Genomic DNA, 72,089 nt, shown 5'->3' with positions numbered 1-72,089 from the left:
GCCAACACGGCAACACGCCAATGCGCCAATTCGCCAATGCGCCAACACGCCAACACGCCAATGTGCCAATACGCCAACACGCGAACAGTCCAACACGCCAACATGCCAACACGCCAACACGCCAATACGCCAACACGCCAATACGCCAACACGCCAACACGCCAACACGCCAATGCGCCAACACGCCAATGTGCCAATACACCAACACGCCAATGCGCCAACACGCCAATGTGCCAATACGCCAACACGCCAACACGCCAATACGCCAACACGCCAACACGCCAACACGCCAACACGCCAACACGCCAACACGCCAACACGCCAACACGCCAACACGCCAACACGCCAATGCGCCAACGTTCCAATGCGCCAACACGACAGGACGCCAACAAAAATAACAAACCTGTTTAATAACGAACCGTTATTTATGATACTATATCTGTTCAGGTCCGGAAGAAGCCACTTCGCCATCTAAGGACTTCGTGGCAGGATAGGAAATTGACTTACCCTTTTTGCGCTTGATAAAGCTCCAAAAAAGTTTAGGGTTTGAAGACAAAGTTGTTTCCAGGCTATTCAAATACAATTTATAGTTTAGATTATGAAGCTTCACGCAACGCTCCCTGAGCAACTTAAAAGTAATTACATCACGAGGGTTGCCATTTTTACGATATTTAAATTTTTCATTGATGACTTTTATTATATTGATATTTTATCAGTGCTGCAGAAAACCATAGCGGATATTTACTAGACCGTGTTTTGGATTTGGACACATGTTTAGCAATGATAATTCTCAGAACAGCAATCATAACTCGACAATTTCTTCTCCCAAGAATATTATTCAGGGCACTTGTAATTTTGTCATAGTCAGCTTTGTAGAAGCGGAATCTAGCCCCAATACAAGATTCGAGCTTTTCCTGAAAGGTAATTTTAACGGAAAACTCAATTGGGGGGTGTAATGGTTCTATCCCGGAAAGAGGGTCCTTGCTTTTGCTCAATTGGGAGATAACCAGAGTAGCTCTCTATTACTATTACTAAGTCTAAAACGCGATTTTTATTATTTTTACAACAATTATACTGTGTAAGAGCATTTAATGACATTAAATCAGTAATCATGTTATTCGACAAATTATTCGTTGTTTTCGGAGTCAGTGCAGGGCCAGTCGTCTAGTTCCAACACAGACCACCCAAGTTAAAATCCCCCAGAGAACGATTATGTTAAAGGAGCTAAGTTTATCAGTTATATGATTTGTATTTAAAATGAAGTGTTCCAAGATGTTTCTGTACCGGAGGGGGAATATAAACGGTGCAAATGTACAGATAATCAGTTTGACCATTGGTATTTAGCAGTTCAAATTTAACCCATAAATCCTCATAGTGCGATATACAATTTATGTGGAGTAATTGTGAGATTTTTCCAATTAGGAAGGCAAACATCTTAACCGTATTAAGTGTATTAATATAATATATGATATGATATTTGAGATCCAATTCATTGACGAAAGCAATCTATAAAATATTACGCTACAACGATTAATAAAATAAAAATATTCCAAAATCGAAAAAATGTATCTCTTTTCGTAGCATAACAGATGAGATAATATAAAAAAAAAAATTATCCCAACTGTTATGATAAATTAATATTTATCATAACAGTTGGATAGTCGCGATTTCTATACAAAAAAATACAACCAACAAACACCCTAAACCTTGATGCCTGTCTAGAAATTTGTATAACAATTGCCTTAATTTTTCAAAAATTTATCAGATTATAACATATTTTATTCTAAAATTTCTATTTAATTTTCACTAAAAAAAAATACATGTGATTTTTGGGTATGTGGCGGTGTCACCAAAAACATGTGATTAATAAACTACCTCTAGTATGAAAATAAGCACAAGACAAATTTGTTACCTTTTGTGGAGTCCTCAATATTAACTTCAGGTCTGAATCAACTAAATCATTAAGTTTATTCCATTTCTGCAGGGTCGGACACTCGATAACCTGTACATAAATAACAGCAGAATCGGGAACAACTATACAATCTTCTTCCAAGAGATATTTATGTGCGTGAGAAAAAGTTGATAGAGCTCCTGGAAATTAAAAAAAAATATTGTTACATGTGCCACTTGTAATACTCGTAATATTAGGACTAACTAAAATGCTTAAAATCATTTTTACTTTAATGAGTATTAACTGGCTGTAAATCAAGGAACATTTCTTTTCAAATTTTTTAAAAATGTCTCTAATGTTAAGAAAGAGATTCAGAAGTGGGATGTCACAGGCATAGATTCCAAAACATGAGTTTAAAATTAAAAATTGTTATAGTATACTTACATTGAAATTTTAAATTGTTTTGTTGTGTTTAGTTTGTAATGCATTAAACATTTCTAATTTTATAAAAATACTTTATTTTATCTAGTTAGTTATTATTTGAAAAATAACTAATTATAAATTCTTAGTAGCTTTCTGACTGGGTTGCTTATTTTACATGTATACACTTAGTCTGGCTAGCAAAACCAATATAAAGGCTTTATACATAGATTGATGGTGATACCAAGATACTATAGTATTGACTTATTGAGTATTATATAGAGTACTAGCTGACTCGGCAAACGTTGTCTTGCCGCTAAACGCTATTTAAAATTGGGGTTGGTGGTAGAAGGGTGAAAATTTAGGGTTGTATGTATTTTTTAACGCCAAATCATAATAAAATAAAAAATAAATAATTTATCTAAAAATTAAAAAAAAATTAGGGGTGGACTACCCTTAACATTTAGGGGGATGAAAAATAGATGTTGTTCGATTCTCAGACCTATATATGCACACAAAATTTCATGAGAATCGTTCAAGCCGTTTCAGAAGAGTTTAACTACAAACACTGCGATACGAGAATTTTATATATTAGATTTTATAGAGTATTTACTTAATAAACAAGATAGGTCTTGAAAAATTCCTAACTTAAACAAATATACTTACCTTCTCCAATTAACTCTGTATCAAAAACTTCAGTAACTAATATATTAGCTTTCTGCTTCATATCTCCATCGTCACCGACAATCAATTCAGTGGATCGTTTAGGAATAACAGTTATTTTATCTGCAACACCATTTCTTTCTAATATTTTTATACAACATTCTGCCATTGGTTTGAAAGCTTCACAAGCTGTAATTGTGTCAGCACCGCACCTTGCTGCCATTATAGACAATAAGCCAGTACCGGTTCCTGAAAATGTTCATATAAATTTCATTATTATGGGCATGATACACCAGTAGCAGATTCTATTGATGGATGATGATATTCAGAAGATAAAACTTTATGATATATTATTCTTTTTTAAACATAGAACTCCACTGTATTTATAAGATATTTCTATTTGCAAATATGACTCTAAGTTGTACTTTATTAAGAGGAAAGGGTACCGGCTCTTTCTCCATACAAACGTAGTCGACTGTTTTCTCCCTGGATAATGGCACTAGATCAAATATTTTTGTGACATAGAACTCTTTGCTGCCATGACCATGCCCCTATGTTTTGATTTTTTTCATATTCTTATTATCATAGGAATTAGGAGACTTCAAAAACTCGAAATATTGCATAATTTTTTGTACATTTTCAGACACTCATTAAAAAAAATATATGCATATTTTCAAAAAACCGAAAACATAGGGGCATAGCCGAAGGCTTCTTCTTTTTTGTAAAAAAAAATTAAAAAAAAATTGCCATGTTTTGAGGAGAAAACAGTCGACTACGAAACACTGTTTTGGTCAAAAATTATATACCTAAAACGGTCTGAGCTGCAGTTGTCCCTTTCTTGCTTTTTGGGGGATAGGTCTGGGGGAGGGAAGGGTCAAAGCAATACGTATATACGCCAGCGAAGTGATGCCTCATAGTCGATAATTATATCGATACACTAGTGATGTAATTTTTAGTCGATAATTTCTAAAATTCGTATTAACAAAATTAAATAATTTCTTTTTTCATAACTATAATAAAACCGTATTTGTATTGTTGTTTGCGGTTTTTATTGTAACACTGTGCAAACCTGGGCTAACGAAGGGTTTCGCTAACAATTAACAATGATAATTATGGTAAATAACTGTGTTGTTTGTTTTTGGTATCAAATTAAAGGGCTCAATACAAGGATTTCAAAAAAGTATATTATGATTATTATTACCGTAATACTAATAAAAAATACAATAAGTTTAAAAAATTAGGACTCTGCTCTTTCCCATGCCTATGCCAAGCAAGCTGCGAGGCGCGCTTCTTCCTCGCCTCCTAGGCGAAAAACAACTTCGGGGTTTACTCTTTCCAATATATTTTTTTTTTAACAATTTCGGAATACTCTGTAAAAAGCTATGCATGGTCAAACATAAATAAATATAGGTACGTGGCGACTTTAGAACCTCCTCTGTTTTTTTTTCATCGGTAAAAAATTGTTTAGTTGTTTTCTTGACATTACTGAGGAGCAGATTATTAAATTTGGTCAAATCTATGTATGTACCTATGCGATTCGTATTTAGACTTCGTAAATAGAATCATATTTCTGGATTGCGTAAAAAACTCAAGTGGCACCACTGGCGTAGCATTCCTTGGAACCCCGGGAACCTTGGAGCCCTGTATCAAAATTAGTGGGGGGGGGGCAGGCAAATGATGGGTAAAGATTTCTCACAAAAAAATGCTTGCATTGAATTAAAATAAATATTTATTGGTTATAAGTTATTACTTCCTCCTAGAATAGACAATAGTGAGTGTAGTCTGCTGTAGCTGTTCCTGTTCCATCGAAATCCTTAGGTAATTTTTTATCAGTTTTAGTTTTGAAAAACATCAAGTTAATACCTCCGGAAAACTGGATGCAAGGCTATTGAATTTTATCAGTAATAATTCAGTGAGTTCTTTAATGGAATGAATGTTTTGAATTTAGGATTTTAAGCTAATTTAAAGAGCTTGTAGTTCCAAGCTGGAGAGTTATTAGCCTTGACCTGCAGCAATAGATGCGGGGGATCGTTCGCTTCAGCCTGTGAGGCCAATACTATTAGTGAATTCCTATGAATCTCCCGCATCTATATGGGGGATTCACAGGTGCATAACCTGAAGAAGAGATTCAACGCTGCCTCCAGGTCATACAGGTAGTAAATCGCTAGGGCAAAGTTCAAACACAGCAGAATTGGCGAGAGACTATTGAGCTTTCCAAATGGAACCCGTGCCTTTTGTTTCTTACAAAAGCTGTCGAAGGTAACTTTTTTTAGTCTATACTTCCATCATTGCGCGAACCTGAAGGCTCTCTGGCACATTATGCGAAAAAGTAAGCGAAAATTCTTTGCACTCTTTTTGCGTCGAATTCAACTCTTGACGATGAGGGAAAAGCACCATCGAGCAGCGAGCACGCGGTGCGTAATGTGCACTATGAGCAGTGTCGTTTGTCTGCATTCTTTCGATGTCAAGAAGTCTAGTGGTGCTAATTGTATCCACCAGTGGTTTGCAACCAATGTGCGAGCTTCGTGCGCATTATTTCCGCATACATTCAAACTGTGGAATGACCTTGCTAAAATTTGGGGGTTTTCAAGCGTCTAGTGTCTACATGTTTTCTCTAAAGGCCATGGGCGACGGTAGCTGTTATAAATCAGATGGCTTCGTCTGCTTGTGTGCCCCATTCTTATATAAAAAAAGATTAATTCATTGTTCATAATGATTAACTGAATCCCGAAATAAACGATACAGAATGTTATCAACAATTTGGCGCACGCTTGACTCGAATAAAAGGGGATTGCTTTTCAGACTTCAGTCATTTCTGAAGTGAAAACTCTATAGGTAGTTATGACAGTTTTTTTATTCTTTTTTCCAGGAAGCACAAGATTAAGTGACATTGTGGATAACATTTTACTAATTTTGCTTACACACCCAATTCCCTACTGCGGGAATACGTATATTCTCAACTTACTTTATTCTTTTTAACCCTGTTGTACCTGCTTATCTAAAACGACGATTTAAATTTCTTAGTGATTCCAATGAACGTAGTCTTCGTTCTGAGGAAAGCTTACTTCTTCTCACTCCTCTTTCTTTTATACTAAATCTTTCACTGTTCAAGCTTGTCGACTTAGGAATTCTATAGACGTGTAAAATCGGTTTCTATTTTTAACCGACTTCCAAAAAAGGAGGAAGCTCAATTTAACTGTATTTTTTATGTATGTTACTTCAGAACTTTTGACTGAGTGGACCGATTTCAACAATTTTTTTTAATCGAAAGGTGGTGTGTGTCATTTGGTCTCACTTAAGTTTATTTGAGATATACCGCATAACTTTTTACTGGGTGTACCGATTTTGATGATTTTTAATTTAATCGAAAGCTGATGTTTATCGTGTAGTCCATATTTAAATTTCATGGAGATCTGATAACAACTTTTTGAGTAATCTTTAATAACGCGTATTTACTTGACTATATTTTCGTCTACCTTTGTTGTATTACATGTCGATGTAATTGAAGTCGGCTTTTTTTCCTTTGCGTACAAGTCGAACTCGGTCCACCCAGTTAAAAGTTCTGAAGTAACATACACACAGTACAGTCGAATTAAGAACCTCCTCCTTTTTTGGAAGTCGGCTAAAAATCAACCTGATACGTATTATTATTTTCTGTTGGTGTACAATAACGTGTATTGTTATGTTATGTCATGTTAATCAACCACTCTTTAAAAAAATTCAATCGATTACGTAATTTGCCTAACTAAAAAAACATAAATAAAATAATAATTGAAAAAGTCGCCTTCATGATTTTTGTAAGTGTACAGTACATAATGTGTGAAATCGGTGTGATTTATTTAGCTATCTTTGTGTAATATACAGCCTTTTCAATTGTCTTTCTAATAGGTAGTTGTTCTTCACGCAGGCGGCTTTTCTTGTTTTTTTTTTTAAATTATAATATTATTTATAATCATTGTTATATCGCCGCAATTATATGTTAATTAATACATATAACCTATACCTATGTATTAATAACTGCGACAAACATGAGACATTACAAATTATATAGGTACTAAGACAAACATTTTATACTATGTATGTACTACATTACATATCTATACTATACTTACACTTATACTATGTACTACATGTATACACTATAATTATGTATGTATTTCATTACCCATTCTTACACACACCTCAACCATGTAATTACATACCTAATTCATAAATAAAGTACCTAAGTATTTCGATAATTACCCACAAAAATATAGACATGTATCAAGTCACAAAGAGTATCCAAGTCAAAATAATAAATCATAATAATAAGTAGTTTACGAAATTCAATAATAGTAAGCCGAGTCACAGCAATACGATGCAGAACAAATTCAATAAAACAAGCCAAATTCAGAAAAATACACTATGCGCTATATGTATTCGTAGTCAATCACAAACGAAAGATGCGAATACTAAAATATCGTCAACAATTAATAGCTGAATAGCCGGCGCACGCACACTAACAACACGACAGTCACACATAGAAAAAACGGAGCGGAGATGGCGCGGGGCGCGGTAGCGGCATGCAGCGCGACAGAAACATTTTATTCAAATACCTATTTTTGAAAAGTCTCTGCGGTACCCTTTCCTCTTAATAGATGAGAAAGGGGTACGAACCTTTGTGGCATATCTAGCCGCCGCCATCTTGGTTTTTTTTCAAAGTTTCCGAGCACGATAAAAGTGGTATATTTGGATAGAGGACAATGGAGTGCTCACACACGCGTAATAACTCGATTTTCAATGATCGCCTTTGGACACAAATGGTGATCTTTACTTTCAAATATCTCGGAAACGTGACACTAAGATACCATGTTATATAACATTTTTTGTTTGTATAAGTGTCCTCTATCCAAATATACCACTTTTATCGTGCTCGAAAATTTTGAAAAAAAATCAAGATGGCGGCGGCCAGATATGCGAAGCTCCATACAAAAATGTTCGAACCCATTTGTCCGAATAAACTATTCTACCTTTTGTATAGTCTATTTGCAACTTATTTGCAGGATAAACTTTACACATAACTGGTGAAACAGGTCATGAACATTCCATATACTTCTTCTCTTCTCACGGTGCCTCTTCTCTACGAAGGTTGGCGACCATCATGGCTATCTTAATCTTCGAAGCTGCAGCACGGAAAAGAGAGCGAGTACTTAGATTAAACCATTCACGGAGGTTCTTCAGCCAGGATATTTTCCTTCTGCCAGGTCGGCGTTTTCCCTCGATTTTTCCTTCAATCACAAGCTGAAGAATCCGATATCTGTGTCCTCTCATTATGTGACCAAAATACTGCAGCTTCCTCTCCTTCACAACCCTCATTATTTCCAACCTTTTATTCATTCGACTCCAGGATATTCGGAGTACGTCTGTATATCCACATTTCAAAAGCTTCCAGTTTTGAACATAATGTCGAGGTTAAGGTCCAACTTTCGACCCCATAAAGTAGAACACTGAATACATATCAGCCCCCGAGTCTCATGCGGAGTTTTAGGCTAAAACGTTTATAGCACAAAATCTTTTTCAGCTTCATAGAGGCACTACGGGCTTTTTCTATACAGACTCGAATTTCCTGTTCGCTACTCCATTGTTCATTTATGTAGCTACCTAGGTATTTAAATTTTTCTATGCGTTCAATTAGGTTATGTTCTAAGAGTAGATGTTCATTAATCACTAGGGGTCTTGGATACTATCATAAAATCGGTCTTTTTCGTGTTTATTTTTAGTCCGTATTTATTGCTCGCCACATTTACAAGATCCAGTAACTTTTGTAGTCCTACAATATCCTCCGCAATAAGAATCGTGTCATCAACATATCGAATATTGTTCACGACTTCTGCGTTTATCACTCTACCTTCATCGGTTTCATAGAGGGACTCGGCCATGGTTCTTTCGGAATAGACATCAAATAGTACGGGTGATAAAGTACACCCTTGTCGAACGCCACGCTTGATTTTAGTTTCTGTGGATAGTTGGTCTTCCACCTTAACCATTGTTTTTTGAGCCCAGTACAGATTACCAATCACTCTAAGGTCATGCTTGTCGATACCAGTATGTTCGAGAATCTCAATTAGCTGTTCATGTCGTACTCTATCAAACGCCTTTTCGTAATCAATAAAGCATAAGTACACTTTTTTATTCATGTCAAGACATCTCTGAACTAGAACGTTTAGACAGTACTGTGCATCTCTGGTACCTAAGCCATTTCTAAAACCAAATTGCGTTTCTGATATACTTATGTTCTTCGCATTTCCGGTAAATACGAGCGTGTATAACCTTTAAAAAGATCTTGAGCTCGTGGCTCATTGAACTAATTGTTCTGTGGTCTTCACATCGTTTTGCGTCACGTTGTTTTTTGGGTATAGTGATAAAAGTAGATCTCAAGGGTTATTGGGGAAAACACCAGTTTTGTAGACCATGTTGAATAGATTTTTGAGGACTAGGGACGATTTGTTGGACATAATCTTTATAACTTTTGTGTAGGCAGCATCAGGACCTGCAGCTTTATCTTTAAAGTTTTTATCGCATTTCTTACTTCTGACTCTAATATCTCTAAATATTCCTCCGGCACCTCTATATCAATATTGTCACTTCTGTTGTCCGTGAAAGGTCTCTTTATATATAATTCCCATTGATTAATTTTGTCTTGAATTGTGTGGATTAGGTCCCCATTATCATTAATCAGTGCTACAGCGGTCCGTTTTGTTAAAGGTTGTATAATTTCGTTTATTTTCTTAAGCATATTAAAGGTGTCATGCTTTTCCGCCAAAGATTCAATTTCTTCGCATTTTACATGTAACCAACTTTCTTTTGCCTTTTGTATCTTTGCATTTATTTCCTCCTTATTTAACTCTATATATCTTTTCTCATGCAACTGTTTCATCACCCGTCATTCCTCATATAAGTCTAGTATTTCGGCTGTCATCCAGTTCTTTTTAATATCCATCCAGGGGTTTTTTAAATATTTCTCTTCCAAACTTACTATCTTTCCCTTCATCTCTTCCCAATTTTGATTTATATCTTCCCCATGCATAGATACGTCACTAAAAACATTATCTATTTCCCTTGATAAAGTATCTTTTATATTTTCTTGTTTTAGTAAATGCATATTCAATTTTTGATGCAGATTTTTTTACTTTTTTGAGTTTAATTCTTAAGACCCCCACCACTGGATTATGGCCTGTACGTTTTCACAAATGTAAAGCTGTTACGAAATCTCTTATTTCCCATAATATAGTCAATCTGGTTGCGCACTATATGTCCCGGTTTATCCATAGGTGACTTCCATGTGTACAAACGGCGCGGTGGTAATTGAAAGAAAGTGTTTGTAATCACATAGTTGTGTTCCACACAAAAGTCAACCAGGCGGTCGCCCCGCTCGTTTCCACTTCCCAGTCCAAAAGACCCCACAACGGCATATTAAGGGTATTCCATATACATAACAACTTAAAAGTAATGAAATTACATCACTGTCCTAATTATATAGTCTAATATAAAGAAAATGTTTGGTGGATGCTCATTACAGAAACTAAGGCAATTTCATATAAATTTTTTAGTTTTTCAATTTGTTAGACAACTCATTCTATTGCTACACAACACCCCAGTCTCAATAAATGTGGCAAAAATTTATGCTGAGTAGATGTAATACTGTGTGAATTGTGTGGTATTTTAGTTGTATCTTTAAGGTTTTAATAGCTGCCAACTCACATTATCCAGCATGGTGATTAAGCCCTTCCACGTAGAGAAGTGGCCTTTGTGGGTCAAGTCATTCAGTTTAATATTTTTAATAACATATAACAAAATGTGTAATATTAACAAATAAATAATAAAAACTATTTGTAAAGATTCTTATTTCTGAGGCTTAAGATTTTATTTAACAAAAGATAATAATTTACCTATATCCAACACATTTGCTTTCTTTCCTTCATTGTGTATATTTTCAATCGCTAACTGTAAAGCTCTATAGTATTTTTTATTTCTTTCCGTGTCATGAAGCATATCAGCGAAGGCAGACCGAGCTATTTCTTGGTGATAGTCGTAATCTTCGTGTTGTACATCCCACTCCGTATCCCCAGTTATTGGGTTCCGCTTTTGAGTAAAAACTTGCATTTTGATTGTACTACTAAAATTTATTAACCTGAAAGTATTCAATGACTAATATTATAAACTAACTTATACTAAATGCTTCAAAAGCCGGTTACACTACATTGACTTACCTTTTAAGTTTATTACATAATAAGTAACCACGATAGTATTTAAAGGGATCAAATCTCATTAATGATCTAAAAAGATTAATTCATAAGTTTTACAGTTTAATACAGTTTTTTTAATAAGGTCGACCGTAGACCATTGCAGGAACTCAAGACCATGTCAATTGTCAACCATGTAACGTTTGACAGTACTTAGTTTACATTTGAGATTGACCACAGATTTATATATCAGAATATTTTTGAGAGTGACAAAATAATTGTAATATACATAAAAGATTTTTGGATGATTATACCAAACTACTCACAAAATCCCCATCCTGTAAATATATGTTTTTATATATATTTTTGTCCTTTCTTATGAAAATATATTAAACGCAAACAAATTTAACTGTAAACATTATGTGGTGAAGTGGTGATCGTTCAAAGTCTAACATAATTAAGTTGTACGTAGATTACTAACAGTATTTGAAGGTGTTTGTTGTACTTTGATTGTTTGTGTCGTTTTAGACCAAACAACAAAACAGAACCTAATTCTAAATTTCTAATCTAATCTACACTTTAGCGATCACACTAAAAAATAAGAAATGTACTTTCATAATATCCAATAGATCTACCAGAAAGGAAATAAGTATTATTAGGTACCAATCATTAGTATTTATGATTTAGACAATCAAAATTAGTGTTGGCGATATGATCATTTGAAGATGTCGGGTGAAAGTGTAGATATTGCAGGTACCACCAAGCTTAGAAAACCTGTTATAGCATTTATAATGTGAAAAAATATTTAGATTTTTTAATATCATGTAAACTGAAATAATGCGCTATGCGTTTTTAAATATCACTATTATTTCATAGTTCTATAGCTTAACATATTAACGATAAATAAATTTAAATAAATAACCCAAAGATCAAAGGAAAACTTTTCATACCTTTTATTTTTTTCAAATTTTGTTAATAGCAATACGATTTTGATCGTAGATGTCAGTTCGTTCGTCTTTCATTACGACGTTTTACTATCATGGCGGCCGCCGTAGGCAGGATTTGTGGGGCACGACTTTTGAAAAATTATGGGATAGTTGGAGGCCAGGTATAAACTAAAAATATAAAAGCCACTTTCACAACCATTAAAATTATTTACGGGCTCAAAAGTGTACCCTTAGTAGAAAAAAAATGAAGTTACAATAAGTTCTAATATTTTCGGGCTACTGGTGTAATTTGTTAATTTTTTTTACGTTTATGATAATTATTATCGTGTTATACTCGGAAAAGTGGGTGTTGAAAGTTATAGAAGAAATATGGTAGATCGGTGTGTGTAAAAATAATCGGGACGAAGCATAACCTTCTCAACATTATGTAACTCGTATGTTGAAAACTAATAGTAACCATCCCTTGCAGGTCTGTCAGCTGTCCACTGCTGCTAAGGGATGGACAAAGAACCGAAAAATGGTAAATATTAACTTTCGTTTCTAAAAATATCTAACTTAGAAATAGTAAAAAGACTCATATTTATTAAATAACATATAAAAATCAATTTCGATATTAATTTTAGTGTTTTTAAGTTAATAAATTGAATAGAATGGATTTCCGATAAATCACAGAATGATAATATTTTTTGCTTTGGATACTATGTATGTATTAGATTAAAATAAGACCACTGTTACTAACTACACAAGTTAACCAATTAATTGAAATACATTAAATTTGTATTTTTTAATTCAAATATTATCAATCACAATTGTTTAATAAACTTAAGCCCTATATTGAATCATCAGGTCATTCATTTTGCATAATTATGTTATGTTTCAATGGAATAGAATTAAATGTATTCTTATTAAAAATAATATATAATATATTTTATACTAATTGCTAGCAATATATAAAAATTCACGTAAAAATTTAATGTATAATTAAATAAATATCCTCCCAATAAGAAAGACATAAACTAACTAAGAAAAATGAATTCTATAAATTTTTGTAAAATTTAGTATGCAATTTTTATCATTATAAAATGTTTGAATTCCAGTGGTTATCCACATTGGGTGTGGTTGGTGGCGGAATGGGGGCACTTCTGTTTGCTCTAGAGCAATCAGTTGAAGCCTCCGACGATAAGGCTCATATTTTTCATCAGCCTTGGAGCCATGATGGCTGGTTCAAATCATTAGACCATGCAAGGTAAGAAAGCTGAAATAAAAATTGGTATTCTGTTTCATACTAAAGTTCTATTGATATCTCATTCTCATCACAATCTCTCTCTCTCTTTCCCTCTTAATCACAGGAGAAAAAAGTTCAATATATTGCCTATAAAACCTGAAATATAAAAAAAATGTATGTATTTATGGAATTTATACAGGTCACAAGTGATAAATCGTAAAATTTACCCAAAACTCTTGTCTACTACAATTCCAAACAAATTCTAGATTATGAAACCCATGTTACTTAATTGCAAATTTATTTAAATAAAATTATTTATATATATTATATTTTTGTCACAAATTATAATAAGACCATTACCTCATTCTTCCCTTTAGAACCTACCTTCAAAACCTATTATCCAGTATTGTACGCCAATTTTCTAAATTTATTTAGTTTTTATAGGATATAATTATTTTAGGATTTTTATAGGATTTTAAATAAACAACTTGGATTTGAACGCCAAAAAACCAAGTGCGTTGTGTTTTCGTTACCTAATGGTTAAGCATCCAAATTATAATTTTATAATAAATAACGAGAGGCTTATTGTCAATGATACTACAGTTTTCTTAGGGATACATTTGGACTCAAAACTTCAGTGGAATTCCCATTTGTCATCCTTGAATGGTAGACTCAGCACCGCAGCATTCGCAGTTAGAAAAGTACGACAACTGACCCACGTTGCAACTGCACGCTTAATATATTTTAGCTATTTCCATAGTGTTATGTCTTACGGCCTGTTACTGTGGGGTAATGCTGCAGATATTGAGACTATATTTATCTTGCAAAAAAGGGCTATTCGCGGCATTTACGATCTTGGAGCTAGAGTCTCCCTACGGGATGTTTTCCAAAAGGTAGGCATATTAATAATAGCGTCGCAGTATATTTATAACAATATTATGTATATTCACCAAAATATTCATTGTTTTGAAATAAATAGTAATAATCGCATTGTAAATATGAGAAGGAATAACAAAATTGTAACTCCCAAGTTTCCAACTGCGCAAAATAAACGTTTCCTTTCTTGGTTATGGTATTTGCTTGTATAATAAAATCCCACAAACGATTTTGGAATTGTCTGAACATAAATTTAAAGTTTTGTAAAAAAAAAAAAATAATTATAGATAAAGCTTATTATTCGGTGCAGGATTACATAGTTGATAAAGATAGTGGCGCTGTATTTTATGCAACATGTTACTAATTTTGTACTAAAACACAGTTTATATATTATTTCTCAAAAGAGTAACTGCGGAGTTTCTTGCCGATTCTTCTCTGCAGAATCTACATTCCGAATCGGTGGTAGCTTTACTTCTACAATTATAATAATTTATTTTTAAAGTTGTAATTTGTAAAATGACAATTCAAACGTGCTCTTGGAGCCTATTTGAATAAAGCTGTTTTTGATTTTATATTTATTTCAACTAAATAATAATAAAAAACTGCTCTGGTTTAGGTATGAAGAAAAAAAGATAATTCATAAATTTTGATTTACAAAAATTTGATTTTCTTAAAAAAAATTAAACTGATTGTATGGATAAAAATTATAAAGCTGAAAAGTTTGTTTGGTTGAACTTGTTACTCTCAGGAACTATATATTGTTGAATGGCCCAATAATGGAAAAAGGCTGTAGGCTATATTACATCATGCTACTACCAATATAGAGAAAGACCATTAATGAGAAATGTTGTGAAATTGGGGTGTATTTAATTCCTTTCGATAATGTGACATTAAATAATGTGAAATTTTTGTGTAGTTGTAGGTACCTGTTGCGCTAGCGCTTGCGGGTTCGATACCCGCACATGACAAACATTTGTATTGGCCATACAGGTGTTTGCCGTGATCTGGGTGTTTTGTGCAGTCATTGTGGGTCTCCCCACCGTGCCTCGGAGAGCATGTTAAACCATCGGTCCCGGTTGTTATCATGTACACCTGATAGCTATCGTTACTCATAGTAGGGAATATATCCGCCAACCCGCATTAGAGCAGCATGGTAGATTCAGCTCTGATTCTTCTCCTACATGGGGAAAGAGGTCTATGCCCAGTAGTAGGATATTACAGGCTGAAGCGTTGTAGACTACAGCTAGTTAATAATATTTACTGTTGTCATAAAATCTAAAACTGAATATAAACAAAAGGCTTATGTAATACCACACAATAGGATATTAATGGTTATCTATTATCTGCTTTTAATATATTTACACTAGTATGTTGATAAAAATTAAGTACACAGGGCCAATTTTAACAATTGCTGATAATTTTTATCGCACATGTAAGTTTCTCATAAAATATTAGGTACTTATCGCCAAGGAATAAAAATAACCTGTTTCACCTTAATATTGCTTATAACTTTTGATTGCAATAATATAAAGTGAAATGTGATGGTTGAAAAAAATACTATCAGAAATTTTAATGCTGGATACTCTTCTTTATTACTTGACTATCTGTAACTTCATCAAAAAGCAGTGATATAAGCCTTTCAAATTACTTGACATATAAGATTCATAGTGTATAATTTGAATTATAGGTAATGGTAAGGAGGGCTATCCCTCCTAATATATCTTAAGTTGTCAAAATGTGATTTAGTGTGACCCAATATTATAAATACTGGTTCCTATTACTATATAATTCCTATTTATATTATATTTTATTTGTAAGTGTACGTCGTGGTCATGAAGTATATAAGCAAGTGTGCATGTTAAACCATCGGTCCCGGTTGTTATCATGTACACCTGATAGCTATCGTTACTCATAGTAGGGAATATATCCGCCAACCCGCATTAGAGCAGCATGGTAGATTCAGCTCTGATTCTTCTCCTACATGGGGAAAGAGGTCTATGCCCAGTAGTAGGATATTACAGGCTGAAGCGTTGTAGACTACAGCTAGTTAATAATATTTACTGTTGTCATAAAATCTAAAACTGAATATAAACAAAAGGCTTATGTAATACCACACAATAGGATATTAATGGTTATCTATTATCTGCTTTTAATATATTTACACTAGTATGTTGATAAAAATTAAGTACACAGGGCCAATTTTAACAATTGCTGATAATTTTTATCGCACATGTAAGTTTCTCATAAAATATTAGGTACTTATCGCCAAGGAATAAAAATAACCTGTTTCACCTTAATATTGCTTATAACTTTTGATTGCAATAATATAAAGTGAAATGTGATGGTTGAAAAAAATACTATCAGAAATTTTAATGCTGGATACTCTTCTTTATTACTTGACTATCTGTAACTTCATCAAAAAGCAGTGATATAAGCCTTTCAAATTACTTGACATATAAGATTCATAGTGTATAATTTGAATTATAGGTAATGGTAAGGAGGGCTATCCCTCCTAATATATCTTAAGTTGTCAAAATGTGATTTAGTGTGACCCAATATTATAAATACTGGTTCCTATTACTATATAATTCCTATTTATATTATATTTTATTTGTAAGTGTACGTCGTGGTTATGAAGTATATAAGCAAGTGTGCAAAGCCTGCCACTCTCTGCAATATATTGCCTACCGCAACTTGGTCAATGTCACTCATACTGAGGAGGAGGCCAAGGCTGAAGCCGCTGAGGTAGGTTTTAATTTATTTTTTCTGCCTCATATGAAATAAATTGATATAAAATAATTATACTTATAACCATCCAACTGCTGGCTTTGAAATACACAGGCCGAAGACGGGCAGCAGCGTCTTCGGTGCGACAAAGCCAGTACTGCGGTCACCAACCCGCCTGCCCAGCGTGGTGACTATGGGCAAAACACATGAGTTCACGTTATTTTTGGCGTAAACTTGTGGAGGCCTATGTCCAGCAGTGGACTGTATAGGCTGTAATGATGATGATTGATGATTGAATTATACTTTTAATATCTGACATGGTAAACATTGTTCTGTTATAAAAATAGAGACAACATCACCTAGGGGTATGAAAAGGAGCCTACTACCTATTCTCAGATCTATCAATACACAAAAAAAAAAAACAATAAAAACAGGTCAAGCTGTTTCGGTGAATTTCGATAACAACACTGATATGAGATTTTTATATATTTAGATTACATAAATGTATAAGCTATTAATATTATATTAACATTAGTTAATTTATTTTGTCGTGCTATTCTCAACTGTTTGATTAAAATAATTTTTTAGCAGAAAATCTGTTTTTAAAGAAGTTAATAATATTAACACTAGAGAACAAATAGGTAGCATTCAAGTCGTACTGTCAAGGAAATGCTAAGAAGTCTATGATATGATATAAAATATAATGTTATTTCTTGTAATGTTATATCAAACTACTAATTATTTTAAGGTGATGGTAAAAGATGGTCCTGATGAGGAGGGTAACTACTTTGAGAGGCCGGGAAAACTCTCAGATTACTTTCCATCTCCATACCCGAATGAGAATGCAGCCAGAGCTGCAAATAATGGTAATTTTAATATTAATATAGGTTTTTCACCAGTAGTCTTTTAGAATAATAATATATTAACATAAATAGAGTAATCTTACTATAACTAAAGAGCTTATTACGACACACCTCTGTGTGCGGTGAGTCTGCTTTTCCTTAGAAAGAACGCTGAAATAAACTGAAGGGGGTGCGTTTGCGTATGGGTATACTCGCACACGAAAGTACTACTGTTTTATTATTTTTAATGAGGTGTTCAGTCGTGGCTTCATGTAATGGTTATTGGTAGGTACATTAAAAAATACTAGAAATACCTGTGCGAATAATTCAGACTAAATAAGTATAAAAATTATCACTACAAAATTTCAATTTTTTTTTAAACAAAAGCAATAACAAATTTTTTAATTATTGAAATGTCATATTTAAAAATATTAATTATCTGTACTCTCGATATTCGTATTTTAATAGTTTTTATGTATTTAAAATGATAAAAATGATATTTGTTTTTTAGTGAAATAAATAGTAAATAGAGTTATACAAATGTCCGTAAGCTAATTGAGTAATAAATGCGGACAAAACGTGAATTACGATTGACAGGGGTTTGTTTACCAAATAAGACTGTTCCAAAAAAAATGACAGCAGGGAAATGTTTTTTCAAGAGTTGGCAACACTGTAAATCGCCTTGGGCATCTTAACAGCCAGCGTACTTTTTACATGACGCGAATTATACGTTATAAATATATTTGATTTCACTTTCCTATGTAAAACTATTTCGTAATTTAAAACTTTTGTGCGCGATAGTATCTGGAGTCGACGTTGAACTGTCCAACCAATAGCACACCGGCAAGCATACGGCGCGTGATACATACACCCCGCCCCCCTACCTCATACCACCAAATAGACCGATAAATGGCCTTTGCGCAGCTTGAAAGCCAGCGTTCTTTTTACATGACGCGAACTATACCTTGTCAACAAACCAGAATGCTGAAAAATAATTACAAAACTATTATATTATAGATCACACCTAAATACTCTGAAGTAGTGGTATTCCTGCGGTGAGTAAGGTGACCACAATAGTTTGGGGTTAGGGTCGGGAACGCATTTGGAAAACTCCTAGTATTGCAGGCATCCATAGGCAACAGTATCCACTTACCATCAGGTGGACTGTACATTGGTTTGTTACCTTTTCAATATACAAAAAAGTTATAGTCATAAGAACTATCAATCTACAGTACTTCAGGAATACAGTACTTCAAGAACTAAATTGAATATTAAAGTGTACAAACATGTCTATAGCGAAAATACTATAATAATTATTAATGTTTTTTTTTTCTTCTATATTCTAGGTGCATACCCGCCTGACTTATCACTGATAGTATCAGCTCGCAAGGGCGGAGAAGACTATATCTTTGCACTACTGACTGGGTACATGGATGCCCCAGCCGGAATTGTGATGCGGGAGGGACAGAACTACAATCCATACTTCCCAGGTGGTGCCATTTCTATGGCTCAAAACCTTTATGATGATGTGAGTAAGACAGTTTTTGACAATTTTTGTAATGAACAATATGTTCTTTTTTTTTCACACAACAAGATGGCAATCAAGTATACAGCTCGTAGTAATAGATTGCCATAGCTTATAAGATGCCTGCAACATCAGAAGCATCACAAGCGTTGCTGATGCTAACTTCCGACACCTTCCCTTCCTAGGAGCTCTGGCCACAGGTTACTCACCACAGGAACACAACACTGCTTGAAAGCAATATTATTTAGCTGCGATCAATACAGAGACACTTTGTTTAATTTTTATTCAGTTAATAAAACTAATATTAAACTCTTAAAAACTTAAATGCATATATGTAAATGGAATGTCTCTTCAATTATATATATTGTATAAAATGTAAAAAATATGTAGTAATTATTTCAATAATATCCAGTTTTCTCATATATAACAACCTTAAATATTTTTGGTGCATGCAACATCTCTTTTTCTAGAGTTTCTATACTTTACTCAGTCTCTTAAAATGTACATATAATTTTTATACATAAGGAAAAATACGAGGAATGAACCTAATAATCTACTCTATCATTTTAGTTATATTAACTAGTAAGTTGTGACTTCAAATTTGCTAAATAATTTTCATACTAATTTTTTTTTTTTTTAAATCAGATGTAATAAGTAATTTCTTTTTGTTTTAATTACAGGCCGCCGAGTATAGTGATGGAACACCAGCAACGGCTTCCCAATTAGCCAAGGATGTTGCCACTTTCCTGAGATGGTGCTCTGAACCCGAACTTGATGAGCGACGCCTCATGACCATTAAGGCTATCGGCATATTTTCAGTACTAGCTGCTGTAGTATACTACTACAAACGGCACAAGTGGTCCTCACTCAAGTCTAGAAAACTAGCCTTCAAGCCTGTCTCTAAGAAATAAGACGTAGTAGTTTAAAGCGTAAAGTTTAGACAAATTTTTTTTTCAATAGGTGACATGTTATTTGTTTACAATTAAAATAATTTATTTCATACGAAATTTTTTTCTTTTCTTATATTTTAAAATCATGTTCACGCTTTGCTGACTGCGGTTACCATGAATGCCTGGCTAATGTTAGCGAGGTAATATTTTAAATATTAATTATTTATGTAATGTTAAAACTTGTATTTAACGTTTGTCGTGCGGTGAATGCGGCGCAGTCAATTCAGTTGATACAATTGTAAACTGTGCAAGTGATGTTCCATGAGAATTAAACTTAATCCGTGTACAGTTCAATAAATGAGTTATTGAAAATCGACTAATTGGTCTTTTATTAAAACGTAATAATAATAAGTGCAACTATCATATTTATTTATTTATTGTGTTTCAATTCTAGCTTACTTGCTCACTGCGTGATCTGAATGATCATTGAGACGGCGCATATGCATGTGACAAGATGAAACTGGTATTATCGCAACCTGATTAACTTTGCTACCTGATTTCCTCATCATCCCCACTCTATGGAACTTCATATTTGGCCATACTTCTTCCTGTATTGGGAGCATGCGTTGAGAAACTTTTAGCTTTTATAAAATGACGAAGGTCTGGCGCTTGCGGACTCCTAGTCTATTAGGGATCATCCATAAAACGCGTTCGATACCAAGGGGGTGGAGGACTTTATTTAGTATATTCAGTATTGGGTCACCAATCCGCCTGCCCAGCGTGGTGACTATGATCAACACACATAAGTTCACACCATTTGTGATGCGGGTCGACAGCCAGCAAATCCAACATTATGTGCCTGCAGAGAGTCCAAAACAATATTCTAAGGGTACTTTCCTCGGCGCCCTGCTATGCTCGCAACTCGGAAATTCGCGAGTATCTAGAAATCCCAACCATCTTGGATGAAGCAAAACGATATTCAGCCAACTACAAGGACCGCTTGACGACTCATCCTAACCCGTTATCCAGTATACTTCTGCAACCAAATCGAATTAGAAGACTCAAGAGAGCCGATGTGCTGCCTTACTAAGGGGAGATGGAGCAGTGGCTCTATCTCTCCAAACACTAATCGCTTGCAACACACCTGATTATAGTCTAGGCGACTGATCGCAGGCCTATAATAAAGAAAAAAAAATTTGATGCGAATTTGTGGAGGCCTATGTCCACCAGTGGACTGCAATAGGCTGTAGTGATGATGATGATTCAGTATTGGCTTCCAACTATAGATGGTGGGTAGAGGAAAGGGGAATCATCTTATATGGGAGAAAAGTTGAAAAAGTGTCCAGCTGTATGCTATAAAATAACAGTTCAAAAACCTTCCACAATCGCGCTGGTGTAGATAATGGGTATGGTATTAATGTAGCCATTATAGTTCAAAATTCAACTGAAATGGCGCTTATATCGCCAAAAGTATGATAGGACGTGAGCAATTACAGAAAACACGTGAAGTGATTTGGCTCTTCCCTTACGATTTACCCTGATGCTAATGTGGCGCCACCCTAATTTAATGCGTTTCGACGGACACTTTCTGATATATAATTATGGTGCTCCTTTCTTTTATACTATTTGAAATATGGATAATTTGAAATCACAGTTTTGAAATGTTTACTTCTTTACTGAATCAACAGTAGTGGGGGTACGTCGACTTAATGGTTGCGCTGTTATTTTTAATTTACGGCTACCAGAGGCGTGCCGATAGATGGGTGTGCTGTGCAACGAAGACAGAACAGCATTCTGTCTAATTTTCTATCACACGTAACGTATTAAAATTTTAATTCTATCAACGTATTTAACCAATTACAATGAAACGTACAGTGCTGTACAGTGGCGTTAACGCGAACAAAAAATTATGACAATATGGTACTAATCTCTCGTCTTAACATTGAAATTGGGCTCCGTAGCAAAACCTGTAAAGAAACCGTGATGTGTATCGCCAGCCGTCAAAATACGTCATTCGCAACTGGTGAAATCAAGAGGCTTATATATAATTGTGTTTGCTCGCAAACAAAACAAAACCGACTTCAATTACATCGACGAGTAATACAGCGTAGATCGACGAAAAAATAGTCAAGTAACTACGCGTTATCAAAGATTACTCAAAAAGTAGTTATCAGATCTTGATAAAATTTAAATGTGACCACATGATAAACATCAGATTTCGATAAAATTAAAATTTATCAAAATCAGTACACCTTGTAAAAAGTTATTACGGATTTTCGAGTTTCCCTCGATTTCTCTGGGATCCTATCATCAGATCCTGGTTTCCTTATCATGGTACCAAACTAGGGATATCTCCTTTCCATTAAAAAAAAGAATTATCAAAATCGGTACATCCAGTAGAAAGTAGTGTAATCCGCTAATGTATAGTAAGCGGTATAATACAACGTAGGTCGACTAAAAAAGCGTCAAGTAAAAACGCATTATTAGATATAACTTGAAAAGTAATTGTTAGATCTCAAATAAATTTAAATGGGACCAATTGACACACACCACCTTTCGATTAAAAAAAAAATTGTCGAAATCGGTCCACCCGGTCAAAAGTTCTGATGTAACATACATTAAAAAAAATACAGTCGAATTGAGAGCCTCCTCCTTTTTTGGAAGTTGGTTAAAAACATAAGCTTTTTGGGTCTAATGCTGAAACAGGCCCTTATAATGACAGGCATTACAGGCAACAGCTAATTGACAACTAAGTGACAGCTAATTGACAACTAAGTGACAGCTAATAAGCTAGTAAATAATTGACAAGTTACAAATTGTTGTTCTGTTATTCCGTAGTATATTATTAAGCAGGCGCCTTAGTGGTTTTGGCTAACACACGTATTAGAGAGATTTTGGTGTTTTATTTTCATTTCTTTCGTTAATTTACTGTAAAAATAGTCTGTTTTTTATAATCATTGTATTCTACTCTCATTACTGGTTGTTGTAAGTGTTTGTAGTTAGTTATTTATTATTTTTGTAAACTTAAATTTATTTTAGTTTAGAAATAAGTTTTTTAATTCAATATGGAGGTCGATCGACCTCCCGATCCCCCCGATCCTGGGATTTTTAACAATATCCCTGATCCCTCTTTATCTAATTCATCTTCCGAATCTCGTAAACGACCGAATGAACATATTTTAACTGATATAGCATCTAAGAAAATAATTGTCAACCCGGCCACTGCAAATCCGTCCATCCAATCCATTTACGTACACCCATCTTTCTCTGAAGGTCCTAAAAAATACTCAGGTGATGATAAAGGCCCCTTCATCGTTCAGGTGTCGCGGGAAGTAACTGAGCCCTCCTCAGGTACTACTCTCCGTGCGATACAGTTTGGGCAATTTTTACATAAACATAAAATCAGCTCCGTCGTAAAAGACGGAGTGAAAAATCTAGGCAGAAATAAAATCTCTGTTCAATTTGATTCCGCTGATGCAGCTAATTCATTTTTAAATAACCCCATTCTAAGCCTCTGCAAATATAATGCCTTTATCCCGACATATAATATATCTCGAATGGGTTTAGTTAAAGGAGTTCCCGTGGACTGGTCGATGGAGGAATTCGTCGACTCATTAGAACTTCCGGCTGGATGCGGTGAAGTTGTGAAAGCGAGACGTATGAATCGCAAAGTTCTCAATGAGGGAGTCATCACCTGGGTTCCTACCCAATCCATAGTTTTGACCTTTAGGGGACAAATATTGCCCACTAAAATCTTCTCCTATCACACTGCCCTTCCTGTAGAAACCTACAACCTTCCTACTATCATGTGTCTCAGTTGCTGCCGCTACGGACATGTTAAAAATCAATGCAGATCGAAACCGAGGTGCTACAAATGTTCACAGCAACATGGTGGAGATTCATGTGATGTCACTAAGGACAATGCTTCTTGTGTTCATTGCTCAGGAATGCATTTCGCTACAGACAAAGGTTGCCCTGAGTATTCGCGACAACACTCGATTAAATTAGAAATGGCCGCTAGTAATAGTTCATATTTCGAAGCATCCACTAAATTTCCTCCTGTTCGTAGATCCTACGCGGAGATAACTAAAGAAGTATCCTCCCCGTCCTCACATATTTCTCTAAACCCCCACAATGCCAGCCCTTCCTCAAACAATTCCATCTCCTCCTACCGCAAAACCGTAGTCCGTTCTTCTCGCCCCTCTTCCGCTCTTGGGAAAGGGTACGATAGACAAGCCCACCAAGCCATTATTGGCAGCTGTCCTTCCACCACTCCTAACGGTTGCGCTATTAATGAAAACAATAACACTCCTTCCTTTAGAAACTCCTCAAACCTTTTAGAAATGCTTACTGAACTCATCCTTAGTATGGTTGTTTCATGCAGTGATGTTCCCCTACCGTCCAACGTTGCCCTTAACCTTTCCAAACTAGCTAATTTTGCTAATAATGTTTCCGACCAGCTTCCTTCAGTGGAACTGCCAGAGCATTCGTCCTAAAAAACATGAACTCATTTCCCTCATCAATCAGCATAGTCCGTCCATTATTGCCATCTCTGAAACGTGGTTAGTTCCTGGTTCTCGGTTTCGGGTCCCAGGTTTCTCCTGTTTGAGAGATGACAGAAGTGATGGATATGCAGGTTGTGCCCTTTTTATCCGCCATTTTATCCCATTTTCTCAAATCCCCCTCCCTCCCAGCCAGCACTTTAGTGCTGTTGCTGTGAGATCCTTAAACATTTCTATCCTTTCTATATATATACCTCATCCTTCTTCTTCCCTTTTTCCAGATCTTCACTCTGTCTTTTCCATACTACCTCCTCCTGTCCTTATAATGGGTGACTTTAACGCTCATCACACTGCATGGGGCTGTCATTCCTGCGATAGATATGCTCACTTATTGGTGGACATTGTTGATGATGCCAATCTTTGCATCCTTAATGATGGTTCCCCTACTCGTAGGGTTTTTCCTTCGCAAAACCCCGGGTCTGCAGTAGATTTGTCCTTATCGTCTCCCTCTCTTGCTTCACAACTTTCATGGAATATCCTTTCTTCCACTTTTGGCAGTGACCACTTTCCTATCGTCTTATCTCTTAATCAAAGTTCCACTTCTTCTATTATCTCAAATCCTAATCCCCTATTAAAATATTCCCTCAAAAATGTAAATTGGTCTGACTTTGCCAGTTCTGTTGATGACATATTGGACGCTATCCCAGGTTTTATAGGTGTTGAAAATGTCATTCTCTGTTACGAATCATTTGTCAATGCTCTTACAACTGCCGCCGATTTTCATTTTCCTAAAAAACATTTTCCCAAAAAGCAGGTGCTTTCCACTCCCTGGTGGGATGAGGAATGCACTCGTGTATCTAAACAAAGAACAGAGGCAGAGTCTATGTATTCTGTGTCTATGTCCCCTTCTAATTTTTTAAATTATAAACGGTTAGACGCTAAATTGAAAAGATTAGTGTCTAAAAAGAAAAAATGCTGCTGGGTTGATTTTTGTGAATCACTTTCTCCGCGATCTCCTTCTTCAGTAGTTTGGACAAAACTTAAAAAATTTCGTCGTTCCCTCATTTCAAGTAATAATTCTTCTAATGATCCATCAGAATGGCTTAACAATTTTGCTGACAAACTTGCTCCTCCCTTTGTTCCTCACCAGAACAACTTTCTTCCTTCTCTTCCAAAACCTATCTCAGACGAAATGGATGCTCCATTTTCCTTCTCTGAGCTCCAGTGTGCTTTGTCTGGGCTTACAGACTCCTCACCTGGAGAAGATGGCATTCCCTACTCTTTTATAAAAAACTTAAATCATAAATCTCAGGTTATATTTTTAAACATAATTAATGGATTTTATACAACAGGCGTTCTTCCAGACTCTTGGAAAACACAAATAGTTTTACCAATTTTAAAACCAGGCAAAAATCCGTCAGATTCAAATTCCTACAGACCCATCGCCCTTTCATCTACTTTAGCGAAAATTACAGAGCATCTGTTGAAGAACCGTTTGGAATGGGTAATGGAAAGTAGAAATATTCTCTCTCCCTCTCAATTTGGCTTTCGAAAGGGACTGAGCACAATGGATAGTCTCAGCATTCTCACCACAGACATTCGAATAGCCTTTGCAAAAGGAGAGTACCTTGTGGGTGTATTCCTAGACATAAATTCTGCATATGACAATGTTCTTCTCGCGGTACTCAGGCAAAAACTGCATCAGCTGGGTATTCCACCGAGGATGATACATTTCATATGTAACTTACTTTTCTGCAGATCAATATCTGTAAGATTCCAAAACGTCTGTCTTCCCCCCAGACTTGTCTGGAAAGGTCTCCCTCAAGGCTCCGTCCTTAGTCCTTTACTTTATAGTATCTACACCTCTGATCTCGAATTCTCTGTCAACAATTTTTGCAACATTTTACAATACGCTGATGACATTGCCATATATTATCGATCAAATTCAGTCGATGATATCACATTTAGGGTTAACTCTGCTTTGCATTATCTAGGCCAGTGGCTGTCTGACCATGGCTTATCTTTATCGATAACCAAAAGCCAGGCAGTTGCTTTCTCTAGAAAAAGAATCGTTCCTGTCTTCGATTTTCATTATGGAGGTCAGCGCATTGACCTCGTAGATAAGGCTAAATTTCTGGGAGTTATTCTCGATAACCGACTTAATGGACTTTCTCATACAGAGCATATTCTTAAAAAATGTGAAAAAGGTATCAATGCCCTTCGGGCAGTTTCAGGCGTTTGGTGGGGAGCTCACCCATATTCTCAAAAACTCCTCTACAATGCCATAGTTCGTAGCCATATGGACTATGGTTTATTCGTTTTAGATCCTATTATTAAATCAGCTTCAGAAAAACTAAATAAAATACAATACAAATGCCTTAGAATCATTCTGGGTGCTATGAAATCTACACCTACGAATGCTCTGCAGGTTGAATGCGTTGACCCTCCGTTGCAAATAAGGAGACAATTCCTTTGTGATCGGTTTGTCAGCAAAATGTTACAGCTATCTTCACATCCTCTTTGGAGTCGTTTAAGCGAACTATCACAAATTCACAATCCCAACAAACCCGAATCATGTCTTTTGAATAGCTTCCTATACTTTACTAAACTTCCAAATCCATATATTCAACTGCCTATAAATCCTCTTTTTTCTATTCCCTATAAAGCCCTTGTACATCGTCCTGTCATTGTTACGAACCTTGGTCTTATCAAAGGTTCCCCGAACACTAAGTCTCTCTTTAATTATGTAGTTCATCAAAATTGGTCCGATCATCTACTTATTTATACAGATGCGTCTAAACTGTCCGCAGATAGCTGCGTTGGCGCAGCCTGCTGGATCCCAAAATTCAAAATTATTTTACAGTTTAAGTGCCCGCCTGAATCATCGGTCTTCACCGGTGAAGCAGTCGCTATTTTGGAAGCTATTTTATATGCCCACTCCCATGATTTAAGACAAACCGTAATTTTGACTGACTCCTTAAGTTGCCTATTAGCAATTAAGGAAAACCCGTTTCGTAGCAGAAAAAGATTTGTCATTATTTTAAAGATCAGGGAAGTTTTGTTTTTATGTCATCAGAAAGGATTGCAGATCACTCTTGTTTGGATTCCCAGTCACTCTGATATTCCCGGCAACGAGACTGCGGATTCATGTGCCAAATCTGCCATCCAAATTGGCTCCCATGCTCACTATAAAAATTTCTGTTATGATCTTGGTGTTGCAGCGAATACTCGGTTGGCCAATTCGTGGACATCATCTTGGATATCATCCAAAATGGTAAAAGGTAAATACTATGCGAGCCTGCAACCAGAAATCCCTAGACGACCATGGTTTTTCCGTTTTAGACACGCCGATCGCTGGGTCACTTCGACCATTTGCAGGTTGCGTTTAGGTCACGCGTGCACACCCAGACATCTCGCAAAAATTAGAGTGCGGGACCATTCACTCTGTGAATGCGGTTTAGATGAAGGATCTCCATCCCATATCCTGTTTAATTGCCCCAAACTCCTTCATCCGTTGTATGACGTACTCCCTCCTGAAGTTCCCCGCCCTATAAATGTTGAATCTTTATTAATGTTTGTGTTTAGTCCTCTGTGTTCGTTTTTATGTAAATATATTAAATATAATAAAATTAAATTGTAAATATTACAATGTATATATATATATATATATATTTAGTACAATGTTATATACTTATAAATATTTTTATATTTTTGTACATTTTGAGAGTATTGTGAATAAATACATACTATTTTCGTGTATTTTCAAAATTTAACTAAATTGTATTCTCAAATCCACCGAAATAATAACAATCTCCGTCGTGTGTTCTCCATCCCACGTGACATTGGCGAAATGATATGTGTCAAACTGACACAACTAAAAGCCATTAAGCAAAGAACTAACTAACTGTTATTCCGTAAAGTATTATAAAAATTGCTTATCATATTATGTAAATAAAAAAATATATATATTAAAACATTTAAAAAATGTGTAAGCATAAAAAAATTTTGTCGTATAGATCAGTCCATTTGCTAATTATGTAATAAAATGCATAAGTTAAACTCTAGTTCCACACAATCTTTTAATTACTCAATTTGTGAAACATTCATAATATAATGAATGCTATTGTCGGTCTATGTCACTTTTGTGAAGCTCATGGACCAAGACCGTTATTCTGTACGTTTTCAACTGACGATGAGATTCACACAACTGAGTCATCGAATTTCTCGGTACAGTGTAGTGGTTGCACTTCTGTAGGACCAGAAACGGTTTTAGTATCGAGAGACGCTGATGGAACGATATTCTGCAGCAGAGAATCGGTCCCTAACGATGATGTTACTGCGTTTTTAAGACAGGCGGCTTTACGAAGTATAACTTGTGAAGTAAATAACTACTTGGATATTATTATACAAGGCTTTGTTAAAGGACGATAATCATTAATATTGAATATATTTTTATCTCTATGTAGGTGAGTTGGAGCAAAGAAGGTGGTGTAGTTTACTTCAGTGACACACATGGCCATGTACTAAGTCTAATGTTTCATCTGAAAGACACAAGGGCGAGAGGCCTTCAACGATTATTCTCTATAGTGGTTCTGATGAAAGATAAAATGTTACTCCTTAATATAACGCCAGTTTTATCTGATCATATGAAGGTTAATTTATTGTAACATAACTAATAATTTAGCTAACTTTAATAAGATTAAATTTTTAATTATTTTTGTACATCTCATCATATCAATGTAGTTTAGTAAAACTAGTAAATTATTGATAACATTGTAGAATAACTTGATAACATACTTTATTTGATTAATAAATCATAACTGATTACATTAATTTTTATAGCAAATAGCAAAAGAGCTTCAACAATTAGCGGATACAGTGTATGATAATGAACAAAGCATCTGCTCCCAAAGAGCACTAAGACTAAATACAGGGAGGAATGACTTTGGCCAGTCTAGATCCCTGACACAGCTTACAGGTTGTATCTTAGTGTATTAGAATAAACATAATATTTTACTTAAATAAGCTTCAACAGCACTTTTGTATCATCATGATTCGAAATGTAGATTATTCAGAGAAGAATCTACGAGAAACTCAGTAGTACTAGTAGTCAATTCCTCTTTTGTTTTCACTGCATTATTACTATTAGTTTAAAACCTAACTTGCTACTTGTTCTTCTGACAACTACTTTAATAGCCAACACGAGAAGACTATTTTGGTAGAGATTTTGTGAGGATTCTTTTAAACTCTTTTTAGTTCCTGTGATATACAAGAATAGATATTAGTATGTTGCTAGTTTATATGCAATAAGTTTAGTTACATAGCTGCCTATAAAATTTTAATTTGAAAATATTTAGCATGTCTTAGGACAGGAAGAAAAAAAAATATTATTAAAAATGGAATGTTGCAGGAATGCTTTGTTAACAATATAATTTTTCTTTGTAGGAGATGATGATATTTTTAATAAACTTCACTCTCATTTCACTTGGATGCTTAGAACAGGTGCCACTACTTATTCAGAAACTCTGTACACAAGTCAAGATTTATTACAAAAATTAAACCCACAAATGATGAAAGGCACAATATTTGATGAAAATACTTTTTCGTTGATTGAGAATGATGGTACTATACCTTTGAGAGAATTAGAAAATTTACTGACAAGTGCTGTGTTTAGGATTTTTTTATATTGTGTTTTGACTGGAATAAAAGTAAGTTATTGACCACTTTATATTTAGTTGTACAGAATTGCAAGTATAGAAAAAAATTGTTTATTAATTGTTAATTTTTACCATTTATAACTTCAAGATTCCGCAATGCTTGAAGACAAGTGTTCGAGCAATGCGTTGTCTGTGTTAACATACGGAGCCAAGACGTGGACACTGACGAAGGGAATGGTCCACAAATTTAAAGTCGCTCGCCGTGCAATGGAACGGTTTCTCTCAAAGTTAGAATCAGAAATGAGACTATCCACGAGAGAACGAAAGTAACCGACATAGCCCACAGAATTAGTGAGTTAAAGTGGCAGTGGGCTGATCACTTGTGTCGCAGGACCGATGGCCGTTGGAGCAGACTTGTCCGTATAGTCCGTGTAGTAGACGGGTCCTGGAGTGGAGACCGCGTCTTGGCAAACGCAGTGTGGGACATCCTCCGGCCCGTTAGACTGACGATCTACGTAAGATTGCCGGTGTAGGTGTGGATGAAGATTGTGGTAAACCAGGATTTCTGGCGCGAACTTGGGGAGGCCTATGTCCAGCAGTGGACTGCCATAGGCTGAAGTGAAGTGACCATTTATAAAATGAAACTAATGACTGTTTTTAGGAAAAGTTAGACGTTGTGTTAAGGATGAGATATTTTGCTTACAGTAAAAAAAAATATAGTGGATATAATAAACTTTATATAGTATCTACAGAAAATTTTCTTTCTCTTGAAAATTTATCGTTTGATTTAATCTTCGCTGGATTAAATTGAGAGAATTTTTAATTTTATTATATTAATTAAGTTTTGTTTTTGATTAATTTAAGATTATTTTATTTTTTTAATATCTCTATTATTTAATTGTTTGATGGCTTGTAATTTTATATATTTGTCATTATTTATTTCAGACTGAAGTTAAATGTAAACAAACCGACCCAGAAAAAATTATAAATACTTTTTCTAAATTATTACCATGTACAAATGAACAGGCTAGGCGTTATATTAAAGTAATAGATCTTTCTCAAGCAACGCAAACACCAGATTTATGTCTTTTAGAAGAAACAGACGACAATAAATTCACTTGCAAATGGAATGGAACTATTCCAAGTAAATGTATGTTTAACCTTTTTTTATAAATCAATAATTATTTTTGTTATTAAAAAAAAATGACCACAATTATCATTAATAAGTAATAAAATAAGAACATCGTCAATGTAGTTAGTTGAAAAAATAGTCAATTCAGTACTCATTTTTAGAGATAATTAAAAAATTACTTATTTCGTTCTTAAACTAATACTACAGGGCAAGTACCATATTTTGAAAAAAGCAATATTCAAAATTGGTATACCTAGTAAAAAATTATCAAATTGAGAAGCTCTTTGTTTTTGGAAGTCTATTAAAAAAATATTAAAATGGGGAGTTACTTTTACATTTTACAAATTATTTCAGGTCCCACGTTGATGAATAAAATAGTAAATGCTATGTCAAATACGAAATTCAATGATGTAGTATTACAGCAACATATAAAATCATTGACTGTGGAGTGGTTAGGGTAAGAATACCATTCAGCGTACTTTATTTTAGCAAAAGTAGTTTATATATATATATTTATGTAATTAGGTTCTTTTATTAGTGTAACAATAATAAAATATTCTGTAGATAAATAACCCTTAATTGTATTTAGATTATTATTATGTTAATGAAAATATGTCATTGTTAAAATATTATAATTTACTTGCAGGATTGCTAAAACAATAAAAAATGCTGTACAGTGCTCTGGTAAACAAGATGCAATCAATACGTTAAAACGAGTATTAGGAGTGACACCACAAGATGAATGTTTAGTCAATTATTGGTCACAGGCATATTGTTAAGTTTATTGTGATATTCTGTAACAGCAGTATTTTACAAGTATATTTACAAATTGTTAATAAATATTGTTGAAGATTTATATTATTTTCATTTCAAACACTTTTATAACTCTTACGTCTTGTGAACTAATAAGTAAAACCTTTGGCCGTCGATAACGTGCTTTAATAAAGTTTTTGATATATTATTCTTTATCATCATCCAATTCCATTGTATTTATATGATATTTTAATGCGTAAAAATCAATCCTAAAAGTTCTAGCGTATTAATCGAGGTGAAACAGGCCCTAATGGCCTATTCCACCTCCCGCTGTTAAATTCTAATCTCGTAGTGTATTTGGAGGATAAATATTATCCACAACTGGTGAATAAAGCCTTTAGATTAAATAATGTATATTACATATCGAAATTTTATAAAAAAATTCTTTGAAAAATTTGATGTATATGTAAAGACAATTTTAAATAAAATCTAGTAGCTTATTCCATGCAATTTCAATAAAAACAAATGGATCTTTTGTATAACAGAGAAGATGTAACCATGTCACAGAAGTCAAAACATCGTTGAATTTTAAATTTAATTTAAAATCTTTCAGTGTAAAAATCTAATAGTAATGATAAACTTGTACAAGACTGTAATAAAATTCTAAACTGGAATTGATAAATAAAAATGCAATATAGACAGTACTCCTTATATTTAAAAGATTACACATTTGAGCGACGGCTCGGTCTAGAGCGCTCATGACCCTTTGAACGGACATAAGGCTTGGTGTGTGAGCGCGGGGCTCCCGGAGCGGGGCCAAAGTGACGTACCGCTTCACGGGCGTTCCTGCGTCCCTGAACCAAAACTGTCTTGCGGCCGGTAGGGGCTCGGAGAGCTAGCTGGTCGAAGGTTAGGATTTCACCTAAGAATAAAAGTCACAATTAGCCTTCAAGATAAACATACTTTACAGAGTATAAATGATTAAATAACACACATACATTAATCGGGGTTGAAAACAGAATAGCTTAAAATAATAAGTCAAAGCTTTAAATGCATAGTGCGTTCAACAAAAGGAGATACACACACAGACGTAAACAATGCCCATCATTTACTCGTAGCGACGACGGAACAAACAAAATATAGTACATCTCTTTCTATCTTGTTTGTTTGCTATCTGCTGTAAGGCCCCGGCTAGGGACGAGCAAGCTCAAATGAGACTATAACTGGGTTTGAAAACATTCGGACGGCCATTTGATTTTACAGTTATTGTCTGTCTGTTTGTTCCAGCAAATCGCTGAAACAACTGGACAGATTTTGACGGACCTTTCACTGGCAGATAGCTGATATATGGGTGGATGGGTTGTCTGGAAGAAATGGCTAATTAGCCATAAGTCCGCCCATTGTACTTCACTGTCTGTAACTATCTTTATGCTTTGTTTGTAATATATTTGTGGTGTACAATAAAGTATAAAATAATAATAATAATAATATATTAAGGTTACTTGATGATGATTAACGGGCCTTTCTCCGCAATTCGACGTCTTCGTGCGCCTATTTTGCGTAAACTTAGGCCACTATTATTTTAGAAATTTATTTATTTTGTAACTACGAACTGAACAATAATTTTTTGTTAAATTCCACACGGTCACTTCATAGTCAGTCGTCAGTCAGCTAGTATAATAATATAAGACTAGCTTTTGCCCGCGGCTTCGCTCGCGCAGGAAATCTACCTAAGAAAGTACCTAAGGGTTAAGACTATTTATTTTTTCCGTCTATGCTGAAAGTACTTCTTTATGGAGTACACCTACATAGATTCAAATTGAATAGTCACCCCATAGTGGTGAAACGGAAGTTCAGAGTTTGTATTGGGTAACAATTTAATTAATTTTATGTCATGTCCGCCGTCTTCGACTTCGAAATAACTGCCATTTTCGCAATCAACGTCACAAAAAAATAAATAACGACACCCATGTCGATTATTAGCTTTATTTACCCCATTTCACCCCTTGTTTTTCGGAAAATCACGTAAGATTTATTTGCTTATTTATTTTTGGGAGTACTCCTAAGAAGTTTGGATTCGAAATGTCTATTTAATATTGTTTCGTCATAAAAATTTTAAACCACATTTTACCCCTTTAGGGGTTGAACTTCGAAATATTATTCCTTATTCCTTGTATACATCATAAAGGGAAACACTGTGCAAAATTTCAGCTTTGTAGGTCCAAGGATTTGGGCTGGGCGTTGATGAGCGAGTCAGGACTTGTCTTTTTATATATAAAGATTTAATACTTTTTAAATAGCAATTATCAAATTATCAATTTCGTTTACATTTTAAAAATTTGTGTAGATAAAACAGGTTACAAAACCCAACATATAAGCACATGACTTGACTTTTGGCTTGTTTAGGTCTGGTATCTCCTTCCGTTGAATGCACTATAGATGGATTTTTTTAACTTTAATTACTTTATCGTAAAGCTCAGAATATGTATGAATGCATTCAACTCAATTGATAGATTTCTTACACATTCAGACCATGGAACAGCTGTAATTTTATTACTGTTAAAACTTTTGTTTTTAAAATATTTTTACACTTCCTAATTACTGCTACTATATCATGTCCTAAGCACTAGGGTTGTCTGGAAAAAATCATCTCTTCTTAAGATATGCCTAAGATAATATTACCTTTTTAAATTTGTCTTTTATTTCATATATGCTTCTATTTAGGTGCACAATATATAAAAAATAATTTAGATTTAGCTGTTTGAGAGGTTGTGTAACAATATCTCAAAATAGTTTGATATTAACTTTTGAGTGAAGATAAAAATACAGGTTTATAACAAAAATTCTGTTACTATTAATTAGAGGTGTTCGTAACGGCTATATTTTAATAATACATTATAACGACACGCTACTTTTAAAACACCTATCATTTTTTATGTTATAATATATATTAGTGATATTATAATGATGCGTTTTGATGCTCGCTGTTAAACTTTACATATTATAAATTATTTTATACTAGCATCCTGCTCTCACTTAGCTTCGGATAACTCGTTTTGTCAATAAAATTTTTATAATTTTGATAATATTCCTTTCTTCCTTTTTTCTTATTATGTAATTGATGTCACAATATATCGACTATATTGATTGTTTTTTTTTTCTAATTCGACATAGTAGTTTTAAATTAAAGTATCTTTTTACAATATTTACATTCTGCTTTCTTTGCAATTTCATCCATCACAGTAAAATAATTCCACATTTTTCCGTTTCGTAGTATTTTAATTAATTATACTAAAATACTATGACTAAACTTTGTGTAGTTACGGCATTTAAGAATATAGCCTCCCGTCTTCCCGTGGGTGTCGCAAGAGAGGACCAAGGGATAACACAGTTCCACTACCACCTTGGAACTTAAAAAGCCGACCAATGGCGGGATAACCATCCAACTGCTGGCTTTGAAATACACACGCCGAAGACGGGCAGTAACGTCTTCGGTGCGACAAAGCCAGCCCTGCGGTCACCAACCCGCCTGCCCAGTGTGGTGACTATGGGCAAAACACATGAGTTCACGCCATTTTTGGCATGAACTTGTGAAGGCCTATGTCCAGTAGTGGACTGCGAAAGGCTGATGTGACTGACTACAGTCACTAAACAACTAAATTATATTTACAGTTTCTCAAAATGCAACACCGCAATCGTAAGAAATACTTAAATCAGAAAAATAACGAACATCATATGAGAACAAACACATCGTCAATACTGATTATTTAAGAAAAGGAAATGAATAATCTTAATGTGTTAATATGAACAAAAATATTCTTAAATATTAGTTTTCAAGAAAATATTAGTACTGGACATTGAAAGAAAAATAGTTCTTACCCAGTTATAATAGAATACATTTGACATGGGGCTAATATATTAAATGGCAAGGTGAGATGATCTGGACATTGAGAGGAATTTTGTTCTTATTCTGTTATAATAGAGTACAATTTGGCTCTGTGTACAGTTGTAAAATAATAAAAATATTCTTTCAAAATAAATAACACTTGCCAGGTAAAATAAATAATAGGCTGTGCTGTATGATAATTTATAAATATTAGGATATTTTATCTATCTAATATAACAAACACCTCTACTATTAAATAAATTCTTATTTCTTGAGATGTTGAGGATTAATAGTAACAGAAATTTTGCTTGTATTACATTCATATATTTTCTTAAATATATTGCTGTATGGTTGGTAAAATTTATTTATTTTTCAAACAATTTGTAATCAATTCCGTAGCTATTTTGTATCCTTAAAGAAAATGATTAAATTTATTATGAGCTATAAGCAAACAATAGCAAAGCAAGTCGTGTATAGTTTTGAATAAAATATAATTGCCAAGCTTATAAGTAATGGTAACAAAATAATTTAGATTTATAAGCTTGTAAATTTTCAGAATCAATATGAACACTTAATTTTACAGTACTTAAAAAATAAGGTTTACATCACATGTCATGACAAAAATGTTTGAACTTTCCTTTCATTCACCAAATTATAAAGTTATGGCTACAAGACAAAGGAAGCACATACATTGCATTGGTATTAAGTTGCAACGGTCTATCAATTTCTACTAATTAAGACACCAATAACTACAGAAATATAAAATTTTATTTCTTTGAAGAAAAATGTGAATAAACATGAATATCTGTGCAATAAAACTTGTCAGTTAAATGCTCCGTGTAACCTTCCTTTTTCTATATCTTGTTCAGTAATATTTTTTTATAAGTGATCAATAGGTACCAGTATTAACAATTTACAATTATGAACCTAACATACTGAAATGATCTCTATTAAGTTCGGACGGAGGTTACGAATAATAATAACTCAGGAAACATGCTGCATAACCTAACTTTGAAAACTAAAATTATCTATTGTTTAGTTTACTAACCTCCGGCAGCCAAGATACGGGCGCGTGCCTTTTCAGTAACATGAAGTGCTGCGACCGTCATTTTAGGGACCTTGTATAACCTCACGTCGTTGGTGATGGTACCAACTACGACAGCGATTAGACCCTCACGAGTTGGCTTCTTCATGTGACGAGCCAGACGAGACAGAGAAATTGGTGCTCTGTTGATGCGGCTCATGAAGAGACGGCGCAGGATAATCGTGTTGAACTTGGCATTTGTACGTCTTGCCAAGTACCTGTATAACTGTCAACAATTGTTTAGGTTAGAACTACATTACATGAATGTGAATGATAGCGATAGTATTTACTATAAATAGTTAAAGGACGTTCTTCAATACTCACTTTGACCAACAATCTCAGGTACACATCCTTAGATTTCACTTCAGTACGCCTAACTTTCCTGTCGTGTTTATGGTTGATGTCGACACCCTGAAATAAATATCGCAACACATTTTGACTTCACCGTTTTAACTTAAAAGCACTTTAAACTATCACACTTAATTGATATCACGTAGATTTTTACGGATATTTTTTAAAATTTTCTTGAAGCAAAACTCACCATATTGACAACCGGAAGAAAAAGAGAGTCAATAGACAATAACAACAACTGACAGAAACTATTAAGTTACCAGTATATTTGTGTCAAGATAATTACTCCAGAGACAAGGAAAAAATTCACGTACTGGTTTATAAATCTTTAATCTTGTTTGATTTTAAAATATATTTCACATGATTCAAAACATTAAAACAATTGAAGTCTGTCTAAAATCTGTCATTGTGACAGATCACTAGTTTCGACCGCCGTTTTTTCAAAAGGGATGGAAATTAATTCGAAACATCGAAAACTATCAAAAAGCAAAAATTCTGTGCGTACAGCTACTTCTATTAAGCCTCGTTTAGCAAAAAAGAAAATAGTGACTAGAAAAAGGAAATGTGTATGTCTTCCAGAAAATTATTCTATAGTCGAATTTCCGGCAATATGGAATGAGTTAAGACAGAACGGCCAACTATGCGATGGAACAATCGTATGTAAAGATAAAAAATCTATTCAAGTTCATCGAGCTATACTTTCAGCAGTCAGTCCCTATTTTAAAGCAATTTTTGTTAATTCATTAAAGAAAGGAAAGCCGGAAGAAACGGAAATAGCCGTCGACGTTCCTTCATATTATATGAACCTAATACTGGACTACGCATACACAGGGACATGTATAGTCACGACCGATAATGTAGAACATTTGTTACCATATGCCGATCAATTTGACGTAGTTGGAGTTATACAATTATGTTGCCAATTCCTTTTACAAGAATTACGACCCCACAACTGTCTTGGTATTTTTAAATTTGCGAGATGTTATTTTTGTAGCGAATTAGAAAGTAAAGGGAAATTGTTTATAAGACAAAATTTTGCCAGAATACTTAAAGAATGTAGTGAATTTAAATTACTGTCTCACGAAGAACTCGAAGATATATTACGTGATGATGAACTCAATGTTCGGAATGAGGAAATAGTGTTTCAAGCAGTGAAAATGTGGGTAGAACATGATTTAGAAAACAGAAGAAAATATATTCCGTCTTTATTGTCTTGTGTACGCTATGGCCATATCAACTACAAATATTTTAAGTCGAAAATTTTACAGTGGCAACCAGTCGTTGAGGATGAAGTAAGAGAATTATATTTTAAGAATAACAATAAATATATTTTACAATAATAATAATAAATAGTGAAAATAATAACTGACAAAGTATTTTTTTCCTTTATAGAAATGTCAAGAAGTGTTGTATCCAGCTGTAGTATTTCTAACTGTCTTGGACTCGCGTCCTGACACGGAAGCTGACCTTAACGATCCTTTGGCCAGACCCCGAATTCCGTTCGAAATATTATTTGCAGTAGGAGGTTGGAGCGCTGGTAGTCCAACGAGCTTTGTTGAAACATATGATACCCGGTAATTACTCTTAAAATAAATTTAAATGTTGCAACATCGCGTTAAAAATCGTTAAATTACAAAAAAAGGTTCTTTTAATGTACCGTCTAAAAGTCCGTATATTAAAATTTAGATAAGAAAGAACCTAAAAAAACGTTTAAACCGAATAATAATTAGTACCTTAAAAAAACTAGTTCCAAAAAGGTCTCTCTCCCGGCTTGTGCAGTAAATGTTATCATACAGCAACATCGCTGTTCTTCGTGAAGCCTAGATGGTTTTTTTGAAACCATTACTTAAAATACTGTTTTTTTAGAGCGGACCGCTGGTTCCTTTCGATTCATATGGATTTGTCGCCTCGTGCCTATCACGGTTTATGTGCCTTGAATAACTTGATCTATATGATTGGCGGTTTTGACGGCAGTGATCATTTCAATACCGTTCGATGTTACGACCCCGTAGCGAACACTTGGCACGAAAGGGCTTGTATGTATCAAGCGAGATGTTACGTCAGTGTTGTCGTTCATGGTTAGTCCTTAGGTTTGCCAAATAATATTTATTTTATAGGGAGATCAAACCATCAATATTATTTTAAGACAATAAAATAAAATACTTTATTTTTAAACGTAGAATAATAATTTGACTATGTATAAAATAAAGGAGAGGGTAGCAAATTTTTAATTTTAACCGGTTCTAGCGTTAACGATGCTCGGTTGTGTTAGATTATTTTAATAATCTAATATATAAAATTCTCGTGTCGCGGTGTTTGTAGTTAAACTCCTCCGAAACGGCTACACCGATTCTCATGAAATTTTGTGTGCATATTGGGTAGGTCTGAGAATCGAACAACATCTATTTTTCATCCCCCTAAATGTTTAGGGTAGTCCACCCCTAATTTTTTTTTAATTTTTCAATAAATTATTTATTTTTTATTTTTTTATGATACAACATTAAAAAATACATACAACTCTAAATTTTTAACCCCCCACGATCAACCCCTATATTTTATTTGTTGATTATAAAATTTATTTTTTTGCCAAGATCTTTATTTTTATTTTGTCATGACTTAAAATAAAAAAAATTATATTACTCTTAATTTTCCAGCTCTCTACGATCAACCCCTATTTTTCCATCGCAATTTTCAATTTTTATTATTTTTAATAATTTCCTTTAATTATGATTTTTTTCTCAATTCAATTTGATCTCCTGCCTTCGCCGGTCGATAACTGATCAACTATCAATCGATCAGTTATTCCCGCTAGATGTCTACCGTTGTCACCTCTCATCCAGCAAACATCAGGGAGTAGGGATGAGAATGATACTTTCATTGTCTACAACGATTTCGATTATAAGTAAATCCCCGCACACTTATAGTAGATAGTTTATTGGCAACGTTTGCCGGGTCAGCTAGTTTTAATTAAACTACATACTACTATACTATATTTTCGTACTACCTATGTAGTTTTCTAGAACTCTAACACAGTCATATTTATCCTTTATATGTCTAATAAATGCACCGCTAAGTAAACCAGTCTATCTCAGATGGCTTAATATACGCATTGGGTGGTTACAATGGTCGTACGCGTATGTCTTCGGTCGAACGCTACTATCCACAAAAGAATCAGTGGGAGATGACCACGCCGATGAACAAACAACGTTCCGATGCTAGCGCCGCTTCACTTGGAGGAAAGGCTAGTCTAATAAACTACAATAAAATAAGCAATTCAACGCTTAAGACTAAATTTACTACAGCATCAAGAATCCACTGAAATTAAAATAAAAAAGACAGTCTTTATATGTAACTTATGTATACCGATATAAGCTTATCTTATCTTATAACACACACACACACACATACACAAACGCGCGCGCGCGCGCGCGCCCACACATGCAAGCACGCACGCACGCACGCACGCACGCACACACGCACGTATGCACGCACGCACGCACACACGCACGGTCGTCTGTTCCTAAAATAAGCAACTTAATGCTAGTGTTATAGGTAACAGCTGACTGTTAGAGCTATATATACATTTATTCATACTTACACCCAGCCTCACAACCAGACTTACAAATATTACACCGAGACTCAGGCGGGAATCGAACCCGCAACCCTCGGAGCAGAAAGCAATCTTTTATCATAGCTATAAATGTAGGTATTAAAATTCATAGTTTATTAAAAAATAATAATAACAAATATTAAATATAAAAATACCGCGTAAATAGTGTTAAACGCATGTTCTTTAAGAACATTTAGCACTGGTGAAAATGTATTGTTATAATTGAAAAATCATGTATTTTAAACTTAAAATATCAAGAGCTTTTTATAATTATTATATACCCACTAATTATGAACAATGTTCTTAAAAACATGGTTACTTGTAAGAAACATTAAATATCTCAAGAATTATAATAAACTGTTATTATAGATATACATAGTGGGAGGTTTTAACGGTCAAGAGGTGTTAAGTTCTGCTGAGGTATTCGATCCTGAAACGAAACAGTGGAGTTTCATTCGATCAATGTTAAGTCCACGCTCAGGAGTCAGTCTGATATCATACCGAGATTCTTTGTACGCTTTAGGAGGATTTAACGGATACAGCCGTCTTAATACTGGTAATTATTACTTTTTATCATTTTACTTGCTCATAATTCGTTTAATAACATTTTAATGAAACTAAAAGACTAACAGAGGAGTTTCTAATTTAACATAACGATCTTTTTAAAAATTATTGTACACAAATAAATAAAATTGGAGTGTCCATTTGTAATATTACATTAACAGCTTTTTGTTAAATACATATGGATGTACGGTACATATACCAAAATATCATTTTTTACAATTTTTGTCTGTCTGCCTGTTTGTTCTGACTAATCTCTGAAAACGCTGGACCGATTCTGACGGGACTTTCACTGGACGGGACTTTCACTGGCAGATAGCTGATGTAATAAGGAGTAATTTAGGCTACTTTTATTTAAGAAATTTATTTATTTCATAACTTTAAAAAAATATTTAACAAAGGTTAACGTTCCACGCGGATGAAGTCGCGGGCACAACCAGTATAATTATATAATTGAAATATGATGATTTATAAATACTTAAAAAAAACATTTATGATAAGTAGATAAAACTATTCCTATCTACTTGGTTTTTTGCAACATGTAGGTACTTTATTTTCAATAAAATAAACATACAAAATATTTCTTTTTCATAATAAATTTTATAAATGTCTTAATAGGTAATACAACTCAAAGTTAATAAACTTAATAAAGCAATATTAGTAAAGTTTCAAAATAACTCGATAACTTAATAAATCAGAAACGAAGTACGACAGTCCCCTTGTGTAGAACTATTTTTACATAGGGGAGCGGTTTAGTCCTCACCGCGGCGGCGAGTGGCAGGAAGTGACCGAAATGTTCAGCGCCAGGAGTAACTTCGCTACAGTGTTGCTGGACGACATGATCTTTGTTATAGGCGGGTTTAACGGTATTAAATTTTACACATTATCTAAACAAATAAATTAAATTGGAGTCTCTGTTTGTAATATTAAATAACCGCTTTTTACTAAATGCATACGGATGTATACACGGTACATATATCAAAATAACATTTTTACAATTTTTGTCTGTCTGTCTGTCTGTTTGTTACGGCTAATCTCTGAAACGGCTGGGCCCATTTTGACGGGACTTTTACTGGCAGATAGCTGATGTAATAAGGAGTAACTTGGGCTACTTTCATTTTAGAATATTTTTTTTTGTAACTGCGAACTGAACTTTTGAAGTCGCAGGCACAGCTAGTCAGTACAATATATCTTAATTAATTTTTGTTTTTGTACAGTATTAGTATATCGAATGTTTCAAGTTAATTGGAAGTCATCATCATCATCAACACTTCAGCCTATCGCAGTCCAGTGCTAGACATAGAACTCCAAATTAATTGAAAGTCAATTAAGGAATTTCCTCATAGTCTTGTAGTCAGCAAACATGATTTGCATATATCGATAATTTGGTTTTTTTTATATATTTTATGTCCATATATCCAATATGTTGAATATTTGATATAACGATCACGACAATGTACTGCAAAATTTACAATCACATGAGATAGGCTATCTAAATGGTAGTGACACTATAGTATACATTATTATTAGTACCCCATAATATTGTTCATAGTAATCTTTCAAAGTATTTCTACGATAGATTACAAGAATATAACAACAGTGTGATATATTAGTTATAAAGAAAACTTAAATTTTGATTTGAACGATATATTGGAACACAATGCAACGCATTTTGTTATCACTAAATATTTATTAGAATAAATTAATTGTCCCAGCGAACGTACCAGCATATTTATTTTTCATGAATACGTCTTTTTCCAATTTTCTTTAATACAAACCTTGTTCTGACAACAATAAACACAAAAGAGGATTTTTCAATTTGGTGCTGTGCTAACTTCCAAATGAAATTCGGAAATTATAGTCATATATTTATACTTCAGCGATTAACTTTTATTTATAGAGAGCGATTACTAAACATATGTTTGTAAACGCTGAATAGAACTCGTCGAAATTCCTAGGTTCCACAACGATACCGCACGTGGAGTGCTACGACGGCGACACACTGGAGTGGTACGACGCAGCTCCAATGAACCTCACTCGCTCCGCTCTCAGTGCTTGCGTCCTCGCCGGTCTGCCAAACGCTCGTTCATTCTCATATCTTGCCAAAGCTGTGCCAGCGGCTGGCGCTGATCAAGCCTTTCATTCATAAGCATTCGAAATTTAAAATTAAATTAAGAAGTTAACAAAAATTGATAAAATTTAAATATCTTGGTAATGGTGTGCCATCAATTGGTGCAGATCAAGCCATCATTCATAATATTCGAAATTTGAAATTAAATTAAAAAAAATAATTTCAAAAAATGAATACATAATGTTTCGTTTTAGTCCCATTAAAATCTCAATACTCATAGTCATCCTTGTTAAGGCTGCTCTATAAGTCATTTGTACAGATTTTAATAATTATCTTTCCTTATTTTCTATGTAATTTACATTGTGATTAATGAAAATCTCCATTACTGTGATGTAATACTTTAAATATATTAATATTGTACATAGTATTAATTGTCTATAATATTAATGTGTGTAACTTAAATCATGGTTACTTTATTGAATTTATTGAAATCACATTTTAATTGTATTATTATTATTAGAAATCATGGAAAAAAATATAGTATGTTTGCCTTTTATATTACAAAACATTTTTGAGAAAGGCGTTTTAAATTTTTTTTTGTATTGAAGTTGTTTGCGATAAATTTTATTTTGGTATTTTATTGTACAATTCGCGTCCGTTGCAATCGAAAAGGCTGCATTTTAGATAGTAATGTATAAACACGATGCAGCGGTATGCGAAAAACCGAGTAATCGTTTAATCTGTGATATTTTAACCATATAAAGGACCAAAAAAATGTAAAATTGTTTATTAGTGAAAAAATTTATTGTACCAAAATGAACTAATGAGAAATTTACAAATAAAGTAAAACATAAGAAATCAATTGTTTCATTAATTGCGTATCGTTGTCCAATTTGCACGGCACCATGGTTTAAATGCATTCATACTATAAAACACATGAGTGTCGTACTACGGGTCCTATTTATAGCGAGATACAAAGTGTCCTATGAACCGTCCACACGAGTCTGAATCGACGTAGAATAGCGAGAGTGGCGTGCAATCGTGCGTATATTTACTACAGGAGGGGAATTGGGGAGGAACCGGGAGTACGCCCCCCTAGCCTCCCCTTTCAACCCGAGATTCCGTCGCGATCGAAGCACACCCACATTGAGCGTAGTGATTGCCGCATTCGGGCGCAGTTCTCTCAAAATAGAAAAAATTTCGAAATGGAGTTAAAAGGCAAAGTTGCATTAATAACCGGCGCGGCTGCTGGTATCGGACTCGCCTACAGTGAGGAATTACTAAAACAAGGAGCTAAGGTAAGCCAGCGATTAAGTAAACGTAGGACGTTCACGTTACATTAGTAGTCTTAAGTTCAAGGCAAAGGGTTAAACTGGGTTGGAATGAAGCCAAACTGAGTGCTTGAACCGTAAGTAATTTCCTTGTGCATAAAATGACTAATCACATAAAATAAGTAAGAAAAGATGTCCAGTGTCTTCACTGGCAGCTATTATTTGTATTGATTTTTGCCGCGCCTCGGTCGTTGATTCTTTTCGTTTATGTTTTATTTTTATAAAATGTCTATATATTGGATTTTTTATACTTGACAAGTTAGTATTAATATACGTACCTTAAATATTCGAATTATTTGTACGTTTTAATGACTCATAGCTCGTGTACCTATTTCATATTTTTAAGCGAACAATTTTATTCTAATTATTTTTCAAACATTAGCATTTTGTGTAGGTAATTCTAACAATAGAACTTAATGATATATAAAACTATTATTATTTGAAAGTACTATATTCAATGATTAGTAGATAATATAAGATTGTACCTAAGTAGATATCACCTATCTAATAACTAATATTTATCTACATAAAACTTATAATTAGGACCTGTTTCACCATTACATATTCGACGGATATTATTTATTTCACGGATGACAGTATCCGACAGTAAAAAGTTTTTGATTCATTATTTTTATAGCATCGAATTCTACTAAATTTATGAGATATTCCTATCGCATAAATAAATCTTAAAGTTGCAGTTTATTAATTGAGGAGAAACAGGTCATACATACCGGAATAATACATCGAAAACTTTTATCTGTTGGATATCATAATCCGTCGAATAACAGTACCTGTTCACAACCGGTGAAACAGGACTTATTGTCTAAAATCTACATGTGACTTCATCCGCGTGTTTTTCCAATTAGTCAAATTTTGACTTTGGTTGATAATTTCATTGCCTTTATTTAATTTTTGTCACCGAATAAAGATCGAATAAAGATCGAGAGAAAGATAAGGATCTTTACTACAAAATTAAAGTAGCTTAAATATATATACTCCTAATTACACCCCAACGTAAATCGTAATCGTTCAAGCTGTTTCAAAGATTGTTTGTCATATGCACTTGGTAAAAAAAGTATTTTACCATATACAAATTGACAATTTGATTCTTTGCATTTATTTATCTATGGGGGCGTTCATAAAATACGTGAGATGTTTTTAGGGGGAGAGGGGGTCAAATCAAATCTCATCTAATCTTATGTTGGAGAGGGAGGGGGTCTCGGCAAATATCACGCAATTTCTTTTCTGATTGAAACAAAAAAAAAATTATACTATTTTAGTCCGTTTAATCCAGATTGTACATGCTTAAGATTTAATCTTATGCGTAATCGTAATACGATTAAGATCATTCATTAATTCGTTTGAAAGAAAATAATTTCATTCATACTTCGACGTTATACATCTACTGACTGTCAAACCACCATAATTCTTTTATACCAAGTAATAATAAGTAATTTATGGATTATCCTTATACAAATAAATAAAATTGGAGTGTCTGTTTGTAATATTAAAATAACCACTTTTTCCAAAATCAGATGTATGTAATACACGGTATATATACTATTAAAATAACATTTTTAAAAAATTTTGTCTGCAACAGACAGTTTGTTCCGACTAATCTCTGAAGCGGCTGGACAAATTTTGACGGGACTCTCACTGACAGATAGCTTATGGAATAAGGAGTAATTTAGGCTATTTCTATTTTAGATTTTTTATTTTATTTTATTTTATAGCTCTGCGAACTAAACAATAATTATTTTGTTAAATTCCACGCGGAAGAAGTCGCGTATATGTCGTTCTTCTATGAAAAAGACAGTTTAGGAATTAATCCGCCACGCTGCTCTATTTTTTTTTTATGTCACTAGGTCGGCAAACAAGCGTACGGCTCACCTGATGGTAAGCGATTACCGTAGCCTATAAACACCCGCAACACCAGAAGCATCACAAGCGCGTTGCCGACCCAATCCCCAATCCCCCAGGAGCTCTGGTCACCTTACTCACCAACAGGAACACAAAACTGCTTGAAAACAGTATTATTTTGCTGTGATCTTCTGTAAGGTCGAGGTACTACCCCAGTCGGGCTGCTCCATATTTTGAGCAGGAAATTCCTGCTGTGCCCTACCGCAGTTGAAAATATACTGCGGTTTGGTTAGATTCTCGTTTTACAATTTATTCATTAATTAGTACATTTCCTCTTTATACATTTAGCGATGCATTTTAGCGATGTTTGTCAAGATTTGAGCAATGTAATCTTATGCCATTAAACTGTTTTATCACAAACATACAAACAAAAACTTTCCTTAAAACTCTTTCAAGCTAATTATTTCAAGGGAATTGGGATAATTTGGTGGTAATTTTGTTATTTCCTAATTCATGTCAATTTTTTTTTTAAATAATATCATTAAGTCAAAATAATACAATAGTTACTACTTACTATTATATACTTAGACATATTTTCGATATAATATATTCGACTTACCCGCTTCGGGTATTTTTTAACCCACTTCAAAAAAGAGGAGGTTGCTCAATTCGACCGTATATATATATTTATGTATGTTCGGGGATAGCTTCGTCGTTTATGAACCGATTTTGTTGGAGAGGAGATATCCCAAGGTTGGTACCATGATAAAAAACCATACCATAATATGGAATCCCAGAGTAATCGAGGGAAACCCTTGAAAATCGTAGTGACGACTAGTGCGTTTTTTAATTTTTTCTACTAGTTGTACTTATTACTTGTTGATGTAATTAAAGTCGGTTTTTTTCGTTTGCGCGCAAACAATTATAGTACAATTTACTTAGTATGATTTTCGCTAACGTTAATCAAATATGTTCAATCCTTTTTTTAACGTGCGCACTAGTTAATTTAATAAAACAGATGAATTAAAACTAATATAAATGTGTACCACATTCTATTAATTCAATTGTCAATCTCTGATCCTACATACCTACAAATACTGCGGCCATTTAATAGGATTATATGATGTAGATGTATAGGAATAAGTATGTACCTATACAAAGTATGTACCTATACTTCGTATGTGCAAAGGTTTGCCCTGATTAAAAGTATCCCAATGAACAACTTTAAATTTATATCCAAGCGCTCTCCTTTTTATCAATAGATTACTTATGGATATCTACAACAATCTCTTGCAAATAATTTCTTATTCAAAAAGTAACAATCAATAATTATGCCTTATATTTGCAATAACACTCAAGACCAATGATATACCTACTTGACATGTTCTCCCGCTTCTATTCAATCGGTATAATAAATTCATCGACTTTTGCATATTTTATTACATATAACAGGTATAAAAAGGTAGACAAATGTACCTCAAATAGGCTCTCGTTTACTGAAATTGAATATGTTCATTATTATTCATGAACAATTTGTTTTACTCTATTGTCAATATGTGAATGTTTTTTCAACGTTTTTAATATTAAAGTAGAAACGGCAATTCAATTTAGTTGGTTGATTGATATTTATGAAACTGAACAAACTTGCATACCAATTGAAACTGCAAACATATTCTAGCGATAGTCATTTATAAATACTGTAGAGTTCTACTAAACTTTTATCTACTATTTTTTTTTGAACTAGCTTTTAGTAGATACGTTTTGGAATACCATAAAAGGGTCATCAGCATTTAAATAAACGTTATTTATTTATATTTGTCACGCTTATTACCTAAGGAACCCTTAATTAGGTATATTAGAAATACAAGTGAAATATTGTTGATTAAGTAAGTAAAAACGTTGTTTGAATCTATTTCAAACCGTAAAATTTTTAAGTTGTGATCTATACAAATAAATAAAATTGGGGTGTCTGTTTGTAATATTAAATTAACCGCTTTAAAATAAATAAATATGGATGTACACGGTAGATACCTATACCAAATAACATTTTTTACAATTGTTGTCCGACTTTCTGTCTGTTTGTTCCGGCTAATCTCTGAAACGGCTGGACCTATTTTGACGGAACTTTCGCTGGAAGATAGCTGATGTAATAAGGAGTATCTTAGGCTACTTTTATTTTAACATGTTTTTTTTGTAACTGCGAACTGAACTCTTTTATTTATTCCACGCGGATGAAGTCGCGGGCACAGCTAGTATTTTAATATAACGTGACTAAAAACTTGCCGCGAAACTCTGTTACTTTACTTTGCTTGTGTTTCTTGATATAGAACAGTAACTTAAACGAATCTATACTCACCTAATTTATTATTTTGCAGGTTTCACTGTGTGATATTGATTCCGAAATCGGAGAACAGGTGGCCGACGAGTTGGGCGCGAAGTATGGTCGGAAAAATGTTTTGTTTTGTCAATGTGACGTCACCGACTATCCGCAATATGAGGGTTAGATTATTTGCTATTTTTTTTTGCAATTATAAGGCCCTATACAATGCATATTTTAATGTCAAAATTTCATTATTATTCATATTCATTTATTTTTGAGCTTTAAATTCATTGAACTAATATTCTTATTTTATTTTACAGAAGCCTTTGAAATGACCATTAAAGTTTTCAATCGACTGGATATAGTGATAAACAATGCTGGAGTTATGAATGACAGATTTTGGGAATTAGAAGTCGATGTTAATTTGGTTGGTAGTTTCATTACCTTTATTTTTTTAATAAATAATTTAGCATATTTATTATTAAATCATCTGTTATTTAATAAAACTCGCTATTTAACGAGACTAACAATCCAAACTAGCCCTAAGAATTATGCCATGTGCTTTAAAAACTAATTTATTTCGATTTTTAGCTTTTTAAAAAGGATTATGAATTGACGTTAAAAATATATGTAAATTAAACGAGAGAACGAAAGTAACCGACATAGCTCACAGAATTAGCAAGTTTAAGTGGTAGTGGGCTGGTCACTTGTGTCTAAAGACCGATGGCCGTTGGAGCAGACGTGTCCTGGAGTGGAGACCGCGTCTTGGCCAACGCAGTGTGGGACGTCCTCCGGCCTGCTGAACACACGATCTCAGTTAGATTGCTGGTGTAGGCTGGATGAGGATTGCGGAAAACCGGGATGTGAGGGCGAACTTGGGGAGGCCTATGTCTAGCAGTGGACTGCAATAGGCTGAAGTGAGTGATATATAAATTACAAAATAACATTTAATTTTTATAATTTAGAATGGAGTCATCCGTGGAACTCTTCTTGCGTATCGGTTCATGGGTAAAGACCGCGGTGGTCAGGGAGGTACTATTGTCAACACTGCGTCGACTGCCTTCGTCAGGCCGCAAGTATCGACTCCTATTTACACCGCTACCAACTACGCCGTTGTCGGTTTGACAAGATCATATGGGGTGAGTTTGAACTTGTTTAGCATTTTGAACGAGTTACCCATTGGTAACTCGATAAGCCACTTATTGCATTGCTTCATATTTCATTATTATGCAGTAATTGTACTAGTTGAGTACAACGTTGTATGTAAAATATCATTCAACTGTTTATATTATTGTACTCTCAATTGTTTATTATTAATTGAGTAATTGTGGTACTAATGTATGTTTAATATTATAGTTTGGCCAAAAGCATTAATCCCAAGATGTTCAATTTCTTTTTTTTTTTTTTTGTTAAATATTCTATTTATTGAGAAAGGGTACATTACCTACATAACACGCATTAATTAAAGTGGAGCATCAATGGAAAATATTGCCAAAACAGGGATAGATAATACATTTCTTAACAAAGTTACGGGCAATAGTTATTTAGAGTATAATTCTTATAGTACTTGCATTTCCTTTACAATTCTTTATTCCCATTAATTATATAAGTAATCGTGTACAACAGGACCAATATCACGTCAACTTGACCGGTGTTCGAAGTATAGCATTATGCCCGGGTCTCACAGATACGGGCCTTGTAAAGGAGATCCGTAAGCAGCTGATGTCCTCTGAATACGAAGCCGCTTGGCAGAGAGATAATGCTAACTGCAAGGCACAGAGGTAAGACGATATAAAACATTTGAAAGATTATCTAGTGGATAATAATTGTGCTTGGATGACTAGTGTTGGTCAACTGTAATGAGTAAAACAGGTCTTTACTTTTGAATAATTTTATTATTATTTTTTTGCGTAATATTAATGAGAATTTAAGTATTTATCCATAATGTGCTTACTATTATTACTACGTTTATTTTTGATCCTACAATTTATTACAGAACATTTCAAAACATAGCGTAATAGCATATTTCCTTAAATTCGTGTTTTGTCATTTCACGTAAAGTTTTATCAAAAATACTCTCTCTTGCAGTCCAGAACATATTGGGAGAACTCTGATCGAAGTCTTGATGAAGGCACAAAGCGGCTCTGTTTGGATCGTTGAAAACGGACAACCGGCAAGAGAATGGCGTGGTTAAATATAAATACATTCAAATGAATGTTTTGTTTATTAGTGCCACATGCATTATTTGTTTTATACATAGCAGACAAGCTATTGCAGTTAAAGAAAATTTAGACAATAATTAAGACATTAGTCAAAATATTTTTTTGGGAATGTCTCATCAAAGTAGTGTTCATGGACATCTTAGTAATGTTACTTATTTACAATATTTATTTCATTTATAATAATTGTTTTAAATGTTTTACTCGTGCATACTTTTGTCTAATTTAGTATTCCTAGAATAATTCTTTTTGAAAATAAAATGGTGAACGAGCATCTTCGAAAAATTAAACTTTCGAAAATAATAAACACGGAATTATAAAATATAATTGGATAGAAATTGAAACTTAAATATTATTTCTATCGAAAAAGAAAATATTACATATCCGATCTCACTACTGTGCAAAAGTTTATAACCACCCCTAGCACTTTTACAAAATGAAATAATAAATTATGCACATATAGCTTATACATATGTACGTATACCAATATTGTTCTTTACGATGATAAATTGTAAGTATATTCATATAAGGCTCAAGATTGACAGTAAGTACTTTATGCTAATAAATATCCCTGTGGAAAAAAATCTCATAAACATGGACACACGCAAACCAAATTCTCATATAGGGTTATGAGAGTCTATGAGATCTGATAGATTCTTATAACTCGGTATGAGAATTTTTTCTGCATTTGTCCATGTTTTATGAGATTTTTTTCCATAGGGGTAGTATTAGATATCTTAGTAAATAAGGCCTATACTCAATATCGTTGAAGATTGTTTGTTTCAATCCTTAAAGAAAATAGAAAAGTTGATTTTCAGAGATGAAGTAAAAACTGCAATTATAAACCTACAAAAAGGAAAAGGTAACGAAAGTAGTCATTACTTTGACCTGCAACTGAATTTGTATCATAGGTCTTATGAATTAATGATAAAAAACATAATATACGGTTGTGTAAATATTTTTTTCTCGTAGTTTGTAGTTTTAAGAGCAGTATTTATATTTTTTAAAGTGTTTTATAAATTGTAATATAAATTAGATTTTAAGATCATGTATTGTCTGTCACTTATGTATGTAACTATTGGAATTTCTTCATATATGTAAGTATTTTAATCTTGTATTTGAGTAATAGATAACGCTGCTTTTTAACAATAAAGTTACGAATGTCAAACATGGTATGCATCTGTATGGTAAATAGAGCGGTTACGATATAATATGAAATGAAGTAATTTAGTTTGGTTTCTAAACTTTTATTAAAATACACTAATTTTCATCTTATATGGTCAAATATATCATCATAAGATTATTTGAATTAAATATTTAACGACGCCTTTAAGAATGTGACGTAATATATTGAATTTTTAATAGCTTTATTTGTGTACTATTATTGCATATTTTAAGAATGTATCGGGGAAACAATTTTATAAACAGTTTACTGATTGTTGGAATCCATTTTACGTGTGTTAATTAATGAATACACGATAATTGTAACCCGTTGTTTTGTATTGAATTTTTTTGTATGTTTTATAAACATTTTATACTTTTGTTATTTAAAACTATAAGCTTACGCTAAGAACGTTTGGTAAAGCTTAAGATTTTATTTGCAATAAAAATAAATTAAAAAAATAAAGATGTTTCAATAAAATAGCCATATGGAAGATTTGTAGTAAATGTATATTTCCGTATTAATACAATCACCAGGTACAGTTTTCGAGTTACAGATTTACAAATATATTGTATTTTGTCAAAAAATTTATTTCGATAATCCGCACAAAGCAGAACTTTAGCCGATCGACTTTAAAAAATTTACAATATAATGATCGTATTTTGATATGAGACAACTAAAGTTCTTTTTGAACAAATATAATAAAATTTGTGTGATAAAACACTGAATCACTGCAGCTCCATCTGGCTGTAATCCTAGTGGCAAACCACGCACGTTTCAATTCTATTCAACAGTAACAAATCTTCATCTACTATCACGAACTACTCTCTAGTGGCTGCCACTGGATCATACCAGCAGTCCTACTATCACATTTCATTTAATCTAAAACTAACAATAAAAAATGACAGTCAATAAATCACATCGAGTCATTGCAAGAACTTTAATTTTGAGCTGAAGCATAGTTGTTCAGTTGACACTAATATAATTTTCTACACTTTTAACGAAAACCTCGCCAGCGGAAAGAGTAGGTATCCTTCTATAAGCTCTTTTTCACTATAATCTAGTAGGACTGCTGTGTCCATTGCATCATTGCTTACAAAAAAAAAATAATTAAAAGTGCAATGACACTATGGTAAATAAAAACACATACTCTAACTTTTGTTATAATTCTTAATAGGCACAAATGCGCATAATAGGTGAGAAGCTAGGACCGAAACAAAATTTAATTTTACATAATACAATGTACGGCTTTAAATTTGTTACAAAAGGCAACAATTACAATAAATGACATTTAAACCTCACATCACAGAATTTAGCCTAATATCGTATCGGTCGACTCTTAGCATACAGGAGGTCGTCATAACTCAATACAGCCCATTTAACGAGACTCACCTATTCAGTTACTTACACCGCGCTAGTTAAAAGCGCCTGGACGAAGACGATTTGTTCTGTCGCTTGCTTACGGGAATTCATTCGAACACCTTCCTTATATTGGATACAACACTATCACACCAAAGCAATGTCCATCACTTTTATCCTAGCCTTGTTATGTCTTCCCGCATTACAGCTCTCTCTATATATTAAAATCGATTACATAATTACACACTTCAATCACCGACATACACTTTTCCGTTACTTATCCATTTGTGATTAGTCCTCGCGATAATAAATTAAGATTCAGTATACTCTTCACGTCATTTATGTCCTACTTGGCTGAAATAAAAAATAACAATACAAATTGTGTAATCATAAAAAAATAATAATAAAATAAAGTAATATAAAAGAATAATAGAGTTCAGAACTATATTACACGCTCTTTAATGGCACAGTCTTGAGTCTAATCTTTAATTTTTAACCTCCCACAGTTATATTTATCACTTTCTAACAAAAACAATCCATGATCAAGGCCTACGATTACTGAGAGATGTGGATATAATATACCTGCAGCGGTCTGCGGCTGGGGCTGCGGGGGCGGCGCGGACGCTGAAGCGGCCGGCGCGTTGTTGCGGCGCTGTTGCTGGTTGTTGTGGCTGTTGTTGTGGTTGTTGTGGTTGTTGTAATTGTGTTGGCCAGGCCGGCCGCGCCCGCCGCGCATTGGCCTCCAGCTGGGGAAGTACGACATACTGTCCTCTGAGTTATGGACACTGTTCTTTACGCATACATAAGTTACGTTTTTTTTTTTTTTTTTTTTACAGAGTATTATTTTTTTTTTGTGAAATTTACAATTTAGAAAAACTGAAATGACTAATGAAATTATTGCAAAATATTCATCCAAAGAAATACTAAGTATTTATGTCAATTGATGATTTATTGTTGTTTTTCTTTAAAAGAGAGTCAACAGTGCAACTAATAATAATAATAATAATAATAATAATAAGAATAATAGCAAATAGGAACATTACTACTATTTTAAAATAAATAATAATGTACTTTCCCTAGTTTGTCATCACAAATTTTAACAATTAAAATTAAAATGGTAATTATATGTAAATATACGACATAATAACATAGTAATGGACTGAGAGAACAGTAAATAACAATTTATGGTTATTTTTCAAACATATTTATATAAAATCTTAAATTGCTAAAGTCCTTCACTGCTAAGTTTGTGGCTATTTTGTCACCCCTTCCCCATGCGTCACCCATTTTAGCGTCAGTGACATTTTTAGAATAAATATTCACAGTAGATCTTTAAGGACATGAATGAATTGTATTTATTAAAATTATTATTGTCCAGTGACTGTAATTAAAAAGCGTTAAATTCTAATTGCGGTATTGTTTCATATTCGTTAATTGTGAAAGTAAAACAAAAATACACATTTAGTTTAACTTTGAAAAAAAAGTTGAAATATGGTGTGGGTGCGCAGGGTGCGGACCGTGACGCCACGTGGGAGGCGGTCGCCAGCTGTGTGCGTGTGTGTGTGTGTGTATACTCACGGATGGTGCGGGTGCGGGTGCGGGTGTGGGTGTGGGTGCGCAGGGTGCAGACCGTGACGCCACCTGGGTCACCAGCTGTGTCTGTCTGTCTGTCTGTCTGTGTGTGTGTGTGTGTGTGTGTGTGTGTGTGTGTGTGTGTGTATGTGTGTGCGTGCGTGCGCGTGCGTGCGTGCGTGCGTGCGTGCGTGCGTGCGTGCGTGCGTGAATGCGCGCGCGTGCGTGTGCGTGTGCGTGTGCGCGTGCGCGTGCGTGTGCGTGTGCGTGTGCGTATGTATACTCACGGGTGGTGCGGGTGCGGGTGCGGGTGCGCAGGGTGCGGACCATGACGCCACGTGGCGCGCGGACGCCAGGCACCGCGCCGCGCCGACGCCACACCGAACGTCTCCGAGTTCAGTTTGCGCTCCGTCCGCCAATCCGTCCGCTGGCTGCGACCCTTTGACCTACAAAATACATTCTGGTTACCTTCGAACTATAAACCACTAAGCTTCGTTTTAAGTATAAAACGACGTCAAAAAAGGATGAATTTGTTAAAAAACTCCTTATTGTCAGTGTAGTCTCAGCAAGCGTTATAAATAAACAATTTAAAACAGGGTAAGGAAATACACTTTAACCATGACAATGTTTAATTTGAGGAACTTCTCATCTTGCTCTCCTTCAATTTGACTTTTAGTCTCCATCCCATGTACTGTATAACTATATTCATTTTTTGTTTTACATATGCTTAATTTTCGCCCCAATTAGTTAAATATTAACATAAACATAATTTGTCATACTCAGTAAAAATGGATCAAACTAATCCAGTGAGAAGTGTCATGTATCTTACCTCTCAACGGCTTCACAGGAAATGTTATCAAAGAAGCTCTTCTTCTTATCATATCCAGTAAAGGCAAGGTTGTCTTCTTCTATCTCTGGTTCACCAGCCCCAGTTTCGTTACCTGAATCATCTTTTTTATCCACTTCGCCCTTAAAAATTAAATAATACTTGTTAGTATGTAAATGTGTATGTAGTATACAAACATAAAAAAATACTACTTCTATATGTATGTCAAAGACAGTCAGACATTTATGAAATACTGTTGTGATTGCAATGAAATAAAAAAAAAAAAAAATTAAATAAAAGATTATTGCAGTTAGTTTAGTTGTGTAGTTTTCTTTTTTAGCTCGATTATATTTTATTCTCGTGATATTTGTACTGTACTGACATAAATATTATTCAGAATAAACTACCCGATTCTTTGTTATTTATAATTTACTACAATAATTTTACAATAGACTCATCACAATTCCTAAACAATAGAAGACAGTTTTAAAAAAATCGTATTTATGAATTCCCATTGTTAATATATTTCATAATTTAGAAATAAATCTTACTTCAACTTTAACAACTTCACCATCAGAGATCTTAGCTTTAGCTAACTGACTGCGTAACTCCTCAAACTCTGTGTTAGCTTGTTCAAAGTCATAATCATTGTCAAACTTCAGAGTGTTCTTATTGCGAGGCATGAAGCCACGGCCGCGTCCACGCGATCTACCCCTCCATCCGCCACGGTTGTAATTTTGCACTGAAATTATATGTATCATTATGTTTCTGTTAACTAGTACATGCTAGCTAACAAACGGGCGAGTAAATTTGCTGAATTTAGCTGTAATTGTTAAGAGAGGCTCTAATCAGCAGTGGGATGTTTACAGTGTGTTAATGTAGTTAAAGTGTAGTAATTAATATTTGAATATCTCAAAAACTTCTCCTCAGCCTTATCATATATATCAACATAAGTACATCTTACTTTCAACATGCTCACCGGGCTGGTGATTGTTCATCTGGTTTGGCTGGGAGCCACTGGCCTGACGCTGGCGAGTACGAGACAAGGGTCGAGGCCGCTGACCAGCCTGCTTGCCGGTGTTACCGGTGCTTGTACGTCTCCCATCCCGCTGGCCAGAACCACTGGCCCCGGAACCTGCCTGCTAACAATTCAATTGTTCAATAGATGAACATTTTGTCATAAAATAAGAACTTAATATTAAGAAAACTTTATATGGCAAAACTATCACAATATAAAATATCATATGAAGCTCTAGAACTTGCCATAATTTATTATTTCACGTCACAGAGTCACGATTATATAATAATAGTTTAATTATTAGTTTAGTTAGAAATGTTTTTATGAATGCTTACATTTCTTTATCTTCTACTATGTTTCTCCTGTGAGAAGTGACACAAGTCGAAAATCATCATTTTACAGGAGAGCAAATACAAGATTTAAAAAAGATTTATTTCATTATAAAGGTTTAAAAAATTCTTATTCGGAAACTAAGTGGGCTAGGATCAACTTGAGTATCTTCTTTTGTAGAGTAAAATATTCTCTTTCATTGATGATCCTAACAGAATGTTCCTCAAACGAAAGATAAAGATATAACCTTTTAGGCTTACTTATCAAAAAGTACAAAAAATAACAGCTTAGAGTGACATATTATAGGTAGGTAGGATAACATAATTATATGCCGCGTTCCACTAAGCGTCCACAACGCCTGCAAAGTCCATTCTATCGTTCCACCTAAGGCCCGTGATCGTCGCAAGCGATCACTCGACGTCATAGATGACGTCACTGCTCGTGACCACATCGCCCACAAAATATAGGTGGGTCAAAGTTGGCTTTCATCAATTGATTGATTGATTGATTGGTTTAATGGCTTTCAGTTGTGCTAGAGAAGCACAGTTGATTCCGCCAATGTCACGTAGAGTGGAGAACACACGTAGGAGATTGATTGATCGGTGCAGTTGAGATAACAGTCTCAATTTATCTTAATTTTATTTAATTCAAAATATTTACACAAAAATGTACAGTAGGGACTAAACACCAACATTAACAAACATTGAACATTTATAGGGCGGCGAATATCACAGGAAAGGATGTCATATATAGGGCGGAGGAGTTTGGGACAGGTAAAAAGGATGTGGGAAACCGTGCCTTCGTCAAGGCCACATTCACACAATGAGTGGTCACGAACTCTGATTTTGGCCAGATGAACAGGTGTGCACGCATGGCCAAGACGTAAGCGACAGTTGCTGGATGTGACCCAGCGACTAGCATGTCTATGAAGAGAAAACCAAGGGCGTCTTGGGATGTCTGGTTGTATATTTGAGTAAAATTTACCCTTTACCAATTTTGTTGAACTCCAAGATAAATTCCAGGACTTGTCCATATGAATTTTGGCTAGGATGATTTAAAATTTAGAGATCCCGCAGGCCGCACCAACACAGCTGGACGGGGAAAGTTTTGATGCATCAGTATATATATGATGATGATTTAACCAATTATGATTAATAATTTCTTGAAATTTTAACTTTATACCAGGATCTCCTTTCTTCAGACCCAAATCTGTGACGATAGGAACATTGTAGGTAAGGGCTTTGAAGGAAGTAGAGAATAAGGGATTGATACAAAAGGTTGAGAAAGGATTTGGGAGGTTTGAAAATTTGGTGTAGCTGATTAAAATGTAGGAACGTGACCGGTTTGGGTTACAGAGTTGGGAGAGCTTGTTGAGTTTAGGCCAAAGAGGATGGGAAGACAGCTGTAATGATTTTATGACAAAACGATCGCTTAAAAATTGTCTTCTGATTTGCAAAGGAGAGTCAACACACTCAACCTGTAAGGCGACGATTTCATGGCACCTAGGATAATTCGTAGGCTTTTGTATTGGATTTTATCTAACTTTTGTGATAGCGGCTTACTAATATGGTCTATAATTGTGTTTGCTCGCAAACGAAAAAAAAACCGACTTCAATTACATCGACATCATTATCAAAGATTACTCAAAAAGTAGTTATCAGATCTCGATAAATTTTATATTTATATGTGACCACATGATAAACATCAGCTTTCGATTAAATCAAAAATTATCAAAATTGGTACACCTAGTAAAAAGTTATTGCGAATTTTCGAGAGTTTCCCTACATAGTTATAGCATACTTCATATAAAATGAACCATTTTTGGCGGAATCGGAAGAAGTGGATGGGAGGACTTTCCAGGACAAAGAACATAGGACATAGAAGCTGGGGGGGGGGGAGGCTAAGGAAAGATCTACAGCAGATTTCGGGTTCTGATTAGGATAAACTCTCCGAGTTGGTGAACCAAAATATTGAGAATGCAAAAGTTGAATTCGTCAAAGATGTCCCACAATCCAGTCTCGATGCGGCACTCGTACGAGAAGGTGGCGTTCATATTTTTTATGTGTTTACATCGTCGGACGACCAATCGGCCTATTGTTTACCAAGTTGCGGCGGTCGAGGTCATCCTCGACCGCTTTGCTTATGAACATCATTAGTGAATAATATGTCGATTATTGAATATTTAAGTGACAGTGAGATTTTTGAGGAGCAAGGAGATGTAGATAAGACGCAGAAAAGAATGAGAGAAGAAAGTGAAAGTGAGTGGACAGCCGTAGGACAGGGAAAAGAGAAAAAATTAAAAGAAAGCGAAAAAATTGAAGTTTACATTTCAAGTAAAGAAAAATTACCAAAACAGTTTTCTTTGGCTAGAATTTTTAAAGAACAAAACATTTCGGATATTATTAGGGTAAAATATTTAAATCCATTTAAAGTCAGAATAGATATAATTAGCGAAATAAGCGCACAAAAAATCGAAGAATGTCAGTATTTCAAAGATAAAAATTGGCGAATCCAGAAGGCGTTAGAAAGGAATTTTTCTTATGGAATTATAAGAGATGTAGACTTAGATTTAACGAATGAAAAAATTTTTGAAAAAATTAGATGTGACTTACCAGCTCAATTAATTTCCGCTTACCGTCTCAGTCGAAGGAATCTGACAGAACCGGGGTGGATACCCAGCGAAACTGTAAGGTTGTGCTTTAAAGGGGCTTTCATCCCTGCATATGTATATGTTGAAGAATTGAGAGTCAAAGTAGAAAATTACGAATTTCCAGTGACACAGTGCTCTCGTTGTTGGAAATTTGGACATCGTAAAGTTAGATGTCCTTCTTTGAAGATAGTGTGCCCGAAATGTTCAAAAAATCACGAAAATTGTGAAAATACAATATTTAAATGTGTCAACTGTTTCGGTAATCACATGGCATTGTCAAAAGTATGCCCTAAATTCTTAAAAGAGAAGAAAATAAGAAGTTTAATGTCTGAATTTAATTGTACCTACCGAAAAGCTCTTGAAACTTATGTACCACCCGAGGTATATGATCAAGAGGAGGAAAGAAAAGAAAACGAAGAAAGAAACGAAGAACAAGAAAGAAGTCGAGAAGGCGAACCTCTACTATCTCAAACGGAAAACTTAAATTGTCAAGATTATCCAACCCAAAATAGTAGCACATCAACCTATGCAGGCGTCACCAAAAAGAAAAAAATAATCAAAACGTCAAAACAATCTAAAAATATATATTCAAAAGACATACACACACAATTTGTTTTTAATAATAACGCTCAGTCAGATAACGAAAGTATGGAAGGCAATCTTTGTCATGAAAAAATACCCCCAACGAGAAATCCAAATGATCACACAGCAAATGATTTTAATATTGGAGAATTATTAAGAAGATTGAAAGAAATTATATTCTTAAGAAGAGCAACGATGCAATCTAAGGTTGTAGCGGTATTTAAGTGTTGTATTGAATGGATTATAATTACGGTAGTAGAAAATGTATCAGAGTGGCCAATATTAAAACTGTTACTTGATTATTTACAACGTGAAAATGACTGAAATAAAAAAAAATAAAATTAAAATTAATTTGATGCAGTGGAACTGTCAAAGTCTCAAACCTAAGTTAGTTTTGTTAGAAAATCTTTTAGTTCAAGAAAATATTCACGTTGCGGTGTTGAGTGAAACATGGTTGGAACCGGAGAGTGTTTTGAAAATAAGCCATTATAACATATATCGGAAAGACAGGTATGATTCATATGGTGGGGTTGCCATTTTAACGCACAAATCAATAAAATCACAAGTACGTAATATTCATAACCGTAATACAGGTATAGAAATTTTATTAGTTAAGCTATTTAATTGCGATGTAATAGAAAACATAATATCTCTTTATTGTCCACCTTCGGTCAACACCTGCCAACTTGACTGGGAGCATTTATTCGCGTCTTCAAGGAGTAAAACATTATTGCTTGGTGACTTTAATGGTCACCACACAAACTGGTCTAATAAAATAGATGCTAGAGGGAAGCAAATTATGGATGCGTTAATGTCCGATAATAGTTTTGTTACACTTAATAACGGGGATATAACGAGAATTAAACTTGTAAATGGTGTGATACAACAGTCATCACCTGATATTTCGTTTGCTTCAACGGATATCGCTCTCAGATTCGATTGGAGGGTGTTGAATGAAACCTTAGGAAGTGATCATTGTGTTATAAAAATTAATGCACATGTAAAAGCAGAACCGAAATGTATAGCTCGCAGGAATTTTAAGAAAGCGGATTGGAATTCTTATACTGAGTTACTTCAAACCTTATATTCTGACTTCATTATATCCAACGATTTACAACACGATTACAATAATTTTATAGACTACATGAACATTGCTGCTGATATTCATATTCCATTTGTTAAAATTTGTACAAATCCTACAAGTAATTTCTTGCCTCGCCCTTATTGGAATCAAGTTCTTTCAAAATGTGTAGCAGAACGCCGTTTAGCACTGTCGCAATTTCGCCGTAATCCAACTCCCAATAATCTGACTTACTTACGGACTAAAATACGTACTTCTCAAAAGTTAATGCGCAAATTCAGATCACAGTCATGGCAGGCTATGTGTTCTTCTTTAAATGAGTCATCAACTCAAACAGAGGTTTATAATAAACTGAAGTGGATAAAGGGCTACAAAGCATACGGTAATTATATTGATGTAGAAAAGGCCAATGAATTGTTAAAAAATTTAGCACCAGATTACGTACCCACTCACAAACAATCATTTTCATCCAGTAATATCAAATTAGAATCAGTTATAACTCTACATGAATTAGAAAAAAGCATTAAAGTGAAGGACACCTCTCCCGGATGTGACAACATATCGTATTCAATGATTAAGAATTTGCCGTTGAATGGTAAAGTTTTGTTGCTCTCTCTCTACAACAAGTTCCTCATTAAGTCATTTGTACCCATCCAATGGCAAGATATCAGCATAGTACCAATACCAAAACCCGGACGTGATACACAAAATATTTTCTCGCTGAGACCAATTTCAATGATCTCATGCGTTTGTAAGGTTTTTCACACCGTTCTACTTAATAGATTAGAATGGTTCATTGAGAGAAACCATATTTTACCTGAGACTATTACAGGTTTCAGAAAATGCCATTCAACTCAACATAATCTTGCTTCTTTAGTCTCCAGAATACAGTTAGGGTTTACAGAAAAATATAGTACGGTATGCTGTTTCATCGATATAGACAACGCGTATAATAACGTTGATGTAAATAGTTTATTACATACTTTGGATAGACTAGGGGTAGGCACAAAAATCTGCAAATATTTAGAAAATTTTCTGAGAGATAGAATTCTTAAAATTCAAACAAATGAAAAACAAGTTTGTAGAAGTACTAGTCGTGGATTAGCACAGGGTGACCCTCTTTCGCCATTACTATTCAATATTGTAACTGCCTGTATATCTAAAAGCGCAAATAACGTGCATATTTCTCAATATGCTGATGATTTCCTTTTCTATGCATCGCATGAAAATGTATTACAAGCTGCTGAAAGAATACAAATATCTCTAAATCTAGTTTCAGATACTATGTCAAAAATAGGCCTAGAAATTTCACCAATTAAAAGCAAAGTTATTATTTTTAAAACTAGTAACAAATCTTGCAATATCGAATTAAAAGTTAATGGAATATCATTAGAAATAGTAGATCATTACAAATATCTAGGACTTTGGCTTGATAAATCTTTAAGGTGGTCCAAGCACATAAACGAAATAAGTAGTAAAACTGTAAAATATATTAATATTTTTAAAATTCTAGCAGGTTCACAATGGGGCATACATCCACGTCATTTAAGACGACTTTATACATCTTTGGTCCGAAGTAAGTTAGATTATTGTTGTTTCCTATATGATAACAGCGCGCAGATACATTTAAAAAAATTAAATTTAATACAAAATCAGTTTTTACGTATCATAGGAGGATTTATTAAAAGTACGGCAGTCCATGTCATGGAGTCTGAACTACACATTGAACCACTTTTATTTCGTAGATATTATTTGGCAGGTAAATTTTGGCTAAAATGTAAATCAACCGCAAATAGTGAAATTATTAGGCTAGTAGAAGAATTAAAATATGCTTGCCAAAGTCTTTATTGGAGAAATAAGAAAAAGCCTTTATTAATAACAATCCACGAATGTCTTAAAGAAAATTATGTTAAAGCTAGTAGTAATTTAGATATGTTTAATTTACAAACATGGATGACAAATTTTGACCTATGTAAAATAATACAACCAACCATAGAACAAATTAAAAAACCAAAAAAAATATATGACTTTGAAATATTAAGAACTATTTGTAATGATTCAATACAACAAAACTTTCCAAATCACTATTATTTGTTTACTGATGGATCTAAAAACCAAAGCGATGTTGGAGCAGCAGTGTTTGATCCACAAAACGCATCCTCCATTAAATTTAAAATAGATTGTAATATTTCCATTATGCATGTAGAATTAATTGCCATTGCGGAGGCTGTGTCATATATTAAGAGTGTTGATTATAGAGATTTTGTAGTTTTCACCGATTCGAGGAGTGCGCTTCAACATATTTCTCACTGTGGTTATCCTGGTTTCCGGGGTGTTCCAATTGCTTATGACATTATAGAGACTATAAACGAGCTCCACACAAACAATAAAAATGTTACGTTGCAGTGGATACCTTCTCATATTGGCATTGCGGAAAACGAAAAGGTTGATAAATTGGCTAGGGAAGCAGGGATTGATGGAATACCTTATCAGTGTTTACCTCTCTATTCCGATATTTTAATTGAGTTGAAAGCAATTGTAATAAAGTTTTGGCAGGAATACTTCGACGAAAGATCAAAAAGTAAAGGTATATGGTATAGAACCATACAGCCAACCTTATGCAACCATCCTTGGTTTCTTGGTGCCAATATGAGCAGATCCGAAACTGTAACTGCCTTCAGGCTGCGATCCGGACATATTCCGTTAAACAGCTTTGCTGCATTAATGGGAAAATCTACATCACCAACTTGTTTAGAATGCGATAAAATAGAAGATGTGCTGCACATAATGGCTGAATGCGTCCGGAACGAAGCAGAAAGGGCAGAATTTCTTGTAAGAATTAATGTAAATACTTTTGATACTGGCATATGGAATAGTATTCTTGCCTTTCCAACGTCTGGAGAGGCAAGGATGCTATACAGATTAGTATTAATAGGATTAAGACGTCGATATTTGTAGATTACTTTAGAAATTAATTGTATAGTAGCTCACATAGGGGTGACATGATCACTTCGTGATCAAACTCCTTAAAAAAATAAAGATTAAAAAAAAAAAAAAAAAAAGATGTCCCACAACAAGAGAGCGAAACCATCAGTTAGGTGCGATCCCCAGGAGGTGTGATGAGAGTTAAAATCTCCCATAACAAGGATAGGGCTAGGTAGGAAGGACTAGGGTGAGGAATATACAGAGATAAAAAGGAAATGTCACAGGATCTACCGGCAACAGCATTGATGTGCTGGCTGGAAGAGGATATGGAGATTTGGGAAAAGGGGATTTTGTGCCAAATAAGGAAGGCACTACCTGCATACCCATCACTTGTCATCTCTCAAACAAAAGTAACCCGGAACTCGAAAACGAGAACCTGGAATTAACCATGTTTCAGAGATGGCAATAATGGCAGGATTATGCAGGTTGATTAAAGATAGGATTTCGTGTTTTTTTGGGCGGATGCTCTTACAGTTCCACTGACGGAAGCTGAGTGGGGCCATTTTTGAGAATAGAGAAGAAGAGTTGAGAAAGTGATGCGGCAACGTTGGGCGGTAAGGACATATCATTACACTTAGTAACAATACTAAGGATCATTTGGACAAGGTTTTCTAATAGGTTGCTACTATAAGGGGTTAAGGGACTAAGTGCACAACCATTAGGGAGAGAGGAAGGGATGTCACCCACAATGGATTGATGTGCTTTATTTTTATGCCGCGGAGGCGCGGAGGGAGGGCAACCCTCGCCCAAGCGTTCCTCTAACTTTAAAGGTGGTAGATTAATTTGAAAAAACGCGTGTGAAATGTGAAAATAACGTGTGAAAGCTACGAAATTCTTCTTCTAACCTCAAAACTTTAACCATGGATATCTCCATAACCATGGGGTTCTGACGTGTGACAGTGGTACCGGGGGTAGCGTATTCGGGGCATTTTCTTAAATTTTGCTGAGAGGAAGAGGATTCGGAAGTATTTTCATTGTCAATAGTACCACCCGTATCTGGCGGGTCAGGAGGACGATCGAGATCCATTTTAAAATTATAAATATGCTCTAAAGTACGATACAATTACAACTAAACACTTACCTACAGTATTAATGTTAGTTTAACCACTAATTCCACAATAATCTACTATTTACACTGTAAACAATTAGAAAGAAACACCAAGATCACTAAAACACATGTGTTAACCACAGCTAACGCAAGCGGAATGCTGGCTTCACAAAATATACCCTCGCACCCCGAAAACATTTCACAATGGGCCATTAAAAAGAAAGCAAGTCACGTGATTTGTTAGATAATTGTAATTTATTTCAATATATTAGTGACAAATTCTTTTTTGCCATGAAACATAATTATTAATATTTTCAATCAATAGGTGCAAAAACCTAATTTCTCAGTTTTATTTATTGATTTAACTATAAATTGACTTCCTTTTTCCTTAACAACAGAATTGTTATTCCTATAATTTATATGTTAAGCAAACTATTTAATAGTTTGATTCAGAATGTAATTTTTAAGTCATATAAAACTTTAAATTTAATAAACAAAATTTCCCAGATTCTTCTACTGAGTAAGTATTATTGGAAAAAACTAAAACAAACTACTTTCAAACCAAGTCTAATACAATGTACATTCCTAAAAATATTTTAAGTTTGGCTTTATCACGAAATCTTTTTTGTTAATATATATATTTTTATTTATTTCGAAATTTCAAAAATTATCTATTATAAATGAGTGTACTTTCAAATATTGTGGTATGTAAAATTATATAATTTTGAAAATTATGTAAATATGTAGAATAAATCCTGTTATATTACCTGAGTGCCTTGATCAGCGGTAGGGCTCTTCCTGTGTCCAACAGCAGCTGGGGTACCAGAACGAGAGGCACTTTGTTGAGAACCGCCTCCAATAAGATCTAACATTGAACCTGAAAATAATACGACTAATTTGTGAAAAAAAAAATTATTGATTTATATTTTTTTAACAGCAAATATAATAAAAGCAAAAGCAAATGACTCTCAACTTATGTGCTATTGTGCCTTAAAAAAAAAACTTGTATTTATAAAGAAAATAATCAGAAGTTAATTTGTAAAACTTCATTATCTCCAAATTAAAATATTATCAAAAAAAATTCAGATTTTTTTTAGGATTAGAAATCTAAATTCTTTTTATGATTCTACTAGATGTGCCCGCATTTGGGCCCACGTTAATTTAAGAAAAATGATGCACTAAAATATATAGCTTTCTTCGATAAATGGGTCATCTAACACTGAAAGAATTTTTCAAATGGGACCAGTAGTTCCTGAGATTTGCACGTTCAAGCTAACAAACAAAAAAAAAACTCTTCAGCTTTATAATATTAGTAAAGATTTTAAATAATAGCCTAATAGAATTTTTTTTCTTTGTGGGTGTTATTGGAAAAAAATGGAGACAACTAGTTTTAAAAATTACCTCTACAATTATGCTAAAATAAATTACTATGTTTATCTATAACCAACTCAACTATAAATTATATGAAATGAAAATGAATGATCTACAGATTTCCATAAGAAATAAACATACATTATGAATTTAAGTTCTTATAATTTGTCTTTACACATTTATTTTATAAAAATTATAAAAATTTAAATATTATATATTTAGATTAATTTTAATTTATATATTTTAATTCCATTATTATTATAGTTTATGTCCAAAAAAATGAGTCAAACACATTCAAAATAGCTTTTGTAATATTTCTATTTATCTTTTATTATCCATATATTGTTCTGCAAGCAACAGACCAAGGCAGTAAGTATATGCGGATTGCGATTTCAAATGTTAATTTTATATTTTTCAAATGTTAGTTTTGTATTAAATTAATAAATTCCAAAAAATCCCATTGTCACTGTTTGTTTAGAAAACTATTAGTCAAAAGTATGTTTTACTAAAATTGATGACAATGTTTATTAATGACAAAATTACATTATAATTAAATGTTATTTTAATTGTGTATTATTTTATATAATAAAAAGAATAATTAATTTCTTAATATAAGAAACTTATGTCTTAAATACTAAATTGAGGTTACTAACTATAGGTTAAAATATAGTACTTATTAAAAAAATGATGGCAAAATAATGAATGTTAAAATAATGTGATAGTGCAAGGTAAATCGCAAGCATAGCATTTGTGATTTGGAAGCTTAAGCCAAATTATCTAATGAAAACCTTGGTCTTTCACTTGGTTGTGATGCACCACTCCAGATCCAATCGGTGCATTAACAGGTTGAGGCTGTGGTGTCAAATCCACGGAGATTTGTGGGGATAACTCACTGGTCTTGCTGAGTTGAGGATGAACACTGCCTGGGAAGCCAGCCATGGGATGATATTGAGAATATTGTGTCTGTCCAACAACAGGGTGGTTGTACTGCCCTGAAAACTGCCCCTGGCCTCCTGTTCCGAGGGATGGTGGTACAGACATCTGCACAATGGCCGGGTCATTGGGCAAAGACGGCACATTGTTCAAAACTCTGATATCCTTGATATCTGATCCACGGAATAGAATGTAATCGTAGACTTGACTCTGCGGTGCCACTGGGTACTGTGTCTCCCGGTCCTCAGTGCCGAATGATTGCACTGAAATGAAATAAATATTTAAATGAGTGATAAAAAAGTAATTAAAATTGTCCAAATATTTTTCTCTATAAGTGTAAAGAAATTGTTTTTTAAATGTATTTTCAAAATTAATAATTTCATTGAACAAAATCAAAATATAATTGGAGAAATTTTTAAGTACTAAATATGTTGATAGCTCTCCACAAATAGGTACAATAATTTTGGCACAGTTTGTAGTATCCTTTCTGCTCTGTGGGTTCAATTCCCATCTCGAGTCTGAGTGTAATGTATACATTTATCTATATATGTATTATTTGTATGTATGATTCTTAAAAAATATATTTAGCTTTATCATTCGGCTGTTACTTATAAAGCATTAAATTGCTTACCATATTAAAAAATAACAGTGTGTAGATATTTATTTATTAATTTTCCAATATTCTAAAAAATATACGATCAATCTACATTAGGAACGACATTACCCCCATAATTGGAACAAGCATATGTTATTGAAACTGTAAAACGAACTGAGCAAAAAGGTTTTTACGAAATTTTAACAACGATATTTAAACGATAGAAATAAAAAATAGCATCAAGTTCGAATTTTCTATTAGGTGTCCTATTGTTTACAAGACTAAAACGTTATCAACGTCATCAATGTGAAACCGCGGTCAGAATGGATCGCCAACATTATCAAGTGAGGGTAGTATCAAAACAATGTGGTGTAGGAAATTATACGACTAAAAACACTCCCAACGATTCCTAATTCACAAATTACTATTAAATCTATTTCAAGACATCAAACAATATAAGCGGTTTGAACGTTAGGAGGGAAAATAGACACTAAGATTTTATTCTATGATCTAAGATAAATATAGTATATTACTATGATTTCCAGAATAAAACGGTAACGTTAAGAATGTTATTGCTAAAAAGTGATACATAACAAAATAACAAGCATCCATTTGTCAACTTACCGCTAGCTAAAGCAATGGTACATTCTTGAGGATCGACGGTGAAGAGTCGGCCTTCGTAACGAATATCGGCTTTCGATATTAGGCTTATCTTGGAGCCCAATTCAGGCATACCAGAACTCATAGTGACACTTTAAAAATAAACTGCCGATGACCAAGATTTTTAATGATATCGTCGACCGAAAATGAACAGCCACCGAATAAAATGACTGACGGGAAGTTGGCAACAAGCGGGGCGTTTACAAACAGCTGAGGATATAGATAAAAAATAAACTTTCATAGAGATGATAGACATACGGATTTAATCGAATTGGAATTTTCGTTAATAGGTATGCATTATTCTAATAAGTAAATCGCTCATTGATTATCCTTATTTACGTACTAAATATAATACCGCTAGGAATAAAGTATTTATATTGTCCATATCACATTTTTTCTTTTATTAGTATATATATAACTAATAAAGGAAAAAAATATCTTATCATATAGTCCATAGTTTTCTGTGTTTATGTATGTATTCATGTCTATGTGTATTTTATCAGAATGCCACCAAAATGACCAACAAACCGATATAATAATAAATTTTAACTTGATCAGCATGTTTTTTTTTTTTTTTTTACATATAAATTTATTTATTATTAAAACGATGATTTTATTAAATTTTTTGCCCAAAACCATTTGCATTGCTTATCCAATAGCATGGTCAAACCATGCATATAATAGCATATCTATCTGTACCTACCTTGATGTGGATGCTGATTTTTAGGATTTCGTAAGGTCAGTGTTCTCGTTTCTGGTTTTACTTCCCTAATTGTAGGGAGCTGCCATTTTATTATTATAGGAGAACACTGTACTCCAAAAAACAGTTTGATTTGATTTTGATTTTAGGTTGACTACTTTTATTATTCATAATATGAAAGTATTAATAAAGAGAATATTCACTTTTTGAAGAAGTTTTATTTTATTTTTTAATATACTACTTTTTGTTTAATTTTATTTCTGTACTGTTTCTTTTTTACTACGTAAAAATGTTTAATTATATGTATGCAAGAAGTAATAAATATATAATTAAAATAAATAATACCTACTTTATCTAAACATTAATAGCCTAGTGGTTTAGACTGTGGCTTCCTATTTGAGCGGTCGCAGCTCGATCCCGGGCATGGACCTCTGACTTTTCGAAGTTAAGTACGTTTAAATAACACTTGCTTCAACGGTGAAGGAAAATATCTTGAGGAAACTTGCACACCTGAGAGTTCCCCATTAAGTTAAATATGTGAAGTCCGTCAATTTGCATTGGGCCAGCGCGATAGACTATGACCTATAACCCTATTCTGAGAGGAGGCCTGTGCTAAGTAGTGAGCCATTGATAGGTTGCTGATGATAGTGATGATGATCTTTATCTAAAAATCTTTTTTAATTGTTTTAAGAAGCTTTCAATCTTAGCGTACTGTGCAAATTTCATCAAGATCGGTTCAGTGGCTTAAAAGAAATGGGCCATAATGTTACACGAAGTCTTTTTTCATTGTAACTTTTGTTTGTAGATCAGTTTACCTTTTCAATTTACTCTTGGATGTTTCTAAAAACACAAAATTATCTAATTGTTTATTGTGGTAGGTGTCATTGGTGTGCATTAAATACTCAAAGTGTGCGCGCCATAAAAATAAAGCAGCTAATTGGTGTAAGTCTATTTATCAACACTAAACTATATTGAACTAGAACATGTCCACTGATTTTTTATTTTACGCATCGGCCTACCAGTGACAGTAAATTGAGACGTTGCCACATCCACTACATGGCTCACTACAGGAAATAAAGGCGGATATGCCTGCGTGGATTGGGCTGAGATCAAACTAATCGCAAATATTACGATAGGGTCCATCAAGTAACAACGCATCTTCGTCATCACGTTTTTTAGCCTACCAAATTTGATGGATCTAATTATCACTTGAGTTTAAAGATTCCTTATCCCTAGCACATCATAATCTACCGAAATAATCTTCAAAATGAAGCTAGAAACGATAAAAATATCAGCTCAAATAGTTGATAATGGTAATAATCTATCAAAAGACGTTTTTTGATAGATTATTACCATTATCGTCCATAGGGACGCCGCTGTCCCTTTTCATTTTTGCGAGCTAACAGAATAAAGAAGTCTTGTAAAGAATGCTTGACAAAATTTTTAAATAGTATGGATCCTGAACTTAGGATCAATGTGGCCACCCTACAGAAAGAGATATAGGACATACGTGACGTCATTCAAGATCAAATTTTTTGTCTTCAAAGTATTGTTCACGACGCACTCTCCAGTCTCCAGTGTTTTGTATAAGCTTCTTGGTTACGCCCCTCCGTGTTGCTCTTTGTGTTAAACAGTGACAAAGTTTATCAGTA

At 33.9% G+C, this 72,089-nt stretch overlaps 7 protein-coding genes across 7 annotated transcripts in view; 4 read left to right on the top strand and 3 right to left on the bottom strand.

The window, feature by feature from the left end:
• Window positions 1-11,424, bottom strand: part of LOC123659778 (protein arginine N-methyltransferase 7-like) — a 20,013-nt gene extending 8,589 nt beyond the window's left edge. Inside the window, exons 1-4 of the mRNA XM_045594954.1 lie at window positions 11,224-11,424; window positions 10,903-11,144; window positions 2,978-3,223; window positions 1,913-2,091 (exon numbers count right to left, since the gene is read on the bottom strand). Coding sequence (XP_045450910.1) covers window positions 1,913-2,091; window positions 2,978-3,223; window positions 10,903-11,144; window positions 11,224-11,282 — 726 coding nt within the window. The 5' untranslated portion in view covers window positions 11,283-11,424. The remainder of the gene's footprint in view (window positions 1-1,912; window positions 2,092-2,977; window positions 3,224-10,902; window positions 11,145-11,223) is intronic.
• Window positions 11,425-12,193: 769 nt separating this feature from the next.
• LOC123659771 (cytochrome c1-2, heme protein, mitochondrial) lies at window positions 12,194-20,604 on the top strand. Its single transcript, XM_045594948.1, has 7 exons — window positions 12,194-12,304; window positions 12,613-12,663; window positions 13,241-13,389; window positions 16,863-16,989; window positions 17,720-17,837; window positions 19,160-19,341; window positions 20,019-20,604. The coding sequence occupies exons 1-7, from the start codon at window positions 12,236-12,238 to the stop codon at window positions 20,247-20,249; spliced, it is 927 nt and encodes a 308-aa protein (XP_045450904.1). The 5' UTR covers window positions 12,194-12,235; the 3' UTR covers window positions 20,250-20,604.
• Window positions 20,605-28,803: 8,199 nt separating this feature from the next.
• Window positions 28,804-32,373, top strand: LOC123659498 (folliculin). The gene is made up of 7 exons (XM_045594711.1): window positions 28,804-29,110; window positions 29,197-29,382; window positions 29,573-29,708; window positions 30,176-30,438; window positions 31,333-31,537; window positions 31,874-31,976; window positions 32,166-32,373. Exons 1-7 carry the CDS (start codon window positions 28,844-28,846, stop codon window positions 32,296-32,298), a joined length of 1,293 nt encoding a protein of 430 aa, XP_045450667.1. The 5' UTR covers window positions 28,804-28,843; the 3' UTR covers window positions 32,299-32,373.
• A 594-nt stretch (window positions 32,374-32,967) lies between these two features.
• On the bottom strand, window positions 32,968-37,886 carry LOC123659977 (60S ribosomal protein L18). Its single transcript, XM_045595130.1, has 4 exons — window positions 37,784-37,886; window positions 37,567-37,653; window positions 37,207-37,468; window positions 32,968-33,194 (listed from the first exon to the last, which is right to left on the bottom strand). Exons 1-4 carry the CDS (start codon window positions 37,784-37,786, stop codon window positions 32,995-32,997), a joined length of 552 nt encoding a protein of 183 aa, XP_045451086.1. The 5' UTR covers window positions 37,787-37,886; the 3' UTR covers window positions 32,968-32,994.
• A 156-nt stretch (window positions 37,887-38,042) lies between these two features.
• On the top strand, window positions 38,043-43,915 carry LOC123659972 (kelch-like protein 10). Its single transcript, XM_045595124.1, has 7 exons — window positions 38,043-38,885; window positions 38,986-39,167; window positions 39,460-39,671; window positions 40,686-40,834; window positions 41,573-41,759; window positions 42,508-42,630; window positions 43,723-43,915. Exons 1-7 carry the CDS (start codon window positions 38,043-38,045, stop codon window positions 43,911-43,913), a joined length of 1,887 nt encoding a protein of 628 aa, XP_045451080.1. The 3' UTR covers window positions 43,914-43,915.
• A 1,125-nt stretch (window positions 43,916-45,040) lies between these two features.
• LOC123659976 (15-hydroxyprostaglandin dehydrogenase [NAD(+)]-like) lies at window positions 45,041-51,776 on the top strand. Its single transcript, XM_045595128.1, has 6 exons — window positions 45,041-45,133; window positions 49,402-49,525; window positions 49,667-49,773; window positions 50,312-50,485; window positions 50,973-51,127; window positions 51,435-51,776. Exons 1-6 carry the CDS (start codon window positions 45,041-45,043, stop codon window positions 51,538-51,540), a joined length of 759 nt encoding a protein of 252 aa, XP_045451084.1. The 3' UTR covers window positions 51,541-51,776.
• A 1,441-nt stretch (window positions 51,777-53,217) lies between these two features.
• On the bottom strand, window positions 53,218-69,900 carry LOC123659973 (protein LSM14 homolog B-A). Its single transcript, XM_045595125.1, is given in 9 exon segments — window positions 53,218-54,440; window positions 54,669-54,850; window positions 55,946-56,104; window positions 56,458-56,627; window positions 57,036-57,226; window positions 57,449-57,623; window positions 66,946-67,055; window positions 68,338-68,745; window positions 69,702-69,900. Coding segments are annotated over 9 exon segments (1,524 nt in total). The 5' UTR covers window positions 69,823-69,900; the 3' UTR covers window positions 53,218-54,432.
• Window positions 69,901-72,089: the final 2,189 nt, after the last annotated feature.

This window comes from Melitaea cinxia, chromosome 14, assembly GCF_905220565.1.
Source record: "Melitaea cinxia chromosome 14, ilMelCinx1.1, whole genome shotgun sequence".
Taxonomy (NCBI): domain Eukaryota; kingdom Metazoa; phylum Arthropoda; class Insecta; order Lepidoptera; family Nymphalidae; genus Melitaea; species Melitaea cinxia.
Note: the sequence above shows the minus strand (reverse complement) of the source record. Positions and strands in the feature narration are given on the sequence as shown.

Excerpts from the sequence above, each read along its gene's own strand:
- LOC123659977 (XM_045595130.1), bottom strand. Across the intron at positions 37,469-37,566 it reads ACCTGAGATTGTTGGTCAAA|TTATACAGGTACTTGGCAAG; the intron begins GTGAGTATTGAA and ends AATTGTTGACAG. Across the intron at positions 33,195-37,206 it reads CCGTATCTTGGCTGCCGGAG|GTGAAATCCTAACCTTCGAC; the intron begins GTTAGTAAACTA and ends TTTTATTCTTAG.
- LOC123659972 (XM_045595124.1), top strand. The coding sequence starts at position 38,043 with ATGGAAATTAATTCGAAACATCGAAAACTATCAAAAAGCAAAAATTCT. Across the intron at positions 40,835-41,572 it reads CCGCTTCACTTGGAGGAAAG|ATATACATAGTGGGAGGTTT; the intron begins GCTAGTCTAATA and ends CTGTTATTATAG. Across the intron at positions 42,631-43,722 it reads TGTTATAGGCGGGTTTAACG|GTTCCACAACGATACCGCAC; the intron begins GTATTAAATTTT and ends CGAAATTCCTAG.
- LOC123659498 (XM_045594711.1), top strand. The coding sequence starts at position 28,844 with ATGAATGCTATTGTCGGTCTATGTCACTTTTGTGAAGCTCATGGACCA. Across the intron at positions 30,439-31,332 it reads GTGTTTTGACTGGAATAAAA|ACTGAAGTTAAATGTAAACA; the intron begins GTAAGTTATTGA and ends TATTTATTTCAG. Across the intron at positions 31,538-31,873 it reads TGGAACTATTCCAAGTAAAT|GTCCCACGTTGATGAATAAA; the intron begins GTATGTTTAACC and ends AAATTATTTCAG.
- LOC123659976 (XM_045595128.1), top strand. The coding sequence starts at position 45,041 with ATGGAGTTAAAAGGCAAAGTTGCATTAATAACCGGCGCGGCTGCTGGT. Across the intron at positions 49,774-50,311 it reads TAGAAGTCGATGTTAATTTG|AATGGAGTCATCCGTGGAAC; the intron begins GTTGGTAGTTTC and ends TTTATAATTTAG. Across the intron at positions 50,486-50,972 it reads GTTTGACAAGATCATATGGG|GACCAATATCACGTCAACTT; the intron begins GTGAGTTTGAAC and ends CGTGTACAACAG.
- LOC123659771 (XM_045594948.1), top strand. The coding sequence starts at position 12,236 with ATGGCGGCCGCCGTAGGCAGGATTTGTGGGGCACGACTTTTGAAAAAT. Across the intron at positions 12,305-12,612 it reads ATGGGATAGTTGGAGGCCAG|GTCTGTCAGCTGTCCACTGC; the intron begins GTATAAACTAAA and ends CATCCCTTGCAG. Across the intron at positions 12,664-13,240 it reads GGACAAAGAACCGAAAAATG|TGGTTATCCACATTGGGTGT; the intron begins GTAAATATTAAC and ends TTTGAATTCCAG.